The following is a 72,089-nucleotide window of genomic DNA, read 5'->3' on the forward strand; positions in this document are numbered from 1 at the left end:
GATTTCTTTCTCACTTGAATTGAATTTGCTAGAGTGCAATTAGGATCTTGATTGAGGTTCTTAGATTTCAAATGAGAGAGGTAGACCTCCTTTTATACCTAACTATTCAAAAAATATTTGAATTTTCAAAGTAGGCTGACATGGGATCTAAATTCCTAGTCACTTGATGTGACTATTGTGAGGACCAAATTTGGGTCCTGATTGAGAGGACCAAGGCATAATGGTGCCATGTTCCTAAGCTAGGACTAGGGCACCCTAGTACCTTGGTCCTAAGAATCAAGACTCGACTTTGGGGAAAAGACAAGAGAGAATGTGAAACTGTAGGTTTGTGAAGGTTGTGAGCATAATCAAAGCGAGCATTGAGCATCGAAAGATGAAACACCAAGGTGAGGTCTAGGTGAGGATGAAATTGTATGCAGATACAATTTATGACGCTACATTTATCCCCTACTTAAGTGGGAGTGTGAGACTTAACCCATATGATAAAGTACAGTCACATTGAATTTTTTTACCAATATACCAAAGAGATAAGACACAGCAAACACCCATGGACTTTAGGATCTTATTACTCTAATATCAAGATAAAAGGGACAACACATGAAAGAGAAAGAGAGCATGACTACACTAACCTAGTATTTTTTGCTTACTATGAGTCATGAAAAAAATAAAATACTAAATTATGAAGAAAAAGGTTCAATTTGTAAAGTAACTTGTATATTGAAAACATGTCATGTTGTGTGCATAAAGAGTAATATTGAGTAGAGTGTATGCCCCCGTGTTAAAGTAGTTGCTTACACCTTATCAGAGGCAATAACTTTAAGGTAGCATGCATCCAAAACACAAACATGTTACCACAATGAGATGCCCCCAAGAAAGGACAAATCAAAGGATAATGGTCACAAAACATGTAATAAAAAAGGCACATAAGGGATCCATTAACTCTAGGGTCAGTATGCATTTATGATAAATAATGTATATCAAGAATAATTATATTGAATTGACCTCATCCCCCAAAGGTAGTGGAACTATGAACACAATGGAACAAAAGCACAAGAGATAAAAAAACAAATGTCTTTTTGAGTCAACAAGGAAGATACCAAAAAAAGATTCCAATACTTTGCATCGTTCCCAAGTAGACAACAAAAGAGCACATTTATGCACAATAACACATGTACAACATAACTAGATATAACATATATACGAATTGAGATACAAATAGAGGAATGCCATAATGGATTTGAATCCTTTATTACCTTGCACAAATGGTGTAACAACAATCATCCAAAGAGTTCACCTAACATAACACACAAATATATCAAGCAACACATTACACGAGAAGCACATTACTAACAATCAAACACACAAAAGAGAATCCATGACACGAAAGAAGCTAGTCAAGCAAATCATTTGCCTCCTAATATTTCTTAACATCATTTAGGGATGATGGACAAGATGCAATAGGAGCCACATTAAGCATAGTAGATGGAGCTACTACAAGTTCTAAACAAGTACCATGCTCTAATGATGAGTCACAAGGATCTAGGGTTAATGCTTTTGAAAACTATGAAGATAACTCATGATCAATCTCAACAAGCTCATACATACCATCAAATTCATTAGGATCATCAACATTATTTGTTGGTAATATGGATGACTTCGTCATGTGTTGCATTGGTTTTGTCATTGATGTCAACACTTGTCTTCTTGGAGGTTTACATTATGTTCACCGATATGGTTAGTGGCTTATGCACAGTCACTGGTATGTGTTCACCGACAGGTTATATTGTTCACCGACAGTGATGATATCTTGGAGATCATTTGGTTATGTCGAAGACATGGATTGGAAGTTTGGTTTTGGTGTTTTGCTTATTGGTCTAATTGGGTTGATAGATTTGCCTTTACCAGCAAACAGGTCGAGGTTATGGACCAGTACATGTTATCTATTTCAGATCAGCACGACACGTTATGAAGATTGTTTATTGATTGGTTATTGTGGTAAATGTATCAAGCCGACATGTTGTATCACATCAAGACTTATTTGTAATTGATTTAAATGTAATATTTTTAGTGAGCCGACCTATTCATTTGGTCCTAGGTTTTGTATAAATGATTGTAAGATCTTATTGAAGATCGGAAATATGGATATGGTATGAGTGTGTTCGAATATTGAAGAGCGAAAATAAGCAGATCCTTATGCGAATCACGCAGACATTATTCGAAGGTTGAAGGAAGGTTATGAAGGTGTTTTGACACTCATGTTCAGAGCTTAACCAATACTGAATCTAGCATTGGAGATGCTATTTTGAGCAGTACATTATCATTAGATTTAACCATCCAATTGTGTAGTCAGTGTGACTCCTAATTTGTGATTGAGTAGCGAGCTCTAGGCAGTTGGCCTTTCTGCATGTGCATACCCCATTTGTATACACATACTATTTGCAGTACTATCATCTGATTGTGGGTAAGGTTTCCCACTGTGGTTTTTCCCTTACCGGGTTTCCACGTCAAAATCTTTGTGTTATATGTTGTGGATATTGTTTATGTTTATGTTTCATGCATTAAGTTAAATCGGTGTTGCTATAACTGTTAATTTGTTTTACCGACACTTAAGTTTGGTTTACTGGCATTAAGTTTAAATTGGAATAACTTGTATTTGGATTACAATTTATTGATAATTTGTTCACAACTGATTCACCCCCCCCCGCCTCTCAGTTGTCCTTCCCGAGACCTAACATTGGTATCAGAGTCAAATCCTCTTTTTGCAGAAGCTTAACAACTTGAGGAGATCCTATGGCAACAACTATTTTCAGGAAGGATAATCCCAAAGCTTGATGGAACTAACTATGGCATATGGAAGATTAGAATGGAAACACATTTGAACTACATTAGAAGAGATATATGGGATGTTACTAAGAATAGCTATGTTGCTCCTATTCCGAATCAACCTCATCCACCAACATTGGCTAAGGACATGGACAATGATTGCAAAGCAAGAGAAGCACTTCTGAGCGCATTATCAGATCAACAAATCATGGGATTATCATACCGATCTACTACTAAAGCTATCTAGGATAAACTGGAGACACTGAATGAAGGAGATACCACTGTCAAGATTGAAAAACTGGAATGTTACCGGGTCAGGTATGAAAATTTGAAAATGGAAGAAGATGAAAGAATTTTTGCATTTATGGAAAGAGTTAATGAAATTGTTTTAGGAATACAATGTTGTGGAGGATCCTTAAGTGAAGACGAAATTGTGTCTAAAGTTTTAAGAGCATTGCCACCGGCTTACAAAATGAAAGTGACTACTATAAATGAAATGAAAACAATGCCTAATACTTCAGTTTCTAGAGATACTTTGGTTGGAAAACTTTCAGCATTTGAACTTGAGGAATTTGGTCTTATTGCTAATGTAAAGACTGATTTAGCTTTCAAAGCATCAACATCATCATCATCTGACAAAACTGATTGGAAAGCACTTTATGCAAAAGAACTTGAAGATATGAGGAGAGAAAATGAAGAACTTGAAGCACTATTTGCAAGGAAAATGCCTAAAGGTCCAGTAGGAAGTAAGTATGAAGGTAAAGCACCTTTCAAATGTTTAAATTGCAATAAAGTTGGTCATATGGAATCTAGATGTCCTGATAGACATGCAAGATTAAGGGAGGAAGAAAAAAGATCATATAAACCTAACCCTGGATATCAAAGATATATATATAAGAAAAACAAAGATAAGTCATGTTACTATGCAGATGAAGGTGTTACAGATGACTTAGATGAAGATCCAGTAGATAACGGATGGGATTTTGTTGCGATAAAGGAAGATCAACTAACACCTATTGCCAAACCGGTAGAGCAGGCACTAGCAGAAAAAATTGAAGAAAAAGATGAATGGATTATAGATTCCGGATGCTTGCACCATATGACTGGTGATAAAAGAAAATTATTATCTTTTCAAGAAATTCATGGAGGTCTAGTAAGGTTTGGAGATGATAAAGCTTGTTTAATCAAAGGAAAAGGCACTATATCTTTGGATGGTAAGCATAATACTGACATTGTTTATTATGTAGAAGGTTTAAAACATAATCTTTGGAGTGTTGGTCAATTAGTGGAAAAGGATTTTAGTTACAGTTCAAGAATGGGAAATACAAAATCATAAACAGAACTGGATTGGAGATTGCAACCAGTAATCAGACTAAAGGTAATATCTTTCACTTGAATACCAGTGATAAAACATGTTTGATTGCACATATTGATGAAAGTTGGTTATGACATAAAAGACTTTGTCATGTGAATTTTGATTGCATTGTAAAGATCAGTTCAACTAAGGCAGTAAGGGATTTACCTAAGATTGTAAACCTCATAATCCGGTATGTAAGGAATGTCAAATGAGAAAGCAAGTTAGAACAACATTTAAGAGCATTACTGAGAAGTCCAATAATATTATTGATTTAATTCATACTGATTTGTGTGGTCCTGCAAGAACAAGAAGTCTACAAGGAGATAGATACTTTATGCTAATAATTGATGATTATTCTAGAATGTGTTGGGTTACTTTTCTCAAGGAGAAATCATAAGCTTTTAGGAAGATTCAAGATATTCAAGGCAATGGTAGAGAATGAAATCGACAAGAAAATCAAATGTTTGAGATCAAATCAAGGAGGAGAATTTACATGTAGAGAATTTAATGCATTTTGTGAAGTGAATGAATGGAATCAAAAGACAACTATCAACATCCCAGACACCCCAGCAAAATGGAGTTGTGGAAAGGAAGAACATAACTATTCTTGATGCAACAAGAACAATGTTAATGGAAGCAAATCTACCTCATGTGTATTGGAGAGAAGCAGTGAATACAACGATTTATACTTTCAACAAAGTTCACATTAAAAGTGAAACCAGTAAGACCCCTTATGAACTATGGTTTGGTCATATTCCTACTCTTAAGTATTTCAGAATATTTGGAAGCAAATGTTATATTAGAAGAGATGAGTATATTGGCAAGTTTGATCCTAGAAGTGATGAAAAAATATTCTTGGTTATTCATCTAAAAGCAAGGCATATAGATGTTATAATAAAAGGTTATAGAAAATCATTGAGAGTACTAATGTGAAGATAGATGAACACTTTAGAGGAGATAGAGCCGGTAGTTGAAATAATTATAAATGAACTAACATAGATTGCACTGGTACATAATGGAGATCCAGTCACACCGGCATCATCAGAAAACTCAATAGTGACTGAAGAACAACAACTTGTGAATGTAAATCAGAACAAACCCAGGTATGTAAGATTGAATCATTCATATAATCAGATAATTGGAAACAAGAATCAAGGTGTTATGACTAGAGGAAGACAGGCAAATGAAGAGGTATGTTTAATTTCTCAAGTTGAACCAACATTTGTTATTGAAGCATGCAAGGATGAACATTGGATAAAAGCAATGGAAGATGAATTAGAACAAATTGAAAAGAATAATACTTAGACATTGGTTCCCCGACCTAAAAACAAAAATGTAATTGGACCTAAATGGGTATATAGGAATAAACTTAATGAAGATGGAGAAGTAATCAGAAACAAAGCAAGATTAGTTTGTAAAGGTAATTCACAAAAAGAAGGAATTTAGTATAATGAAACCTTTGCACTGGTAGCCAGAATTGAGGCAATTAAACTATTTCTTGCATTTGCAGCTCATAAGAACTATAAAGTTTATCAGATGGATGTAAAATGTGCATTTCTGAATGGAGATCTTGAGGAGGAATTTTACATTCAACAATCTGGTGGATTTTCTTTGACAGATAATAAGGATATGGTTTGCAGGTAAAAGAAAGATTTATATGGATTGAAGCAAGCTCCCAGAGCTTGGTATGCTAGATTGGATAAATATCTTTTGAAGCTTGGTTACACAAAAGGTAATGCTGACAACAATTTGTATTACAAAGTTACCAATGATGATATTTTGGTTATTGAAGTCTTTGTAGATGATATCATTTTTTGAGGTGAAGATGGATTATGTAAGGACTTTGCTAACCAGATGCAAAAAGAGTTTGAAATGTCTATGATTGGAGAGACAAAAAAAATTCTAGGTTTGTAGATTTCACAAACAGATAAATGTATATTCATATGTCAAACAAAGTACTCGAAGGAACCTTTGAAGAAATTTGGTATGGAAAATTCCAAACCGGTAAGTACTCCTATGACTACAACTGATAAATTAGCATTGAAGGATGATTCAGCTCCTATTAATCCGACAAGGTGCAAATCTATGATTGGAGGTTTATTGCATTTGACACAAACAAGACCTGATATAATGAATGCAGGTATGTATTATTTCAAGATTTCAAAGCAATCCTAAAGAAAATCATGAATCAACAATTAAAAGGATTTTTCGGTACCTACAAGGCACAACAAATCTTGGTTTATGGTATCCTAAAGATGAAATTTTTGATTTATGTGCATACACCGATACAAATTGGGTAGGTGATGTAGATGACAAAAAGAGTACCATTGGTGGTGCATTCTTTCTTGGTAGCAGATTGATTTCATGGATTAGCGAGAAGCAAACTTGTACATCATTATCAACAACATAATCAGAATATGTTGCAACAACAACTAATTGTACTCGGGTATTATGGATTAAGCAAATGTTGAAGGATATAAAGGTAAAATGCAAAGAACCAATAATCATTTATTGTGATCATTCAACAACAATTGATATATCAAATAATCCGGTATTTCACTCTAAGACAAAGCATGTTTCTATTAAGTATAATTTTCTGAAAGAGAATGTTGAAAAAAATGAAGTGAAATTGATCCTTACAAAGCCTTTGCCTAAAGAAACATTTGAATATCTCAGAGAGCAGCTTGGGGTAATTTCCCCACCCGTAGAGACTTAGATGTTGAAGATTGGCATCAAACCGACAGGAACTAACAGAAAAAATATTTTTTTGGCTTTGATGGAGGAGAGCTACTTCTCAGGGGGAGTAGTTGGCAGAATGTTAAGTTTTGAATTCTTAACTGTTTTGGCATTTAATGTCAAAGGGGGAGAGATATCTATGGAAAAAACATTATTCCTTGAGGGAGATATTATTCATTGAGGGAGAGATATACTCTTTGGATATATGTATTTTGGTTTTGGTTTCTGTTTCTATTACAAAACTTTGTATTGATCTATCTTTGGGAGATTGATTGGTTTACTATTTTTGGAACTTAGATGTTTTTCCATCTAGTGTTGTCATCAATGCCAAAGGGGGAGATTGTTGGTATTATGGATGACTTCATCATGTGTTACATTGGTTTTGTCATTGATGTCAACACTTGTCTTCTTGGAGGTTTACATTATGTTCACCGGTATGGTTAGTGGCTTATGCATAGTCACCAATATGTGTTCACCAGCAGGTTATATTGTTCACCGGCAGCGATGATATCTTGGAGATCATTTGGTTATGTCAAAGACATGGATTGGAAGTTTGGTTTTGGTGTTTTTCTTAATGGTCTAATCGGGTTGATAGATTTGCCTTTACCGATAAATAGGTCTAGGTTATGGATCGGTACATGTTATCTATTCTAGATCAGCACGACACATTATGGAGATTGTTTATTGATTGGTTATTATGGTAAATGTATTGAGCCAACATGTTGTATCGCATCAAGACTTATTTGTAATTGATTTAAATGTAATATATTTAGTGAGCCGACCTATCCATTTGGTCCTAGGTTTTGTATAAATGATTGTAAGATCTTATTGAAGATCAGGAATATGGATATGGTATGACTGTGTTCGAATATTGAAGAGCGAAAATAAGCAGATCCTTGTGCGAATCACACAGACATTATTCGAAGGTTGAAGGAAGGTTATGAAGGTGTTTTGACACTCGTGTTCAGAGCTTAACCGATACTGAATCCAACATTGGAGATGCTATTTTGAGTAGTACATTATCATTGGATTTAACCATCCAATTGTGTAGTCAGTGTGACTCCTAATTTGTGATTGAGCAGTGAGCTCTAGGCAGTTGGCCTTTCTGCATATGCAGACCCCATTTGTATACACATACTATATGTAGTAGTATCATCTGATTGTGGGTAAGGTTTCCCACCATGGTTTTTCCCTTACCGGGTTTCCACGTCAAAATCTATGTGTTATGTGTTGTGGATATTGTTTATGTTTCTATTTCATGCATTAAGTTAAACCGGTACTTCTATAATTGTTAATCTGTTTTACCGACACTTAAGTTTGGTTTACTGACATTAAGTTTAAATTGGAATAACTTGCATTTGGATTACAATTTATTGACAACTGGTTCACAACTGATTCACCCCCCTCTCAGTTGTCCTTCCCAGGACCTAACATTAGCATGGATAACATTATCATCATCCATATCATCATCTAAATTAATAAAAATAGGATCTTTAACACTGAAAATAAAATGAACCATCATTTTTATTGAGCATTTTTAACTTGGGTGATTTGAGTTGAACTTCCTCCCTAGGGTTAGGAGAAGGCTAGACAAATGAGACCAAGTCAACATTTGGTATCTTTGTGGAGGAAATGGTTTGGGAAAAAATCTCATAAGCCTTAGCACAACATCTTCATTAGTGTTCTCTCGTACAACAATTCCTTTTAGTTTTAGTTGAGACTTGGGAAGCTTAAGGATCAATTGGCATAAGATTATTTTCTTCCCCTATAGGGGGAGGAACAAAAGAAATCACAATAGGTTGAGAGATAGATGATGATGCCAAACGTTTTCCTTTGTAGGATGTAGGAGGTAGGATTGTGATGTATATAGGAGGAATAGGAGTAGGAAGAATACCAGGTCCATTATGAGGAGGAGGAATATCCATGGGAGTAGGGTCTCTAGGTTTACTCAAAGCCATTCTCATCTCATTTTTTCATTTTTGATAAGATAAGAAAAAAAAAATCATTTCAAGGCTTTAAGTGCTCAGGTTATTTAGGCCAAAAGTAATCAAGATTAAAATTTTCATGCTTCTATGTGGCTTAGTAAATGCTATGATTAATTGTTATAGTTGTGTCATTTTAAGGGAATTTCAAACATTTATTAATTGTAGAAGAGATAGCTTTCATGGAAGAGAGCCAAGGATGTCCCAACTTCACACAAAATTGATTCGATGTAAAAATAATAGAAAATTTGGCATCTAAGTACTTAGTACCAACCTTAATGGGAAGAGTATTATAACCAATAGTACGACAAGAAAAACCATCATACACCTTAACCATAACACTAGATTTATAATATGTTAGTTGATGAAATTGTTCAGTAAAAAGATGTTCTTCATTAATCACATTCACCATTCATACTATATCAATGAGCACCCCTTCTGAGAGTTTGTTTTTTATCTTCACAGTTATATATAATGGGCCATCAGGTGCAACAATAATTTCACTAGGATCAAATTTAATGCATTTCTTTTGTAGGTTCAAGTTTTTCAATGAGTTTCACAACATTATTAGACTTTACTCCAAGGTCATTAGGAGAGAAAGCAAGTGACTCGAACTCAAAAACATTGGTAGAATGGGAAGGCAACGAATTGGTGAAATTTCAGAGGTTAACAAGGTGGGCCTATGGATTTATTCCATGTGTCATTCACACAAGCTATGTATATAGTGTTGTTATCAATAAAGTATTTAATCTTGTTTTTCAACTGGTAATATTTCTCAATATCATGACTAGGTTGACGATGATGTTGACAAAAAGCTTTAGGATCATGGGAAGTTGGAAATGGTTTAAAATGGTCAATTGGTTCAATGGGAGGAAGTTGCAACACATTAGAATTTATCAACCTCAACATTATACTATGCAAAGACTCAAGAAGAGGAGTTAATTCTTTTATTGAGTATTTGGATAAAGGGGCCACACCTGATGTCATGGTTGCCACTTGACTGTTGATGTTGTCATTTATCTTGATGAAACATTTGTTTTGTTTTAACTTTATAAATGATTGTTGAGCACTCTCATTTTTATCAATCGGATCCATTGAACATCATGATCAGGCACAAGGTAAGCAATTTGTGAAAGCAACTATATATATCTACCAATAAAATCAGTCACTTTCTCTCTAACTACTTTCTTACAATGACTCTTAACAGTTAAGGTAATCTTAGGACCAATGTTATTTTGAAATTGTTGAATGGAAGCATTAGCCAATTGTTGAAAATAATTTATAGGAGAAGGAGACAAAGAACAATATCATTGCAAGGATTTATCTCTATAAGTTTGAGTAAATAGTTTTGCCACGAGTCTTTGATCATGAGAGAAATCACTACATAAAATTTGAAATGTCTTCACATGAGTTAATTGGTCGCCTTTTCCATTACAAAACTCCAATTGGGGAATTTTCATATTCTTAGGAAGAATCTCATGGATAATATCATCAAATAATGGGCTCACTATATCAAATGTGGGAACATTGAATTTGGATTAAGTTATAGAAGTTGATTGGTGTTGTAAGGATTTAATAGTTTGGGCTAGGTTATTGATAGTTGCTTCGGTGGAATAATGAGAATTTGACATATTGGATTGAAATGGAGGAGTAATATTGTTGTAAGGAGGTTGAGAATAAGGAGGGGGGACATTATGGTATGTTGGTATAGGAGATTGTTGTGAAATAAATGGAAGAATCACAAAAGGAGGTATATAAGAATATTGATTAATAGGATTTCCCCATGACTAACATGTGTAGGATTAACATTTTGTGTGGAATTAGTCATGATAGAAGATGTAAATATAGGCACACTAGGAAAGCATGTAGGCATAGGAGTGAAATTATTAAGTTGGCTTGTAGGTTGACAATTACCAAGGACTTTGACACAACTTTTAATTGGCATAATATTAGTATCAATAATATGAGCAAGGCCACACAACATCTACGCCTATCTTATCACTTTGCACCATTCTTTTCAACCCTTCAATCAAGGGAATTGCTTCAATATCTAGGTATTGTTGACCCGTCCATTATTGAAGATTTTCAAATTCATTGCTAATCTTCTCTAATTAGTTAGTAGTAACCCTAGTTAGTGATTCATCCTCATCATGAGAAATATGAGTTGAATGGGGATATGTGATGTCATTTGTGGGATTAGAGGAAGCACCAACATTCACATGGAATAAGCTAGTTAATTGAGGCCCCATATCCATAGTATTAAAACTTTGGGAAGCTCTAAACCTATAACTTCTTCTCACTAAAATATTGTATGCAGGACTAAGGGTAACAAAACTCATGCACAAAGAGGAAAATTTCAAATAATGATTAAACAATGCAATTCTTTTGTAAAATGATTGATTCAACAATGAATTAAACAATGTGAATTATGATATCCAAATCTGAACATTACATGTCATAATAATCAGATCTAAAACCACAATTGAAAAATTATGCAACCTTCAAGTCAATTTTAGAATAATAAATTAGGGTTTTTATGAATTTAACCTCTAAATTTATGTGATTCAATTACATATATGATATTTGAGTGAAAATATTAATGTTTGTGTATATAAATAAGATATGAGATAATAAATAAAAAATAAGACTGAAAGGGGTTGGGTTCACCAAGATGTAATGGTGGTACAATTAGGGTTTCACCAATTAAGATAATAAAACCACTAATCTTACCTAAGGGACCAATACATTAAAAATGAGGATGAATCCAATTAGATCTATCCATAATTTAATTAGGAAAGGGGTTGAAATACTAATTAGATTCACTTGGAGGTTTATTTTTTCCTTTTTGAGTTGAAATTTGGATGTAAATTGTGAAGATAGGGTAAAACAATAGACAATTAAAGTGAAACAATAACAATAGGTTGTTATAGATATCAGACAGAGCCCACAAATAGGGATCTAAGCAAAAGAATATGATCAAAACCTATTCCTGATAGTTCAGGTTGAATTGTCAAGACTAGGATGCTAGGTTGCCCTAGTCTTGTAACTCAAAGACAAGCAAGTGGTATCTTTTTTGGATCATAGAGACACACTGGATTCATTGTTGGAAGCTTGGAATTTTTTTTGGGACTAGGATGCTAGGTTACCGTGGTTCTTTTCTTTTTGCTTCATTTTGATTCATCATCATTGACTCTACTGGAATCTTCGACCTCAACTCTTGAGTCAACTATCCACACGTAAAAAGAGACGAAAAGGGGCTGTGGATAGGTGTTTGCCTAGGGTCAAACCCCGGTTTAGGAATTAACCTTGAAATTGAAATGGAAGTAGAATTGAATTGTAGTAAAATGATTTCCTTTTGAGGGAAAGGCTAGATTTAAAATTGAAAACTTGTAATTGAAATGTATACCTTGATGAACCACACAAGGGTTTTGTGATGTCTTGTAGAATGTCTTCATAGAAGGTTGATCATGGATGCCATCTTGAATGCTTTAACTTGATTTCACTTCTTCGCCAATTCTTGATTGTTTTTCACTTGAATTGAATTTTCTAGAGTGCAATTAGGATCTTGATTGAGGTTCTTAGATTTCAAATCAGAGAGGTAGACCTCCTTTTATACTTAACTTTCTCAAAACTATTTGAATTTTTAGAGTAGGCCAACATGGGATCTAAATTCTCTCTCACTTGATGTGACCATTGTGAGGACCAAATTTGGATCTTGATTGAGAGGACCAGGGTGCTATGGTGCCATGGTCCTGAGATTTAGGACTCAACTTTGGGGAAAATACTAGAGAGAAGGTGAAAATGTAAGTTTGTGAAGGTGAGAGATGAATCAAAGTGAGAATTGGGCATCAATAAACGAAACACCAAAATGAGGTCTAGGTGAAGACAAAATTTTATGGAGATACAATTTACGATTCTAAAAAATAAAAAACCCTTTTAAAAAAATGATTTTCTTTAAAAAAATAGCAATAAAATTCGCAGAATTGTTGTGATTTAATTAAAAAATAAAACTTAAATTCACAAAAAAAAAAAATTGACCATACCCATTAAATTTCCAATGACTCTATACTAGACTGACGCAGTTGTATAAACAATGAGCAACAAAAATTTTAGGTGATGGTGTCTGATTTTGGTGAATTGACAATTGATTTTGGGGTTCCTGGGCCTTCTAAGCACGATGGCAAGGTTGATTTTAGCCCAAAATATTAAAAAATTGTAGATCGCTTGTAGGACTGGTGTCAGATTAGGACAAAACAAAAGGAAATTTTAACTTTCTCAAACCTTCAAAATCCAATGGTAACCATACATCTAATGTAGCAAGCTCCAATTTAGACCTATAATAGAAAGCCATGAAATGCAAAAACCCCAAATTGCATAAAAAATTTCTGAAATGGCAAACTAATGACACTCTAAAAGCTTTAATACCATGTAAAAATTGGCTATGAAGTTAGCCACCCAAGATATAGAGGCCTAATGGAAAGCACAATAACAAGAGAGAAATAATATGACGAGAATAAACTATACTCCTATCAATGATGCAATGCAATATGGATCGATTGGATTATTATTGTAACTTGGAAAATGGGAAAATATATCAAAACCTAAAATTATGTAACCACAAAACATAATAAGCTAAGAAATTGTTCCTAATTCATTAAATAAAGGGAATGAAAGTGAGATTGAAAACAAATGCAAACCCAAGGCACATGAATCTCCTTCATAGCTCCTCCATTGTTTCTCTTTTTCCTCCAAATGTGTTGTGGCTATCACCTACAAAATGCAAGTTTGATAGAAGCAAGTGTTGGCAATATGTTGGATTTGGTTAAGTGTTGTCATTGATGTCAACATTGTATCCCAGTTGGGTCTATTATGGTTAGTCTTGGTGATCATCTTGGTTTTGGCTAAGATTCTGATCCGGTATGATCAGATCTTTGGAATCGGTTTTGGATGCTTATTTTGATGGTTATATGCTTGCTATATTCAAGTGGTTTCATAATTTGGTTATTGCTTTTGGTATTTTTGGTTATCGGTTGGCTTGTGCCTTTACTGACTCGTTCTTGGCTTTCCCGGCTAGCTTTTGGCTTTACTGGCTTCGGGAGTTCCTAGTTAGCTTTATCGGTATGTATTATTTGGTGACTTCATCAGTGTTTTTTGGGTCCAACTTATGGAATCAATTTCTATCATGTTGTTGGTGCTTCTTGATCATATCCCGAGTGGTGATGACTTTGCATTTAATGGCGTGCTATTATGGTGATTCTATTTGGATACGGTTAAACTTTCATTGAGGGTTTCTACCGGTAAGTGAAGCGTGTTGGATTTTGGTCTTAGCGGAATTCTCGGTGGATATAATTGTTTGGTTACTTGATTTAGGTCCATGCAATGTAATGTAAATCATAATATTGGTCTGGTGGTATCGTGTGGCATAATTTTTGTAATTATGGGTTTATGGATTTAGAATTTAGCCGACCTTGTCAATAAGGTTGATGATTTGTATTTATATGTGACTTATTCATGTAATTGGTGATGGATCGATGGTTATGGTTGGTTAAGTCTACATTATCAGAAAAAAGGATTATGTGCGAATAAAGTCATATCATTCAGGAGAAGGTTGGAAAGGTTTTATATTGCATGGCAGACATCAGTGCTTAACTGGAACTATATCAGGCATTTGTAGATGCTACTTTCATAGTTCATTGTTTTTCGGATTGTAGTCCGATGATTTTGTAAGTCAGTGAGACTTCCCTTTGCGATGAGCAGTGTAGTCTAGGTTGTTGGCCTTTCTGCATGTACAGACCCCATTGTAATTATTCACAATACTACTGCAGAGTATTCATTTGATTGTGGGTAGGGTTTCCCACCATCGTTTTCCCCTTTTTTGGGTTTTCCACGTCAAAATATTGGTGTTATGTGTGTCGTGCTTTCATGTTATATTCTTCATTGAGTGGTGCTCCGATTTAAGCTTTATAATTGAATTGATTGTTGTTATTGTTAGTAAACTTATTAAATAAATTAAAAATGTATTTAATTAGAACAATTGGAGAAAGGGGATTAAATAATTAAGTGAATTATTTAATCAAAGAAGAATAGTTAGGATTAATTGATTAAGATCAAGATTAATTGATTGGAAAGAGACAATGATGAACATTAATTAAATAATGAAGATTATTTAATTAATGGTTTAGAAGAACAATAATTAAATAATTAAGAATTATTTAATTATAAGATATTAGAAGAAGAAAATTAGTACTAATTAAATAATTAAAAATTATTTAATCAGTTTAGATGAAAAATGTTAGTGAAAAGTGTTGTCGAAGACTTAGGACAATTTTTCAGTGTCTGCATTTTGCCCCTTTGAGACAATGCGATTTTGAGCATTGTTTCAAAGAAAATTGAAAAAAAAAATGCCCCAACAAACTAAGGGATGGAGGTAGGATGCCCCCTCGAGAGATTGTTTATGTATGAAAAAAATGAATGATCTCTAGAAAGAAAAGAAGAATGTTAGAAAGAGAAAATATGATGAAAGAGAAAAATGTTTTTGATTAAGGGAAAAACATGTTTTGAAGGAACCCGAAACCCTTTATAACTAGAAAAAGATAGGATTTGGAATCCTCAACCAGAAAGTTGTCTGAATAAAAGGAACAGGAAAGCACCAGACAACCATGGGTAAAAAAGACACCCATAACCAAAAACAATCAATGTTGCAGAAAGAACAACCTGCAACCAACCAAAAACCATCCCCTACCCAAGAACCATCAAGGTTTACATTTAGAATTGCTCTTATGGGATCAAAGAGTCATATCGAAAGAAATCTTAAAGGACTTAGATTTTTTGCCTTTAATAGAAATCCATCCCTCTTCCACTTGCGTTGCCTTACCATGCCAATCCAACACACCAAAATCCTGAGAGTGAGAGCCAGCAGTCGCTCTCTCAGCCTCACCAGAACCAACATATAGCAAAGGAAAAAACCCAACATCACCAGTCTGTTGCAGATCGACATACATAGCCTCACCAAAACCAACATACGACAAAACCCCAGAGATTTGGTAAAAACAAGAGTACTAGCCAAATCATTATTACCAGAAGAAGCCTCCCAAGTCTCCTTCACACGGGAGACATCAGGAGACACATGCATATTTTCAGGAGCCCCACCAAGAGAGACAACTGGAGGGGATACTTCAGGAACCTGTGGTTCCAAAGCAACCGTGTAGATAGTAATTTTCTGATTATATATACATTTTATCAGACTGTTAAATTTGCTAATAACTTCTGAAACACATAGTGTAAATCAAATGATATTTATAATAATAATAAGGAAATTAAACACATCTTAATTCAGTGTATAATTATAATAAATTCACATACTGTATAGCTGGAATAGTAAGCATAAAATTCTAATAACAACAATACAATCCAATACTGTAATAATTCAGTAAGATGTTAATACTACAATGTATACTCAATACAATCTGGTATCGAATAACATAACAAATATCAGAATATATAATCAATGAATAGTAATTAAAATAATGGTATCATTTAATTAATATTTGATCAAATATGATAATTGGAAGTGGTACAAAGTATGGTTAGGGGAATAAGACCCACACCATGTTGGTAAGACCCGATGGGCTTAACCTGATTGTCACTCCATTCTCAAACAGAGTATGATTAGGGGAATAAAACCCACACCATGTTAGTAAGACCCGATGGGCTTAACATGGGTTGGTAGGGCAACCCAATCATAACTCCATTTTCTAAAACATTAATCTGCAACAAAACTATTTATAATGAAAAACTACTATAAAAATTCTAATTCAATATGCTAAATAATTATAATAATCTTAATGTTTTCTGTAGGGTATTTTATAGGGAATTTATCGAGGTATTAAGTAAAAAAGGTAATTCTCTTATCCTAGTTCACCAACCTTTGTATTCTTTCAGGGGTACTGAGTAGAGGGCATTACAAAAAACCATGAGTGAATGCTTGTTGGTGTTGCAACAAAATTCTTAAGACATGCATAAATAATGAGGTATATTCCTAGACCCTTCTCTCTGATCTTCAAACTTGCAAATATGTTGGTATTAATTAGGTTCATATTAAAGGATATTATTTAATTATTTATTTTAGTTATAGAATTCATCTTTGAATTGGAAAAATAAATAACACCTTACAACTTTGTTGGCCTCTTATCAAACATTTAATTGATTGGACTTTTAGTCATATTTTTAAGGAGGTTAATGATGGTGTGGACATTGTGAAACATGACAGTAGAGTTAGAAGAGAAATGTATTATGGACAACTCTCCATATACGTGGAGGTTGAAGGATCCAAATTTATTCTCTCTTTAACTTTCTCCCATGGATTTTTAATAAGATTTCATCATTATTTAGAATTGGGTTTACAGATTACACAAGCTAATTTAGGATGTTTTATGAAGAGTTAGGACAAATGATAAAAACATAAAGAAAAGTGTGTAAGTCATTGTCCTCTTGAATTTTAAAATGTAGAGTAGCTATTATTGTTATGAAGAGGTAGAGATATCTTCTTAAATTTTAAAATGTAGAGTAGCTATTATTGTTATGAAGAGGTAGAGATATCTATTAATGGATTTCATGGTGATATTGATTGCTAAAAAAGGAAATTACATTTTTAGGTTGGATTTCTAATTTTAAACTATAGAATATGTTCAAGGTTAAAGTTGTTATCATGTTTCATTTGATCAAAGTCATACTGAATGAAACTTTCCTCTCATTTTTTCATTGATAAAGAGTAAATACAAACATTTTATCCATTTTTGTAGAGGTTCTCTTTGAAGAGGGGCAACTAAATAAAGTTAGATATCAATATTATTTCTAAACCTATGGTAAAACCATTGTGGAAAAGATGAATTCATGATATTTTGGATGATTCCATAGCTAGATTTGGTTTTCACCTTGGTATCAAGGTATAGTCGATGCTCTCCCCTATTCCTACTAGTCCCTAGGTTCTATTTGTGGTTATGAGTAGTGATATTAAATAAAATAATAAAAAACAATAGGCAAAATGGAGAATTGCAATTCCTCAAATTGACAACTAGTGGTGCACTTACACAATGGTACATTGATCTTTACATAGAATTATGGGTAATATAAATCTAGGAATTAGGCAAGGACATGGGTGATACACTGTGATGATGACAAGACTCCTCAATTCCAAGCAATTGGTGGGAAGAAGAAATTTTTCTTGCACAACACATTCCTTGAGTTGTGAATCTTTACTCTTCATAAATGTGGATAATATTTTTTTTATTTCCAGCTTGGGCATTTCTATAGACTATGTAAAAATGTATGTGGAATCCATTAGGTGGTGATTAAAGTGGGAAAAGGGTTTAAAACTAAAATTATCTTTATAAGTATGCTTCAATGTGTTGTCATGTTGTTACAATGAAGATTTTGTGAGTTGAGCTAGCGTATGTGTCTCCTCTTGAGAAGGAGGCTAATTGTATGAAATGTAAGTGCATTCCTAGATTTAGGGGCCTTTGTAATTTACCCCATCACTCCATTTTAAAATACTTATTAAGTAGATAGTATTTGCTTCACTAAGTAAGGCTAGGGCTTTTATGTACTATTAAGAGACAATGATATACTCATGGTTTCAATATGGTGATACCATTTGTTTGATATAGCTATTTCTGGGATTCTAGGCTATAATGGAACTACCATATAATATAATAATGGTAGTTTTCTTAATTATGGTGTGATGGATTTTTTTATGACTATTTAGTCTAGTATGTATCTATATCAATGGTAAGAATAATAACTAGATATTACGGAAGTATAAAATTTTCTTTGGCTTTTGAGGGCTAACCAAGAAATAAAAAGAGGTAGGCTTTTGAAATGTTGATTTTTTTTTTTATAGGTAATAGGCCGAAGCTAGTAAGGTGTACATACCCTACCCCCTTGTGGGATTTGAACTTGTGACCTCACTTCCAAGAGCACAAGTTCTCCACCACTAGGTCAACTCAAGTTGTACTTTGAAATGTTGATTTTGTGTGACAATAGCATGATTAGTTTAATTTAGGTCATAGCCCTTACCTCTAGTACCAAGAGAACGATGTTTTTAGAAGAATGAAAATAAATATGTAAGAATATGCTCATACATTTCTTGAACCTCATGTAGTTAATAGCAATATAAGTTTTTCATGCTCTTTCTATAACCTTGTGATGCTTAACCTATATATAATAACAAGATAAATGTAAATAATCCTTATTTTTGCCAAAATGTTAAAAAATAAATTTTTAAATAATAAATTCAAAATTTTATTCTAAGTGCGAAGTCACCAAATATACATAATTCATTAGAGTTTCAAAACCAGCTTTAAATGTAGAAATTTTTGGTTCTTTAATATTTTACTTGTTACAAGGGAAAAGTACATTGGTAGTAAAGCAAAAACAGGGGTGTGCAGAAAAAGTGGAAGGGTGCTGGAATGTTTGAAATAACCGGTTTCATTAATTAGTATTAATTATTTTTAATTATTTTTTAAAGTCAATAAAGGCCAAATTTTGGAGCTTTCTATGTATGTTGAGTCTACTTTTCTATTCAGCTGCTTTGCCGTCCATATTTATGGAAAAAAATGGTGATGCATGAGACAAAATTCGTTACAATAAATTGATATTACGGACAAATTCAAAATGGATCAAATCAGTATTATTTTGTATTCAGATTGTTTAACATTTGTTGATAATCTACTTATACAAAGCAATTTTAAAGTCTTTATCAAAAAGGTTACCAAATTTTTGAAGGAAAAAAAACCAAAAATGGTTTTGAAATAGTCCAACACAAAGAAGCTACCGGACCTCAAATTCTCAATTCAATAGGTTTAATAACATCTCATCAGTCTTCCAGTCTACTGAAAATTCATATTCATATTCAGATGTACCTAAGCTTGGTTTCCAAACAATTCATAGGACTCAATAAACACATTTGGTGGGTGAGGAATAAGAGTAGAGAGTTACTCAGCTGACATGGGGAGATCATCAGGTGTTGGGTGTCTTAGAATCATCACATTTGGCCAGGACTCTAGAAAAGTTAGGCCCAGGAGAAATGGTCAGGAAGGGGAAGAATTACAGGTCAGTTCCATTATTTTCTTTTCATCTGGTTCGGAGGCGCTTCAAAATATTTCAGCTGGTTTTATGCGCTTAAAACATGGGGGTTGATTTAATTTGATTCTTTGGCTTATTTTTAAATAACCCATGTTCATTTAGGAAGAATGTATTTGGATTCAGTATATGGTATGTTTTAACAGGTCACTTCCGCCATTCCCACTGTCCAGCTATTTCAAATTGTGTCATATGTATGTGTGTTTATGTATTTAATAGCTCATTTTCAGAGTTTATTTGAATCATAGAAATTGTGCCAGATTTGTGCACAATTTTCTTGGTTTAAATAGCTGGGGAAGCTTAACGGTGAAAAGGTAACGTATACACCTATTGTTCAGGAATGCTGATGGGTTATTGGATATTAAACATATACGTTACTGAAAGAGGCAAGTTCTTGAAAATGGAGAAATTGGTGGTATCAACAACCCGCTCCCAAGCTAGGCAGATAGCATTCTTTAACACAATATATTGTAAGCTATATATGAAGCCGCAGTACATAAAATTAGAGTGGGTTTTAAATTCATTGATTTCTTCATGTTTAAGCATTGCTTATTTTGTGAGCCGGTTTTTGATCCCACTCATCCTCACGTTTGAGCACTGACCTCAATTTCAAATAATATATTTATTTAGATTATACAAATCTGTAGGCAAGGTCAGATGACACCGTAGCCAGTATGCCTCCTAAGCGTGTGAGATCCGTTTGTGGGAAACAGAAGGTTTTACAGAAGTTCTTGTGCCTCCTATGTTTTGACTCTACGATCAAGCTCGAAATTGGGTCTTGCTAATCATTCTTCAGTGTGTGCATATGAGCGTGGGTGTATTTTAAGCCATCTTTTTTGTGAATTATTATTGCTGCTCCAGTGTTTAAGGTGGATTTTTAATTCCATCTATTTCTTCATTTTGAAGCATTAGCTTGATATATATATATATATATATATGTAAAGCATGATCTCTACTCCAGTGCTAATCTTTGTTTTTTGATCTAACCCATTTATTCATAATGAAGCATTGGCCTCTAATATCTAAGAACGTATTTTGACGATGAATTCTGCATAGTTTTTATAATTCATTTGTATCTTGTGAAGCATCATCTTACTCCAACATTTAACTTCAGATTGGGGTTTTTAATCCTACTTATTTGTTCATTTTGAAGTGGCAACCTCATTTCAATAATTTACATGTTCAGAATATGTATGTATATTTATTGCGATCTATTTTTGTTTTCTTGAGCACCAGCTCTACTTTACACTTAACCTATGAGTTGGTTTGTAAACCCATCAATTTTTTTGTTACAAAGCATCGATCTCATTTCTATTTATTTGTTTACATTTCACTAGTTAACCTATATATGTATTTATGTTTCATGTTTTAAGATGTTTGTATTTTGTGAAGCATGATTTCTACTTCCTTGCTTTTTACTTGAAAGTGGATTTTGATATGCCGCAATTTGTTTAAAGCATTATCCAAATTGTAATGATTTGTATGTCTGATTTCTACTTCCTTGCAGTTTACTTGAAAGTGGATTTTGATGCCGCAATTTGTTTAAAGCATTATCCAAATTGTAATGATTTGTATGTCTAGTGTTTCTACCCATTTATATATTCCATGAACACTGTACCTGTTTAAGTAGCTTATGTGGTAGATTGACTAGGTGAATTGTAGCACTCACCTGCATTTATTGGAAATTCGAAGTATCATGGGGAATGCACCCTCAAGTTTAGAACATATTAAGGACTAGAAGCCCCTGCCTGAGGTGTTTGTATTCTTCTAAATATACCTTGGACTTGCTTCTGGTCCATTCTATTGTATCCTGCTTTGGCTGACATGTAGAGCATGCTTATTAAAGTCTGAACCTTGGTCATCAACATGGCAATTGCTCAGCCTTGTCAATCATAGCCTTTGACTTTATACTATAAGTATATATTAAGTATTTGTGGTCATCACCATTTAATATTTTGGCATATGTTTCCAAGTGCTCGACTGTATGAAAATTTGCAGAGGACTGATAATTCATCAATTCAAGTTATTAGAGAGGCTCTATTGCCTTACATATTGCATAGTGTTGTATTTATAGTTTGTGATGTTGCTGCAGTTTGGTGCTTTTTGGCCAGAATGATGAGTACTTTATGCTGTATTTTGTACTTGCATGTTGTTATGCTTGTGATGTGTGTAAAATAGGATTTTTTTTTTTTAATCTAACACTGTGAGTTTCAGTCATTGTGTACAGGATTATTTGTCCTAGGAAGACATTTGACATATATCTCATCATAATGGTTTCTTGTAAGGGACACTCTTTTATGTTCAAATGAAGAGTCATAGACACATGAAACACCTTCAAGTAGATAACAAATAATTATGTTTAAAGAAATCCATATAGCTTAATGAATTGTTTTAAAAATCACGGTGCAACCTTGCTTTATTTAATTCAAGTGTGGATTAGAATGCTAGGTGGCGAACAAACATTTCAATTTTCAAAAGGCTATAGGAAGACCCTTTAAAATGTTTTAAATAACTTAGCAGTTTCTATTTCAAATATGGTTACGAAGTATCATTGTATCTATTTAGGTGCATGTGAGTGGCAAGCCTAATAACACATGATGAATATGTGAATCATTGAAATTACTGAGAGATACAACATTGTGGTGTTTTATAGCTATTTGACAAGTGCCTTAGATATTTGATAAAATATATCAAAATCATGGTGGGTGTTTGTGATAGTTTTGACTTTTATCCATCACTTATTCTGATGTCTGCCTGGTCTGATTAAATACCAAGTGCATCCAGGTTGGCTATCTTATAGACAGATTTGATCCATCTATTTGATCCATTCCTGATGTTTTTTACATGTGATCCATGTCAATTGCAACAACATAAATCAATCTTTTCAATTATTTATTTAACTTACATAAATACCACGGTATGACTTGCAAACACAAGTCCTAGAAACCCTACTTTTGAAACATTTTTACCAGGAAACTTGGCCAAGGGACAGGACCCCATGCTTATACCCATTTCTGCTGATAATCATACTCTCAATCACCTACTCCAGTATCAACAGGGACCCTGTGCTTACGCTGATATCTCCTGCTGATCACACCCTTAATCACATACTCCAGTATCATATGGAAAATGGAATCTGCTTACCATCAAGTCATATGGTAACTTTTTTTTGGAATCAGCAATAGTGTTAAACCCATCCTCAGGAAATAGATTGCAAGTTCACAAGTTTTTCTTTTCCCATTTGTTGGCAATGAACTTAAGACAATTTCACAACGAGGACCACTGTCTGCTAATTTTCATTTGCATGATTTCTCAAGATTTGAATTTTGTATATTGAAATGGCTGGCTTTGGAAATGTCTAATTATGATTTCTCAAATTTTAATTCCAGAATAGCTAGCTTTGGGGAAGTTTAGTTAAATGGGCAAGAGAGGATAAAGATAAACAAGCTTACGGTGCCCAAAAGATTGTCTACAGATAGATGTTGACAAAAAAATTCTAAAATTATTGAAATAAATAAATTTTTAAAATGACATCATAAAGCATGTGACATACACATTATTTTGTTTCTGCTTTGGATATTTATTCTCTTCACCAAAATCCATTGTACTCTGTTTATGGCTATTAGTCTATTTACTCAGTTCATCTTTCATGACAGTCCAGAGATTTCTGAAATTATAATCTTTTAGGAAACACAATGATAATCATCTCTGTTTGCTGTTTATCTGTTACCTTTTTCAGCATTGTCCTAGGTATTGGCTAGAAATTCTTGCAAATCTTGATAGAGCTCTTTTCTATTAGCCATACACAACTTTCTGGGAATTGTGGTTGGTGGCTAATGCCACTCTCTTTTGTTCTTTCTGGTCGGTCCATTGGATGCTTTGTGTCTTTTAATTTGTTGTGACCTGCCATTGAGCATGATCTGGATAAGTTTTTGAACATATTTTTATGCACAATAGTAGTTAGAGTCATTAACTGTGTAGGGTGGGTCTTAATCAGAAAGAATTGCCAGAGGAGCTGTTCTAGCTTAAGTATTAGATCACTGTGAAGAAGGGCAGATAAATATGGTTAGTTAGATTTGACCATTGAGGGACAGAGAAATATCTTATATAATGCCAGTCATCACGTTCGGACACAAAATCATGGATTGGAAAATTATGCAATAATGTTCGCATATTAGTATGGCCATGACATCATAAAGCATGGGACATATTATTTTGTTAAATTTTCTGTCAGCTTTAGATATTTATTCTCTCCACCAAAATCTGTTGTACTCTGTTTATGGCTATTAGTCTGTTTAGTCAGTTCATCTTTCACGACAGTCCAGAGATTTCTGAAATTATGATCTTTTAGGAAACACATTTAACACAACGATAATCATCTCTGTCTGCTGTTTATCTGTTACCTGTTTCAGCATTGTCCTAGGTATTCGTTGGAAAGTTTTGCAAATCTTGATAGAGCTCTTTTCTATTAGCCATACAAATGTTTTTGGGAATTGTGGTTGGTGGCTAATGCCACTTTCTCTTGTTCTTTCTGGTTGGTTCATTGGATGCTTTGGGCCTATTAATTTGTTGTGACCTGCCATTGATCATGATTTGGATAAGTTTTTGAACATATTTTTATGCACAATAGTAGTTAGAGACATTAACTGTGTAGGGTGGGTTTTAATCAGAAAGAATTGCCAGAGGAGCTGTTCTAGCACAAGTATTAGACTGCTATGAATAAGGGCAGATGAATATGGTCAGTTAGATTTGAACATTGAGGTACATAGCAATATCTTATATGGTAAAGACATAATGCCAGTCATCATGTTTGGACACAAAATCATGGATTGGAAAATTATGCAATAATGTTAGCATATTGTAGTATGGCCATGACATGAAAAAAATATACAGTATCTACTATCACATAATAGAAGCAGATGACATGCCTTTATTTTATAAGATCTCTGTCCATGTTTATAGGTGACTTGTACAGGAGATAGCTTCAAAATTGCATTGGAACATCGATGAGGCCCAATACAGGGATTCCATCTGAAATGGGTGCAGAAGTTGCTGTAGAAATTTTTGAATACTATATGGCTGGAATACAATGTGCACACGTGTATATTCTCTGTTTTTATTTTCACGTTTATCAGTCTTTTTCATTTTTTTTTGTTAGTATAGACATTACTTTCTGTACCAGCCATACTGGATATATCTCCCAACTGTAGTTAGGACAGATCTAGAATCTGATAAGTTCCAGGTTATATTCTAGGCATATCAGATCTGTATATATGATAAGTATGGAAATACATGTATTTAGGAGGGAGGTATATCTAGTAGCAGAGTAATACCTTATTAGGGAATTATTCAAGTCATATAACTGTTGCATACATTCATAACTTGAGCCAAGTAGGAACATACAATAATGCATGAAACAATATGTAAGATTACTTTTATAATTGGTGTTCCCAGTTCTCTGAAAGCCAACTTTATAGGTATTTCGGGTGTTCTAATCAATAATGAGAATGAGAAGTAGTTTCCTCATCTGCTCGGCAGCCCTCTTCATTTGAGCACCTGATGATGTGTTGAGCTAACAACTTGAATGACCTCAATCAAGGGCCCTATTGATTCCATATTGGGGGATGGTCCCAAGAAGCAGTTTTTTCATCACCATAGCAGAAGACACACATCCTATGCTTTGGAAGAGAGAACATCCACATTTAAATCAATGCTAAGATTAAATGCTTCAAAGTGCACAACTGCTTGTAAATGAAGTTCGTATTACATACATAACAGAGATAGATTTTGAGAGTAAAATCTCTAATATTTGAAATCTGGAAAACCCAACTACTTTGAACACTCTTTCAAAGAATATGTGGCTTTATTCCTTTGGTTTAGCTAACTCCTCAGTAATTTATCAATGTGCAACTAGGAGAGGAGAAGAGAGAGAAGCGATTGGGGTTGTGGTGGAATAGAGGGTGGAAAATAGGAAATGGAGATGAAAGAAGGGGTTATGAATTTTCTACAGAAAGGAGCAAAGTGCATCAACAAGCCAGGGGGCATATAAGCAAGCCGCAACACCCCAAGAGCAATAACCAAATGCACCAATGAAGTAAACATTAAAAATCTCTATCCTCCCTAGAAACATAATCAAAGTGCACCAGACATATATTAAAAATTTCTACAACTGTGGATTGCCATTCCAACATCTGCCCTTATTTTAACTTTAAGCACTCATCAAGGTCTAAAAATCTTTAATTTTCCAAGGGGATGTGTTCTCTTCAAGTTTGGGTGACATCCTGGATGTTTGAGGCACTTGGGGTGGAGGGGACAGACTCTCCCTGCTCCCCCTTTTGGGATTAAATCCTAAAAGAAGAAAACTTAAAAAATCCATGACCATTGCTGATTTTCATTCACCAAAGGATAAGAGGAAAAGAGAGGAAGAGGGAGGAGCTGTTTTTGAGATATCAATCTGATGATGGCTCCAATTTCTGAGATTGTCTGTCAATGTGGTATATGTTATGCTGATTCAGCATTTCTTTTTTTGATGTCTCTCATTATAAATCATGCTATACATGGATTATGGAATAAATGAATTGTTATGGCATTCACTCTTCAAAATTTCAGCTTCTTTTGGTTTGTTTTTGTCTTTTTATTAAGGTATTTTGGGTTGATTTGTATTTAAGAAAAGTCAAATATTATTTTGATAACTTCCCCCAAATCCAGAATTTTGTTCATCCCCAAAATTCATACCCCCATCCCTGAAACTTGGAGAAACATTGATAGTTTTTAAGATGTTGAATAAGGGCTTATCATTACATTACTAACATTACCATCAAAGTATCCCAATGTGATTGAAGAGTCTTGTAAATCTTGGCAATTTGATTTGTAAACCATTGTATGTCCATGAAGTGAATGAACTATAGATGTAGAAGCAAGCAATTTACAGAAACATCACCTGTGCTCCCAAGTTAATGATCGACTAAGCAGGAGAGGGTATATCTAAACCCACAAATCAACTGCAAATCAAATTCCAGATCAAGGATGAAATCTTAAAGGAACTGAGCATCTACTTATTATAACCATCCCCAAAAGAGCCAAGGATGGAATATAAAAACTAAGACATTGGTGTCATATGGAAACAATCAAGGATGGAAATAAAAAATTGTCCACAAAACAACCAAGGACAATATTTCCAAGCATAAAGTCTACCCACAAAAGAATCAAGGATGACAATATTGAATAATTGATCCTATTATGTAAAGATGAATAAAAGGTTGGACAAAAAAATGAAAGATCAAATGTTAGAGTCAGCAACCCGTTGTGACCTTTTTCACACATCGCCCCATTGAAGATGGGGACCCTCTCCTTTCCTGCTTTTTAGGGTTTTTGTTAGTATCCCATCGCCTTCCGCTTCAGTTCTACCCAGTTTGGTCAAGTTTTGAACGGTTTGAGTCTTAAGGATTGAGAGTCAGTTTTTGCAAACCAAGTGATAACAGAGTCTAGACATTGTCAAAGTGCCCAGAAACACCAAAGGACGAAGAACGCAATTGATTTGAGCTTTAGAAAGTTTGTTTTTTTGCTTTTTCCTATTTTTTAGGAAGTTTCGTTTTTGGCATTTTTAGCTCGATCCCCGGTATGGCTATTTTTAGAAAGTTTTCCCTATTTTTTAGGGATCTCTGCTTTTTGCTTTTTCGGAGTGGGGACCTAGGGTTTGCATTGGTACCATCAACCTGCATCGATCGCGATCAAAGATTTTCAAGTTTTGGCCCAAAAAGCTAAGTTCCTACATTTTAGGGGTCATGACGCTTTGGATGCTTTACCTGAGTTTGGATTTCAAATATCATTCTAATCTAGCGAAAATTGGTGAAGTTATCAAATTTTGAAGTTTTTCAAGTTTTTTATCTAAGTCTGGCTAGTCAATGTGTGATGGTGAATGTTATGACAAGGAAGTTCAAGAAGTCTGCCCTCCTAACATCATGACCAGCTCAAACTCCGCCCAAGCAAGGCCATGAACTCCAAAACTCCGCCCTCCTTGATGCCTAGGAAGAGAAAAGTCCGCCTTTCAAAGTGCACATGTAGGAGAAAGTCCGCCCAAGCAAAGTGGTGCGTGAACTCCAAAAAGTCTGCCCTAGGGATGATGGAGGTGGTCATGAACTTTAAAAAGTCCGCCCATGATGGAGACTCTCAAAAATCCGCCCTACTCTTGATAGCCAAGGTGTCAAGTCTTAAGAAATCCGCCCTCCAAAGTGCCCAGGTAGGATAAAGTCCGCCCTCAAGGTGCACAAGTCATTCAAAGTCTGGCATGAATGGAGAGTTAAGATGTGAAGAAGTGAGAAAGTCCAAGTCTGCTCAAGAAGCAAAACATATGGTGCATGACATCAAGAAAGTCCGCCTAACCTGCAGGTCTATAGTGCTTAACTTCAGCAAAGTCCGCCCTGCTGCAGATGAAAGGTTCCAAAGGTTTGAAAATTTCCGCCCTACTTGATGAAGTGCTAAGACTTGTTCCATGTGCTCAAGAAACTCCGCCCAAGGTGAATAGTTTGGTTCCAAGTGCTGTTCCATGAGTTTCAAAAACTCCGCCCTATGTTTGAAAGAGCTGTTCGATGAACTTCATAAAGTCTGCCCTTGGAAGTATTAATGAAGATGATTGTGTGGTGCCACAAACTCTCTAAACTCCGCCCCAAAAGATGAACAGCTATGGTGTCATGAGTTGGTTGAAGTCCACCCCATTGATGAAAGATCAAACAAACTCCAAAGTATGCCTTGAAAATGATCAGATCATGGTAAGATCAGGTTTGAAGATGAGGTGTTAAGCTGAAATGGAAGACAAGAAGATAATGACAGTAGAATCTATCATGGAAAATATTCTAAGGCATGGAGAAATTCTTCTCCAAATTCAAGGCACTTGAAAGAATTATCAATTCGAGAACATGAATTCATATTTGCAAGGGATTATCCAGAGTTTTTTTTACCCTCCTCCCGCGCAACATAAATTGGCAGCTGAAGGCGGGACCACGAGCAAGGTTATCCGAGCATCTCAAGGCATCAAGAAAGAAAAGTTCTCAGACTTGGTGAAAATATTGAAAAGAATTTCCAACTTCTTGAAGGATTTCATCTCTTGAAGAATTAAGCTCCCAATCAGAATCAGATGATGACAAACAAATTTTCATACTTACGACAATTTCTTGACACAAATTAGAGAATTCAAAGAAGACATCTGACACGCTGAGGTGGCGCCTCGTCATCTTCCGACCAATCAGATTGTTCCAAGTCAGCATGTCCAGGTTTAATGAACCTGATTTATCCAGAAGCTTCTAGAAGGGCACACTTCACAATGCAACAACCTTCTATTTTTATTGTCGGTTCATATTTAGCAAGAAGGACAAGTGTCCCAAATGTAATTTTCTCATTGGTCGAGTGGTAGTTAGTTTTGGGAAACCCTAATTAGGGTTTGTAGTTTTCAATCTGAGCCTTTGATCACTGTTTGATCTCAGTCGTTTTGAAAACTATATAAGGCTACCTCCTCTCATTTGGAGTGTGTGAGGTTTTTGATATATTGTTGCGTGAAGGTCATTTTTTTCAAATAATACATTGCATGTGCGCTTTCTCTTAAGGCTTTGTAATCTCTGTTATTTGAGTGATTAGCATGGTTTCAATTTCCTCAACACATTAATTAGAAGTTAATTTAGATTTGCTTTCAAAGTTGTTAGAATTGAATGAAGGATTTGATAAGTATTAATTAACGGTGTATCTTTGCTCATACTTTTGGTGAATGGATGATTTCCATTTCACTGTGCAAAGTTAGTCTGAGCCTATTTCCTGTGCATGCCCAAAACTTCGATCATACGCACAACCTGTTGAAGATTGCACCCGCTTTGTGTAGTTGTCCTCAGTGTGGCGAAGCAAAGTGTGGTTTCCCGAGAACACCTAGTTGATACCGTCTCCAGAATTCATAGGTTTAGATCAGCTTTCTTAAACCCTATCCCCTTTTCCCCTTTTTGAAAGTCTAAATCCCGGAAAATCTAAAAAAAAGAAAGAGAAAGAGCCTAAAATTGATAAATCTATCCAAGTCCAGAAGCTTGAAAGACATTCATAAATGCAAGTTCCCCTTGAGATTTTCAGCATACACTACCCAAGTAGCTATCCCACTGAAGTCGCTTGTTCGCACGCACATATAGACCTTGGAATCAGCAGTGATTCCTCAGGAGAGGATAGAATACCTTTGGGTATCTTATTCTAATGTTTGGTAGATGATAAAATAGACACCAACACACCCCAAGATGCATTTTAAACTAGCACAAGCCCTACCATCTTAACCATGGCTAAACAACAAAAAACAATAAGAATGACTTCGTGAGGCCAAACTAGAGGTAAATTAATATGATAAAGATCTAGAAAATGACAGTGAGTGAGTTCTCTAGGAAGAGGAACCCCCCCTTGTAATGGAGAGGATTTAGTCTTTTAATAAATCTCCTCATATACAATCTTTACCTTCTCATCTAACTTTCTCCATGTGGTGGTTGTTGATGTGTTTTTTATGCACTCAAACACAAAATAAAATACCAAGTATCTTATCCTCTTTTGAACAAAATCTCCTCAATTGCTAAACTTCGTGATCATACAAGGTTACTCCAAGGTTCCTACAGTTAGGTCTTGACTTTACATTGTGGATAGACTCAATGATATATGATGTGATATTGCTGGAAACACAAGAGGACTTATGTTTTGCTTGAACTCTACTGGAACGTGGAATCTTAAACTTACTTGAAAAAGGCAAAAGGGATAAAGGGTTGAGAAAGACTACATTACTCCTAAGATCATTGATGACAATTGATGGTATTCAGATCGACAAATTCCCTCAAACCAAGCTTTGCTTCGCTATGATGACAACAACTACACAAACTTGATGCAATCTTCTAAGGAAATGGAAGATTTTCACATCATAAATACACCACTCAAATACCCAATGTTGGCGCAACTTGAACAAGTATCCACAATCGAACTTAGCACGATGATGAGGTTCAGGCTAACTTTACACAGTGACTTACAATTAGAAAACCACAAAAGGTATGAACCAAAGAATTCATCACAATATCTTCATAAGCATCCACCGTAATCAATGAAGTTCAACTAAATTCGAGAATTAACAAGAAACCATGCAACATGTAGAAATTACACATAGAAATCCACCATACTTCAATGAAGATCATGTATTAAAATCAACAAGTCTTGGCAACAATTCCTTCTTTCCTCCGCTTACTCTACTTTACTTGCTATCTAACTGCTATCTATTTGCTATTGACTAGCAACTATTGTTGAATTGTTAACCTTTACAAATGAGGAGAGCAAGCCTTTTATAGACTTCCCTTTACAATAGAATGGCTAGGATCAAATCCAAATCAATGGCCGAGATTACATGATGAAACCCTAATTAGGGTTAGTTACAACTAACTTCTTCTCAACCATTGAGAAAATTGTATTATGATGGATACATGTCAAACATAGAATTCTAACCAATAGGAATTGAGGTTAGGTAAGATAAACAATATTTGATGAAGTGACATGTGCGCTCCGCTCCATCTTTGAATGAATCAAGTTCATTGAACATGGACATGTTGATCTTGATTGATGAATGAAGGTGAGTTGTTGCCGCCACAGCTTACACCTTGTAGATCATCACAAGTGTTTGTGGTTAAGCAATATCTCTTGATACTCAACATTTCCAATTCATGACGGATGTGATGATAGTGGCATGATAGTGGGAGATATTCCTGAATTGCATCATCTTATCTGGTTTGATCACTTTCACCTATCCCTCTTCATACTTGGGAATTCACCTTATGATGTGTCTCACCTTTCAACCTTGGAATCCTTCACCTTGACTGCTCTTGACCTTTATCCTTGTATTGATGTAGGGATATCTCCATGGCGTACAAGATAATTGCAATGTTTCCTCATGTTTATTGTTCTTCTCTTGGTGTGATGTCCTTGAATCTCTCTCAAGTCCACCTTCAAAAAGTGTTGAACTTTCATCATCCTCATGTTGCATTTGCTCCATCTCTCATGCTGATGATTTTGATGCTAACCTCCCTTGCATTCTTGTTTTTACTGATGAAGTATTCTTCTTCTTCATTTGTCTTGGAATGAACCCTTGATGTCAAAGCTGCTTCTTCATTCCTTCGGAATTCCTCCTTTGTGATTCTCTTCACGTTGTAGCATCTTGATATCCTTGTAAAATGTTATCCTTTCCATGTGGTGGAAATCCTTCCATCCAGCATTGGGGGCAACCGGGGGTGGGTGGGAGGAGATGGGCAAGCTCCCTCTATAGAAATGAGCGACGATTGATTCTTCCAGACTCCGCGTCGCCAAAGAAACTAAAGGGCCAATTAATCCCTAACTCAAAGAGAATGTTCCGGTAGGAGCTGAGAATGTTCCTTGCATGACCTTGTTGAATCCTTCACCATCCTTGCCTTGAATGTGTGGATCTTGTCTTGCATTGGTAAGTCCTTCCATGTCATAATGTCTTCTCTCCATCATTCCATGCACTCACTCTCTGCATCAGACCTGAAAAAGATGGAGAAAACACTTTGAATCTTGAAAGAAAGATGAAACCTTGTTGAGTCCTTCACCATCCTTGCCTTGAATGTGTGGATCTTGTCTTGCATTGGTAAGCCCTTCCATGTCATAATGTCTTCTCTCCATCATTCCATGCACTCACTCTCTGCATCAGACCTGAAAAAGATAGAGAAAACACTTTGAATTTTAAAAGAAAGATGAAACCTTAAGTTAATTATGACAGAAATTGAAAGTTCAAATCTCTTGCATTCAAATCCACATGATAATCCTTGCAAGACATCATCATTAGTTCATAAAAATCGCTCCATAAAACCCTCTATATAATCTGGAAATGATCATTTTAAGTCTGGGAATGTTTCACAGATCTGGAAATACAGGACTTAAGGTCTGGTTCCTTCCTTTCAACTCTGATTTTTCCTTCCCATCAGCTGGAATTCACCTGATTTTGATTTCAATTTATCTTTCCAAGTTGCTTATATTGATGAAACTTGCTTGTAGGTCTGATTTTCAGATCTGACTTGCAGGTCTGAGCATGGAATTGTTACAGATGTGATTTTTGCTCACGTTAAGTCGGATTTCATCCTCCTCTGGTCTGATTTGTCTGCTACACTTCACTCCTCAAGCACTTCCCTCTATTTCTTCACCACATGGCCTGAAACCTGATTTCCTTTCACCTTACACCTAATTCGCACCTGCTCTGTTGTGATTCGCATCTCTGATGTGATTCAAATTTGATTTTCATTTTGTCTGCTATGAACTCACCTGTACTGGAGTTCAAGAGTCAAAATGTGTGAGTATAAATACTAGGGCAAGACCTAAAGAGCAAACCTGATTCGCCTAAAGGCAGAGCAGGTAGGTATAAGGTCGAATCTGAATTGCATGCTGAACTTTTTCCAAAGATGTGCTTTGCATGTCACCTCATCTGTATCATCTAGAGAACTTTTTTATTGCTATCATTATGCAGGATTAATTTAAAGTATTAAATGCCAACATTGGAACCCTTGAGTGTTCGTCCAATGGGGTCAATGATACTTCGCCAAGATTGCCTTTTGTATGCACCATTCTTTCAATTATTTCTAAACAATCTCTACTTTTATTTTCTTGATTCTTCAAACTCCATTGGTTGCTAGAGCATGAATATCATGATAGGGCTGATCAACTGAAGCTGAACCATGATCATGATCCAAATGATCATATGAAGAGACATTACTAGAGGAACTAGAGGCTCATGAATAAACCTGTGACTATCAATCATCTGAATCATATGAACAACTTTGATGACAGATATTATCACTCTATGTGGAAGTGGCAACATGAGAAGAACTTTCTTTATTCTCTAAAAGCTTTCCCTAGAGTTGGTGCTAGATTCTTATGCTGGTGTACTCCTACCTCAAGCTTCTTGAATTTTGTTCGATCATATTCATTTACTTCTTGAGATTCATTGTTTAATCCCTCATCAACATAGGCAAAGGTTTTGTGATAAGCATCATAGAACTTGATAAATTTATATTGCTTCTCATTGTTGTCAAGAGGGTCAGAAACAATAACTTTCAAGGTGTTTTTGATATCTCTAAATGGGAAAATTTATTTTTCTGCAATACCAAATTCTTTTGTTTTTGAGTTGGTGAACAAAAGGCAAGTTTGCACTCAAACTGAGAATACAATAAATATCATTGTTCACACCATTTTCAACATTCACTTTTTGTAAATAAAATAAAGCAAAATAATTCTGAAGTAAATAAATAGCTCTAAATTGGTATTCCTCAGCATTTTTTAGATAGATGTATTTAGAACATCTATACTAGTACCATGCATCTAGTATGACTTGCCATAAAAAGAAGTCAATAATTTTTGTGATAGTTAGGTTGGACCTATTCAATAAGGACACTCAACTTTTACATGGGACAATATCTATGAAATTGATGAACATTTTAGATGAAGTATTAATTGTTGGTATTTCCCTTGGTATATTGAATAGATTTGTTGGAAACCAAGTCCTTATGAATCAGGCAGAAGAGGTGCTTCCATTATTAATTAGAAATGGAAAATTTCAACAAGAAAGAAAAGGAAACAAAACTTCAATAAAAGGATTGAGTGTGTTAGATACACAAAAGAATTACAATTCAAATAAGGTGGAAGGTACTACAAGGAAGCTCCTCATTACAGTCATCCAGAAACTTTACTATGAAATGTTTATATTTAAAAAAGGATAATTTTTCCTTAGTGCATGAGATATTTATACAAGAGAATGGTTGAACCCATGGAAGAATCTGCAGCATGACCCCATGTTTGTTATGAATTTAGAAATTAAAATTTTAAAAGAAGCACTTAAGTCGTGGCATGTCAGGAGACTCTGGAAAAGGTTTCAATGAAAAATGGATAAAACTGTCAAAACATAAAGAGTTTCAAAAGCAATTTGTGACAAAGACGAAGCATTAAATGATAAAGAAAAGACAAAACAAGAAATTTCAGTTTGAATGCACACTCAAGCTAAGAGATTGATTCGTAACGATTTTGGTTAAAAGGTATGTTACTGGTTTGGGTTCAGCAGGATGCCAAATTTTGTGGATCTAGTTTTGGTATGGATAGGTTCAACCATACAATACATATGTATATAAAAAATAAAAAATAAAAAATAAAAACCCATAATTTGCAAAATGAAAATTGAAAAAAAAAATGATAATTCAATGTCAAATGTCAAAACAATACAAAATTACAAATCATATATCTTCATATTGCTCTTCATCAAAAGTATCGATGTTAATGATTGGTTTGTTAGAACTACAAGCAACTCCATCTCTACTCTCACTAGCTGCCCCATGCAATGTTCATTTTGCAGTCTCTTGCCCCTCATCCTCTATAGGGACTAAGGAAAGTTGAACAACAAAAGCATCCAATTTGACACTCTCAAGGGCTACATCCCAATTATTTGTTGCCCCTTGTACTTGACTTGCTTATATGAGAGGAGGTGCAAGTTGAAATGCACATAGAACAACTCCTTTGCTTTTTTCGTTGCCAATTAGTTGTATTTAATTGAGTGGATAAAGGAATATGTATTCCAATTCTGCTCAATTTAAGAACTGGCAACTTGTTGAGATTGGAGACAAAGTCAATACAATATTCATAATTATCATGTATAAGTTATAACTTTTAAAGAAAAATAAGAACGTAAAAAATTTAAAATGCATACCTATCATAGAACTTTGGTGGCAAGATGCCATAGGTAAATAGAGCTTTGGCCATGGAGGTTTTGCTATGTATGAGCATCCTTTAAGTTTTCTCAAAGAGCACTATGACTTGCAGAGTTATAAAATTGCCAAACTCACACATGACTATGCTCTTTCCATATGGATTTGGGAAGAGTCTAGTTAGTGCTACCACGTACTTGTTAATTTAAACATCTTTGTATGGTGGCGCCCTTTCAAGCAAAGAAAATATTTCTATGCTATAATGTTTGGGGGTTAAAGCAAATGGCATGAGATGCAAAGGTGCAGTCATCTTATTCCATTGTTCAACTATATTTGTTTGCACCTATTTGAATTTTTTTATTTTAGGGTTTTCCCCGTAGGTAGTGTCATGCCCCTTATTTTTTTGTCATGGAGTTAATGTTGTCATATATTTTACCCAAACATGGTTGATTTGTAATGACAAACCTAATCACACTAATGATGGGCTCAGTGCAACTCAACAAATATTCCACATGAGCCCATTGATAATCATTTAGGGCCAATGCTTTAACCTTTTGGGCCTTCTCAATATTAGATTGCCTCCATACACTTCAAAATGTGCTGATTACCTTGACACTATGTCTCTCCCACCTTCACAATACATCTTAAGAGGATTGTGTGTGATGCGATTAAAGTCTCAACAACCTATATGGTGTTAAAAAATTTAAAACAAATAAAAAAGTAAATGATATAAAGTACTAAGGAGTAAAATAAAATTATATATATTTAAAAATGACAAACATAGATTAAAATTTTAATAGAAAACTTAAAAGTAAATAAAAAAATAAAATATTGAAATTTCATAAACTTATATTTAATAACTCCAACTTGGTGAAGGACTTGAAGATTCAACACTCTAGTGAGGTGTTTTGAGGAAGGAGATTGGGTATTCCTTCAATTGAAACTTTCAGGCAAATGTCATTTAAACAACATGAGAACATCAAGCTTGCAAACAAATTTTATGGTCTTTATAAGGTCACCCATTGGATCGGAAGTATAGCTTATAAGTTGGAACTTTTACCTTCTTCCAAAATTTATCCTATATTTCATGTATTTTGCAAGCTTCCAATCTAGTCAAAATAGCCTAAGTTAGATGAAGGGAAGTTTATTTTGAAACTTGAGGCAATCATTGAGAAACAAGTGAAGTAGCTGGAAAACTGAGTCAAATTCCTAATCAAACGAAAGAATTTGCCAATTGAAGATGCGACATGGGACGATGAATAATTCATATAGAAGCATTTTTCAGTTGCAAAATGTTGAGGGCAATGCTTTTGTAAAGGGGATGTGCATATTATACCTTTAATATTCTTCTTCTTAAGTTGATAAGGTTTAAGCACTTGTGGCATGCTTAACCTTAATATTTTTACTTTTTAGTGCTAGTTATTTCCTTGGGCTGACCTAATTAGGGTGAAAGGGTGTGTCCCTACAAGGAATAGAAAGGATCTCTCAAACCATCATAAGTTGTAAGTTTGAATTCATATTATTATATTCCGGTTTTCGGAGGTCACTCCCTTGAAGTGGTTTGATATTATTGCCTTTTGCCTTTATTTCCTAGGAATGTCCTAACATAAGAGGATGTGTGGTCACTATTATTGGAGAAATAGAGGATGGCTTTGTAGTGGCTGGTGCGATTCTTTTTGGCCCAAAGGATGGGGATTTGATTTTGCTCTCTAAATAGCTCTATCTTCTTCTTGCTCTTTGATATAAGAAAGACTTTCTCTTTGTTAACCCATGTTTATTCAACCTACCACAAATTTTGTTAACTTGATCAACAATTTCACACAAATGAGCTTTCACTTGACTATATGAGCTCTTATATTCATTGACACTCATTATAATGCAAAAGATAATCCCCAATTCATTAAGTTGCTCAATCATCATGGCATGTCACCAAAGAGGTGATGATTGGTAAAATTTGAAAGCCCTATCCATCTCTTGGTACATTGAACTGAAACTACCAACCATTATAAGCTATACTTGCACCTACATGTTTTAAAATAATAAAATATTAGGGAAATTAAAAAATAAAAAATATAATGTAACCCTAGGCTATGTTAAAAAACTAACAACTATTTGAGAAACAACAACAAAACTTTCTTTTCTTTTCTTTTAAGGAAGCTTGGGAATAAATTTAAAAAAACTCCTAAGAAAAGCTTCGGTTAGCTATGGTTAGGTTTTTTTTTTTTTCACTTCTTTACTGTTTGTTCCTTTATTATTTGTTGAAATCTTTTTTTTTTCTTCCAAGAAATCCCTTGTATAATGTATCCCCTAGGTTCATCTTGTACGTCACTTGGACTGTGGTTCTATCCCAGGTATGTCTTAAATATTCTGGGGCACACCCACAGTCCTGGGGATGTATGCTGGGTGATCCTGTACTAGGAACCGTGCCAGCTATGGGTATGTCCCTGGAACCAGAAAATCCCAGTAACACAGCAAAAGTTTTACAAACCATGAACATGGATATGTCCCTGGAACCAGGAAATCCAAGTAACACAACAAAATTTTTACAAACCATGAACATGTACTGTGTAAAACTACTGCTCCTAAACTAAGAGATTAATAAAAATGAGGAAAACATAACAAGAACAAACTGTGATAGATAAAGAATTAGCAAAAAGGGAATTTGATACTCAGGAAGCTCAGTGGAACCCTTGTGATTCAGATCAAGCATTTAAAGTAAACAATGAAAGGCCATCAGTTGGAAGCAGAATTAAAAAACATATATAAAGAAGCAAACAAGGAAACCAAATGCAGTGTTAAGAAGTTCAATGGAGTTTTAAGCAAACATTTGAAGATAATAAAAAATGACTTGTAGAGCTATATTGACAACTTGACTGTTGGGAAAATTAGTTATCAAGACAAAGTAATCCATATCTGCACCCCACTATTCTGAAGGTCAACCAACATTATAGTCAAGGAAACAAGTATTAACATCCACACTTTCAAATCAGCAAATGGAAAGGCATCAAACATCTGCATAATTAACTCAGTTGGGGATCAGTTATGCAAGGAGACACTGTGAATTGCAAAAATTGATAACCATTGCAAAGGTACAACTATATATATATTTGAGAAAAGCACTTATGTGACAACTGATTATTCAATTTACGCTTCAAAAATTCATTTTTCATGACAATAATTGAGTATTGTAACATCTACCCTAGAATTTTAAAAAAAAAATTTGTCAATGAAAATTAACAACAAAGACTTGCAAAATAGAGATGGACTACTCTTATAAGGTTTGTTATAAGAAATCAGTATCCATACATTCGCTGATGCAATTCTTTTCGATGGCAATCATTTACAAAATGATGTCAAGACATGAAATAGCCGTACATATAGAACATTCACATGAAATACCTTGAAACAGAGATGCAAATTGAATGTTGCAAGGTTGGACTATCAAATAGAAACTGCTGCAGATCTGCTGTTTACACTTTCAAAATCAATACAGCCATGAAGCCCATCAAATCTACCTCCAATCATGCAAAGGACACCTCCCAATGACACTGATCAGCACTACACTAACCCAGCAGTCTCCAAATATCCTGTAATTGCCAAGGATGGACAGGAAATAGGACTGTCATAGGATTTCAGTCATACAAAAGGTCTGTAATTTAGTGTTGCAGGTCATGATAGTCACAGAAAATCATCAGTAACTTCCTCCAATCTTGGCTAGAGCACCTCCAAAGTTTGCCAAATGACACCAAACCAAAGAAACGGGACTTGGACTCGGCTCGGACTCTGCAAGGCCGATTCGGACTCGGACTCTGGACTCAGCTCCAGACTTGGCTGGACTCAGGAAAGTGAAAAACTCAAGAAATTTAGAGATTTTTAAAGATTTAAAACTTGTTTCAGGCACCCTTTATTGAATACACCTTAAAGACACAATAACATCATCAAACTTGACTCATTTGATTACATACACAAGTATACATAATCACATAAGCATAAACGCAAATTGTAGCTGAAGGAAATAACAAACATAGATATATAAATATTGTCAAATGTATACAATATTACAAAACTCGTGGAATAAAAAATCCATGTCATCATATGACCATCATCAAATGTTTCATACAAATACCAAAGGTAAATACAACTACAAGCCTATGGCTCAGAGGAGCTTGCACCCTCTGGCCTCGACCCCCTGCGAAGGCGTCTAAGGTAGGCCTTGGATGATTTGACAACCATAGCTGCTCCCCGTGACACCATGCCATGCTCACCAACATCAGGAACATCTGTGTCACTATCTGCCTCTGAATCTCCTGTCTCTGCTCGTGCTCTCCGCTCCTCCTCTGCCATGGCTACAGTCTCAGCCTCTATATCTACCTGGTCGATCCAATCAATGTCAGACTTGGAGCTTAAATTTTCCCTACTTCTATCGACGCAGTTTCCCCCCATATTTTTCGACGGGGGTTTGGGGGCAGCGCCCCTTGCGCGCTCCCTGTCGCGATACAGGGTGGGGTCGAGGGGCAATGCCTCGCGAGGCCAAAAAAACTTATTATTTAATAAAGGTGTTGGGTGTTATTTTTCTATTGGCTGACATGTTGTAACCCTAATTTTTCTCATTCTCAGGTGAAGGTTGTAGTGAACAAAGACGATACCATTCATTTAAAAAAAACTTTTTAAAATGTATTTTTTTTGTCATTTTACTAACCTAGCTAGTAGCCGAGTTTGAGGCTTGGGACTCACCGAGTTTGGCGAGTGTGAGCCAAACTCGCCAACTCGGCGAGTTCGAGTCTGAGCCCCAGAGACTCGGCGAGCATGACTCGGACTCGGACTTGCCGAGTTTAGGCGAGTCCGGGCGAGTCCCGTTTCTTTGCACCAAACACACCCAACATTGTTCCAATACCATCAAATAGCAGAAGATTTAAACCCAGAAAACTGATGATTTGAATTTCAGTCATGCACCACTGAGAATGGTGCTGAATGACAGGTTGCTAGCTCTAAATATTTATAACCTTCAAAAACCTTCACTTGCTCAACAAGAAATGACCTGGAAATGTTAGACAAGGTCTGGGTGCCATTTTTGATTAAAGAAAAACCTCAGAACTCAAGGCGTTAGACAAGGTCTGGGTGCCATTTTTGATGAAAGAAAAACCTCAGAACTCAAGGCGTTAAGCCTGATAACCCTTATGCTTAGTTCCAAGTACAATGGGCAAATGGTATGGCCCCGCCTAAAATTTTGTGCAACCTGCAGTAGTCTCAAAAAACCCCTTCAAAGGAGTCACCCATAATCAACAATCATAATGTACTCAACCTTGAATGATTTCTGACCCTGCAAATCAATTTTCCAAGAACATATAAGTAGTGGCCAGCTAGGGCACACATCTAATCCTCAAACTGTATGGCCAGCAAAAACCATCCTCAAAATGCATCACAGAAGCCAAAAAATCTTCTTTGTAAATCAACATGAAAATCATTCCCAAATCTGCAAGTCAAAAGGCCAAGAAAATTTTCATTTCTGAAACCCTAATCTACAAGCACTAAGAAGAATCAAGGTGATTTCTGATGTAGAACCACTCCCAACCATCTAGAGTTTGTCTTTCAAATCCGAAACCAATGATCCAATGAGGGTTTTCGTCCTCACAAGATTCGAGGTAGAACATGTAGGTTCAATCTGGTAACATTTCGTTATGTGTACTCTTCAACATCCAAAATGAGAGCACAAACCTCTTTTTATAGTTTTAGAGGGAAAATAAGCCCATTGAAATTTTAAATAATTCATTTCCCACCAAAAAGCACATTTTGAATTAATAAAATAACTTTATGTGTAAGTCCCCTTCCCTAGGCATCCACTTGAGGGGACATAATATATTAAATGAAATAATATAACATTAAACATTAGAACACAAGTGTATAATTAAATACTCTCGTTAGAGTTTTGGAAAGCATTGCTGAGACATCAAAAACCAAATGTGAGCATGCCAAGATGAAACTGAGGCATTGGGATGAAGACTGGTGCCAACTTGAAGACTTTCTAACAATAGATGTGCTCTCCAAGAAGTTTGGAGAACACCCCGAGTCCAAAAATGCTTCTGAAAGCGTTACTGCAATCCACAATGCCATCTGGGCTCAAAGCCATCAATAGAAACCAAGAAAGACTGAATCGGTGCACTCCAACAAGTTTGGGGTTCTCCCTAGCCCACCTGGAAGCTTATGGGAAAACTTGTAAACTAGCCAAAAGCTCACAGAGAAAAATTGTGTAAAAATGGGGACGTTACAAGTACAGCCTTAATTGTTGCCTACAGTTTGGTCTCATTAAAAATTCAAATGATTTAAGCCGAGCATGGTTAAGTGATGGGTTATTATCTACATAGTGTCTGCTTAGCATAACATTTGAAGAACAGAATATTGATTTATGTCTGGCCCAAGGGTTTTGCATACTCAACAAGAATGCCCATGGAATTGAACCGTATCACAGCTGAATTTATGGTTGGTAGATATCCTCATTGTAATATTGAATACTTCTATTGAATATCCCTGTCCATCCAGTCTGAAATTGGGTCATTGCTACTCTTCTTTTCTTATTGGGATCTGTGAGTCATTATTAATACCATTATTCATTATTGTCATTAATTAGATATTTTTGCACATAATTCTCATCTCTTTACGTTGTGGAGCTCAAGATTCATACCATGTGTTGATTCCTGTCTATTGTCAGCAAAGCTCGAGCATCTAAGATGTGCTTGATGCTTAAATGCCTACCTTGACTTACTTCGTAATGATGTCCAACCACTTTATACAGAAGACATCCATGAAGTTGAACAGCGTAATGGGTGATGTACCTATTGGTGGGTATCCTTATGAGGATGTTGAGTAGTTTTATTGAAGGAACAGCACAGATCTTCTCAAATCAGGTCATTTATTGGGAGCTGTGCTCAGTTATCAATACATTCATTATATTTATTACTTTTGTATGCAATTCTTCTATTCCTTGATAAATCATTAAGTGTTGATTATTTGTTAGTTTTTTAAGCACAAGAGGTTGCTCACCAGGGTCCATGTTATTTTCCAAAGAGAAACGATGAATGTCCTTTTCACGAAAACATCTCTTATAACTGGAGGTTTCTTACAATGTTTGGGAAATAATTCATTCATGGCCAGATTTTAAAAAAATTGTTGATCTAATCTAAAGTGGATTGCCTTTGATTCCCGCTCACAATTAATTGTGATTTTAGCCCAATAAAAATAATTCTATAACTGTTCTGTATGATCTCCCTTGTCCTTATTGGATAATAAGAATGCTATTTGGAAACAACATAACAAAATTTCCAGGAAAAGACCTACAAAATATTATTTGATCTAATGCTCAACTAAAATGATCAGCAATACTATTAATTATAATGCCATCCTTTCCACATCGTCCTTGGAGATGGTAAGTTGTTATATTTTTGTCTTATTGTTAATTTTGCAGATTATGGAGCCCAACAAAAATGGTGCTTGAATAACTGAATTTTTACTACTTTTGCTATCTTGTATCTTCCTTTTTGGAATAACTTGATTTGTATGACATGAAAAAAGTGTAAGTAGGTATTGCAATCTCTTTCTTGATTTCTTCTATGAATATGCCTAAATGAATTTCATAATTTCTTTCAATTTACTTTTCTTCTCAGATTATAGAACTTCACAAAATATTAATTGTGTTTTCTTTATCCATAAGAAATCAGGATGATCATAAGAAAATTTCTTAGCACTCAGAACTGTATGGCCATGTTTGGTTCGGAATGATATCAGTCTGGAATCTGGTTGCTTAGACTGGGGCTCTGAATGAACATACAGTATATTATCTACTGTTGCATATTTCCCAGCAATCTTCTTGTTATGGAAACAAGTGAACTTCCATTGACCATCACTGTTTTTATGTAGCTGTCTATCTTAGATTTAGCAGTATTCACTATTCAGAACTTCTGAAAACTTATTTACCTATTTCTAGAAGATGCCTTTGGCTTCCCTTTGTAGATCCTAAGTTTAAAGTTATGAAATTAATCTCCCTGTATCCATCCAAGGTCTATTTACTGAGGAATAATATAACCATTTTAGTGAATTTATCTACCCAACATTAATACATTACTTTGTCAATAAAAAAATATGTATTATTGAAGTTTTCTGTTTCATTTCTGATCATGCCTTCCGATCCTTAAATAAAATTAACTTTTCTCTATCCAGTTGAGTCTGAATATCAGCTTCTCTGTTAGGACGTGGAAACTTCTTGCTTTTGAAACAATAACTTGTACATTTGTTTCTTATTTTTAGTACCTATTAAACCATGGTATGCATATAATAATTTTGCTCTGGGATATTAGGTATATTTGCAAGCAGAGAAATCGAGCAACAGCATGTAAAAGATTAATTTCTAAATGCTTCCTGCTAAAGTTATTTCCCAGTCTAAATAAAAGCTGTTATATTCATTAAAATTGTTTATTTTTAAAAATCTTGAATTGGCCCATGTTGACCAATATTAATCTGAAGTTTGAATGGAGCTTTTGAAAATAGAATTTTGAAACTCTACAGATGTTTTTTGTTATTAAATTATTTGTCTCTGTTTTGATCTTTTTCTGATGGAGAACTGCTGTTTTTTTATATACAACCAGAAGAATGCTTCTAAGAGTAGATGGAGTTTCCGGAAAAGAGCTTCTCATCATCGGGTGCTTAGAACCACCGTGGTAAATGAAACATCGTCCTCAAGTGCAGAGAGAAATGATAAGGAATTAGTTTATGAGCAGGACAAGCAGGCAATGCCTGTAAGCACAGAAAAGATTACCCTCTCAACATTGATGGAGAATACATCAGTAAATGAAGAAATTACAGTGATACCAAGCACAATGGAAACAAGTGTCAGTTATGCTGTTGAAAGTGGTGATAATGCTAATAAAAGCATGGAAGTAAATTCAGCCATCAAGATCCAGGCAGCTATCAGGGCATATTTGGTATTTATACTATCGTGCTTTCATTTTTTTAGTTTTATTGATGCATGTAGTTCCTATCCGTTTTCATTCTATTTTGTAGCTTTGCCAAATTTAATAGAATACTTGGCACATTATATCAATCCTTCATCACTTTTACTGTTGTAACATTTATGCTAAGTAGAATGCTATTTGATTTGTTTCTGTATTTTAAGGCAACAAATTAGATTTTTATTTGTGTTTTCTCAGGCGAGGAGAACATTTTGCCGTCTTAAAGGCATTGTGAGATTACAAGCCCATGTTCGTGGGCAGTTAGTTAGGAAACAGGCTGCAAGAACTTTGCGTTGTGTGCAAGCAATCATCAAATTGCAAGCTTTGGTTCGTGCTCGTCAAGTCAGATTATCAGAACAAGGATTGGCCATTCAAGAGAGACTTCAACTTATACGACAACAAAATGGTTCAGAACAAAGCAAATTGGTAAGAATTTACTATTTTAAAATTATTGTTAAGGAAGAAAAGGAAATAGTTTATGTGCTAGCTTGTGTGTACTAGTCTATTTTTTTTAACTCTAGTCCTTTATTAAAAGCTTATCTAATTTTTTTTTTTCTGTCGCAGGAGAGGAATAGTTCAAATCCTTCATTGAACAACAGTTGCATTCTAGCAGGGAAGCTATTTGCTAATGGATTTGCTCGTCAGGTAATGTCAAAACTCGAGCATCTATCTGTCAGAATTCAGTTTTAAAGTACTCTTATGTTTGAATTCAAAACACAACAATTTGGGATACTGATATTTTAGCTTTTGCTGCTTTTAAAAGCTTTTAGAGACTGTACCAAAGGCAGATTCTCCGCATATGGAGTATGACCCAGATGATTCCAATTCAGGATGGAAATGGTTGGAACGTTGGATGTCTGTGTCCTCCAGGGAGTCTAATTTGTTGGTTCAACCAAAGAATGGCTTGGATCATCAACAGCAAATTGAGAAAGCAGTCTCTTTAGAGGCCAAAGAGATAATAAAGGAGTTAAATTCAAAGCAAGCTCCAAATTTGGACCAGCCTGAGGTTAAAGACAAGACACAGATTTTTAGCTTGACGAGGGAATTGAATTCAACATTAAATTCAACTTCAGATCAGCTTCAACCTGAAGATGGGAGGAACATTGATAGCTCAAGAAAGGTGTCAAAATCAATAGTAGATTCTATTGCAGATCAGCTGAGCAAGCAGTTGAAAGAAGTGTCAAGTTCAGGTTCTAGTAAGCATGATGTTCAAAATGAGGACTCTGATTTTACTTTAAAAGAGGCTTCAGCATTAGCATTGGATCATGTTTCAAATCAGCATGAAACTGAGTCTGAGAGATGCAACAATAACTCAAGAAATGTGCAATCTCCAAAATGTGACTCTGTTTCTGATAATTCAAACAACCAGTTGAGAAATTTGTTCAATTCAATTTTGGAGCCTGTTTTGGATCAGTCTCGAGTTGAATCTGATCGTTCTCAGGTAACCTTAAAACAGAAAATACATCCAACAGTGGATTCCTGTTCTTATCAGACAAAAGTTGATGGTGACAACTTAACATGCAATTTGACAAAAGGACCAAACTCAACTTCTGATTTGGTCCCACACTTGCCTGAACCAAGAAATGATATTTCTGCCCACAACTCGAAAGAGAATTTGAACGTTATACCAGATTCTGTTTCAGACCAGCAAAACATAGAGGGTAAGGATGACTCAAATGCAATGACAGATTCTTTGTATGAGGTAAATAATGAATCTAAAAATTCCAATTGTAGCTTGAGCAAGGTGTCAGATTCAACAAGCGATTTATATTTGAATCAGCAAAAGCAGGAGGTTGAGAATTCTCTGTTGAACTATAGTGATGTGTCAAATTCAACGTCAAATATTGTACTGGATTTGAATGAGGCAAAAACTGAAAGTCCTAATTGCAGTTTGGAACAGACATCAAATATGAAACCACATATTATTCCAGTTCAGGTTGAGGCTGAAGCTGCGAAATGCACTCATAGCTCAAAGAGGTTGTCAACTTCAAAGTTGGATTCTGTCCTAGATCAGCCTAATGTTATGAAAAAGTTTTTGAATTCAACATTCGAGTCCAATTCTGAGCAGCTTAAGTATGAATCTGAGAAAAATATGTCTAGCTCAGAAAAGATGGAAAATTTGGCAGTGTTTTCTTCAGATGACACTAGTGTGCAGCCAGAAAAGGTATCAAACTCAGAAACAGATTATGTTGCAAATCGGCCCATAAATGAACCAGATCCACCATTTAATTCTATGTCAGATCAAATTAAGTCTCCTATTGAAGCTGACAATTTTAAATGTAATGAGGATAAATTATCAAGTTCAATAGCTGATTCTGTTTCAGATAAGCTTGAGGCTAAATCTGAGAAGTCAATGCCCAACTTAACAGACATGTCCACTTCAGTTTGTGCTTCAAATGCAAAGGAATCAATGTCTGGTGAGTTGCACAGAGTGCAGGAACCTGTTCCGATTATTCAGGGGTCATCCTCCATTCAGTTTTCTGCAAGAAGTTCACCTGAAAGATCAGATGATTCAACAGTACAGAAAAACGTTGTCTCTTGTGGTGACTCCATTTCCAGCAATCCGGTTAAGGTTGAATCACCTATAGAAAATGATTCTGAAAATTCTGTAATCAATAGGAAGGCTACAAGAAAACAGAAATTTCCGATCTCTGGGAAATCTGATCATTCACCAAGCAACTCTCAAGTAATTCCATCTGTTCCTCATTACATGGCTGCCACAGTATCAGCAAAAGCAAAGGCCCGTCCTCATAACTCTCCAAAGTCCAGTCCAGACATCCATGAGGATGCTACTAATGCAAAGAGAAGAAACTCTCTACCAGGTTCACATGGAAAGCAACAATCTGTGTCTCCACGGAGGTCACTAACTCAATTTCAAAGATCTTCCAATGGGAACAGTGTTCTTTCCCCAACAGCCTCCTTGGGTATTAAGTTCAACCTTTGTTTCTACATTTTGTATATTTTGTGATCCCAATCAATTTGGCTATGTTGTGTAATACTTTTCGTCCAAGTTATGTTCTTACCATATGAATTTATAGTTTTCTAGTTTTTTGGTTTTGTTGTTTGTCTAGGATTCATTTCCCTGAAATCTGTACCATAATTTGTTATTATGGAATACTAGCATAATTATGATTTGGAGATGCTGGTATATGGTCAAAAATTGCGAGTTATTCTTTTGGAGTAATTTCATAGTATTCTAACATTTTGTAACATTTGTATTTCAGAAAAACAAAAGCATGAGTGGCGAAGGTGATAAATTTGGTCCATGTTTTACCTACTACTTGAGTCTTTAAGAGATCATTCAAGTGGCTAAGGAAACTGGATGCTGAAAAAGGACCTTGTGTAAAATGTTGAAAACATTAGGTTCACTTCAGGTCCTTCGGTCGAGTGGGTTCCCAACTTCCATGCAGGTTCTTGAGTTCTACAATGCAATGCAGATTGTTGGAATTAAGGCTAAACCTGAAGTATGCCAGTGTGCTTAATATGTTGTAATTTGTAAATAAAAAAATTATACCCAGATTGAGATTGTAAGTTTGCATCCTAAGATCTTTCCTGATCTATGAAAAGTTGTGTTGTTTGGTGTCTGCTTGGATAGCGGTTCAATGGCATTCGAGTTTTATATTTAAAGCTGTCAAGCTATATTTGTATGTCCAGCTCCAGTTTAAGCATCTTTAGTAGTTTCAGAAGCATTGTATTTTGTCAGTCCTAATAATTGATGAAGCTTAGCTGTTGCACTGAGTTATGCTCTGAATAGTTCAAGATTGAATCTGGGCATTATCTCCATTTTAGTGAAATGGGTCTTCTATTTCAGATTGTACTATGACATGATTTCCAATATTGTATTAGTGTCTGATAAAGAGTTTACAGAGATTCACCATACTGTAGTTTCAAGAGGATTTATGGTTTTACCATATCATGGGTTAATTTGAGATATCCTGTGTATGTACTGGTGTGAAACATTTATGCATAGCAGATGCACCTGGAATTTTTGGGTAGCCAATGATCTTTACAGCTCGAACAAGCATGCTGCTATCAAGCTATAAATTTTATTAAAATTCCTCTTTCTCAATTGCACTAGTATTAGTGACACCAAATTTTGACATGGCGACTGCAGCAGTGCAAACTGTCTTTGGGTTGCATTGATTATAGGAATTAGGGGCTGACTAAAGGAATTTGTAGCCATCCTTGTTTAAATTCAATGTGAGCTTGCCTTTCTTGTAGAGTTCCTCCTTGGATTAGCAATTTGTTACACACAGGCCATCCCTTATTTTATTAGTAATTATTTTCTTTGTTTGCTTTACCTCCCGTTTTTTTAATAATGCTTTTTTGTGCTGAATCTATGTACACAGGCCATATCCAGCTAATACAGTTACTTGAACCATGGCCTCTTGTTTCATGGAGCTTACTTTAAAGAAATGTCATGTCTCAAAACCAATTCCAAAATATGTAGTGAGACCATTTGCAGGGCTGGGGTGATTCCTTCAATGTCAGGTGAAATGTGAAAACCCATGAGTCAGTTGGATTTTGTCTTTGATGACAGCACATATAGCCAACTCGATATTTTTTCCCTTTAGCTCAAACTCAGAATCCTAAATTTAGCATGGATTAGCATTTGATTTAACCCTTAAGCCTCTCTAGCAGAAAATTAAAATTAAAAATAAAAGCATAACAGTAGCTGTGGACACCCATTAGAGTGCAACAGAGTTTGGATGGATTTTAAGTGGAGCATATCAAGCTTAGAGACAATAACCAACTTGTTGCATCATGATTGATGATAGCCAATAAATTAATAACACAAATGGTAAGCAATGCTAGCGAGGTGTATACTGAAAGCATTTAGCTCAAAATGCTCTAAATGATGATTGATAGGTTGTATTAAATCATAGAATATTAACAAACCTCTAAATTGTCCTCATGCTGAACGAGGATTTTGTCATAAATGGAATCCTTTGATTGACCATAGTTAAGATCCTTATAATGCTATCGTTGCTCAACCTTTTATAATCAGATAGTTGCTCGAACCTAAGTCAAAACCATCTTTTCAATTTCATCCCATATCATAATGTATTTGTCTTTCTTGTGTCTTTCATGAATGCTTTTTGTCATAATCTTGAGATATCTACTTAACTTTTCCAAGATATCAGTTTATACTCCAGCACGACAAACACAATAATTAAAATTGCTCATTACCCTCAGTATGTACTATAATTAGCTAATAGGCTTTTGTTTGTGGGACAATCATCGATAAAATTCTGAAGTGTTGGTAAATTGGTATGACTTTGAGAAGCCAAATTGAAAATCCACATTTAGTATTTTGAATTGTAAGATGCTAACTGGAAAATGTTTAGTCAACTCCTCAATTGTAAGTCTCATGGGAATATAAAAACATTAAAAATATCGTTTTACAGTTTAACTAGATCCACCTGCCTGGCAAAAGTTCACCTGCGAGAGCAGCTCATGGCAATGCTTGTGGGTGCTCAAGCATCAATCACTGGCCGCCTTCCAGTGTTTACTAGGTGTACTCAAATAACTGGACAATGTAAGGTGTATATTTACCTTGGCTTCTTTCCCTAAACCTTCCAGAGAAATATCGGTTGAAATAGAGGATTATGACATCAGAATAAAAGACTGCCATAATCTTGCGAACTTTCAAAATCAAAGGAACTGCTGATGGTGCTTGGCAAACCTGGATTTTGTTGATTGAATTTGTAAGGGTCTTTGAATAACACTCAAATGAGGTATGAGATGTTTTGCGAGAAAGTTGCTGAATTATTTAACAAATATTGAATGACCAAAATGCTAAAAATCAACTCTATTCTGCTTTTTGATTTGAATTTTTTAAAAATATCTGCTGTATGTAAGAATTCCATTGTGTTTTGTCTAGTACTGCTTTCCCTATCAAGAATTGCAGGCATCAACTCTCATTAATGGGGTTAGGAAGGATGATTTTCACCCGAACCCCTGGAGTGGAATATTATGGAAAGAGCCTGCACAAGGTTGGGTTAAGGTGAATTTTGATGGGACCTCCAAGGGCAACCCTAGGCCCAGCAGTGCCGGGTGCATAACACTTGATCACACTAGCAAAGTCATTGGAAAAAAAATTGAATTCTTGGGCGATACAATGAACAACCTAGCAAAATTTCAGGCTGCCCTCCTAGGCCTAGAACTTGGTCTAGAACCAAATGTGGACTAGCTGCACCTTGAAGGAGATTCTTTAATCATGGTAAATGCAATTCGCCAAAACTTGGCTCCCGATTGGAAATTGGGTCGATGGCTACGACCAATCCAAGCTCTCATCAATAGATTTACTGAATTCAATTTAACACGTTTATTGAGGGGAATTCATTGTCTGGTGAGATTGCCAAAAAGGTTGCTGATTATGCCCCCTAGCTGATGTCATGTCCTAGGACTGACGTCACCACATGATGAATGCAAGTGGGTTGATAGGAATGAGATGACAAAGGTACTTTGTTGGGAAATTAATAGGTTCAATACCAAAGATTGTGAAGATCAATCTCTATCCAATAAATTAATCGAAGGATGAAATTCAAGGGTTGAATAGCAGCAACATGAAAATCTAAAACTCATACAAATTTGAAAATTAAGTTGTCTTGATAGTGAAAAACCCATGATTAGATCCTTCTTTTTTATAATGCTAAAAATCAGCATGTTAATCGTGTTTAATAAGTTTATCTTATGTGAACTTATAATAACAATAAATAATGATTAACATCAACATAAGATAAGAACAGTTATGTAGCAGCAGTCTAATAGTAAATCTGCGGGGTCTTCCCTGCATGATTTTTCTTTGAATGTTCCTAACGACAATGTCGCTTGGACGGTTGTTTGTCGCAGGCGGAAGGAAAAATCGACCCCCCTTTGTCAAGATTTGGGTGTTTCTCCCCACTCTTGAGTTGGGGTGGGTTGTTGGAGGTTTGACAAGTTTGTTTGGCCTGTGTAACTCTGTTTGTTTGGAGTTTGTACCCCTGCTTGGTCTTCTTGCCGCCTTTGGGTTGTTGCTTAAATTTTTGATAGCCTTTTGGCTATGTAAAGGGTCTCCACCCTAGTTAACATTGCTTTTTAAATAAAAAACAACAATAAGACATAAATCAACAATATAACATCTACACATAACACATGATTTAGCGTTTACCTTTAGTATTTCACTTTAACGACTAGTTCTATTTATAAAACATCGTCTTGTAACCTCTATATATACGTGTGTATATCGTTCAATGTAATTATCGGATCATTGAATCATTCGTTCAATTTATTTTTTATGGTATCAAAGCATGAAAATTAAAATTTTCGAAAGTTTTTGTTATTAAAATTTTTCGAAGTTTTTATTGAAGAGATTTTTTTAAAACTGTTTTTTTTAAAAAAAAGAGTAGGTTCTTTTTCTCTTCCTGGACAAATTTTTTTTTGCAGGTTGAAAATTTTCCTAGGGTTTCTGCAATTTTCGATTAGGGTTTTGACCATTCAATTCAAGTTGAAATTTTATTCTGGTTGCAGATTCTTGGTGGGTTTTTTGAGACCTCAACTGGGTCATTGTCATATTTTTTTGGGTGCATCGTTTTCCATGCCTCAATTTTTCTGGGTGCCTCGTTTTTCGTGCCTCAAATTTTGTGCCAGGGAATTTGCCTTGGAATTTAAAAATAGTCCGCGATTTCAACTAATTCTGTGGACGTCAGGAATTTTGGTGTCTTTTGGGCGCCGTTTATGTTGTACATCCGACCTAGGGTTTTTGACCCTATTTTTTGTGTTCTTTTTGGAAAAAAAGTCAGAGGTATTTTTTTATTTTCTACAAATTGTTATTTTTTTTTATTATTTTCAGGCAAAAATTCAGGTTTTAAGTTTGCAGAAAATTTTAATTTTTGGATTTCTTCCAAACCTCGAAATTCGTACCTTGGGAATTTGTATCGGAATTCTCCTCCAGGGTTTCAATTTTTTCAACAACTGCTTCTATTTTGATTTTTTAAAAATCAAATTCTTCTATCTCTTGCTTTCACTTGGTTGACCTCATTCAACCTTGATTTCCGTGATGACATCTTTGACCAACATCATGTTGGAACACATTTAGAAGTTCAGTGGCCTCAACTACAACACCTAGAAACAATGCATGTTATCGATATTTGAATATCGTTGCCTTGATCAGATTGTTCTTGGCAAGGTTCCTCGTCCTATAGCAGTAGGTGAAGATCAACAAGACAAACATGATACGAAAAATAGAGAGGCTGTCGTGCTTATCAAACTCTCAGTCACAGATGATCAACTCCCTCAAGAGCTTTCAGATAAAACAACTAAATAGATCTGGGATCTTTTGAAGGATCTTCTTGAAACGTCTGACAAGAGTCGAGCTTTCTTTCTAAAGAATATGTTGTTTTCTATCATGATGGATGAGAAGTCTTCTATCCAGGCACATCTCACGAAGATCAAGGAGATCCGTGACTAGTTGAAAGCTATAGGTTGGACCATGGTGGAAGAGGATATGGTAGTGAGTAAAAAACACCAAGGAGAGAGGACAAGTTTGTATTAACAAAAATAAAAGCGCTTACAATACAATCTCTTCCATTCTTCTCTTTGCCTCCACCATAGCAACACCTATGTACGTGTGAACAACCTCCTTATGCTTCCCATCTATCCTTCATTCCTATAGAGAAAGCTACATTCAACTATTCCACATTTTGTTACATATAAAATCTACACCTAAAGGCTAAATTTATAGAATAACAAGAGCTCCAAAACCACCAATAAAGGTTCCTAAAGAAGACTTTTAATTATTCGTGACCACAACTCTTGAAATGCCTCCATGGAACTCAAAAAGACATCGATTTAGTTTTCAATACCTTCCCTCCCACATGAACTCCTATACTTGCAAGATAAACATTGCATTAAATGTAACAAATGACCGAAAACCAAGAGACACCTATTGCCTCTTCCATACTGCCACATGGAGAAGCCCATAGGTCACCCTTTTTCCACTTTCTTAAGTGATTAAATATCTTATTCTAGACATCCATAAGTGGAGAAAACAATATTAAATATTTGTGTTTACAACCCACTTTTACCGTTGCTAGTGTAACCCATCACCCCTTATGAATGTATTACAAAAAATGTTGACAATTAAATATTACAAATTATTTTTCGAATACATCTTAAGTGCCTTAGGACACTTTCCAAGAATGTTGGAACTATGTCATAAAATTTACAGGGTAGATGACACCTTAATCCTAATAGTACCCACTTACCCAAGCACTCTGTAGTACCACAAGCTCATCTGGAATGCAAGAACCAAGTGGTTGCATACAAAATGATACAAAACAAGGAAAGTGGCAGATGTGTCAATCATACCTAATGCCAACTCACCAAAACATTATTACTTGGTAGCTAAACGACCCTCAAGCGCATGTGAAGAGAATATATTGCATATATACCCCAACTTCTCTATAGATATGGGAGATTTGACGAGATGAGACCGGACTGCAGAGACATCATGACGGGGCCATCTTGGGATAGAAGCTTATGAAACAATGATGACATATCGAAGATGCCTATTTATCGCCCTCGATGGCTTTAGGTGATTCACTTCTATAGGATTGTGAATATTTGGTGTCAAGTGTTGATAATTACTATCCAACTAATTTCAAGAGTGTTAAATGTCATTCTTAGGGGAGGGTTTTAAGAAATGCCTCGAGATGATTCTCACCTTTGGCCATTGTCTAGTCGTTCATGCTATGGAAACCATTCTTGGTGATGAATTTCTTAGAGCATGTCATTGACACTGGGTTAACACTAATGTGATAGCCATGTTCTTGGCCACCATTCTGGAAGTAGGGAAATCAAAGGAGGGGTTTATCTTGTTGTGCCAAAAACTTTTCAAGAAACCCTACCTCAGAGAAATCAAGGATATTTTGGAGAACATGGATGTTGATAGGCCCATTCCACTCCCTCAAGACTACTATGTGGTTAGGCGTTGAGGGAAAGAGGTGAAAAGGCTACCCCTGGTCACAACCATGGAGCCGGTGCTATTCAAGGGCAGGAGGACTGCTATCTCCAAAAATATCCTTTTCCTAAAGAAGCTCATGGGTGTAGTATAGAACAAGGGTGAAGGATGGGTGCAGAGTTATTTAAAGAGGGAAGGCCTTGCCAATGATGACAAAGAGGAGGAAGAATTTGGACCAGACATAAAGGAAGAAAGAGGGGATGGAGTCATCGAGGAGGAACCACTACGTATTGCAGAACTAGCCGCCCACGAGGACTATGGCCTAGATTGTCCGATGAAATGCCAAAGCAGAGAAGCAGAATAAAGATTAGTCGGCCAAAGGTTTCTTCTTTTTGTTGTTTATGTCAGTAGTATGATAATAGCTTTCTCGATTTGGTGTGTATATTTGATATGAAGGTCTACTTGTGTCACCATTTTGGTTTCCGGTTACAATTTTTGGGAGACGGGTTCATATAGCCATACTAGGCTTTCTTATTGGCCCATCTGCCAGGATAAAACTACGATGAATGTACATCTATTTGTTGAATTCTAATAGAACGGGTGCTGCCCCTAACAGTTATTTACCTACCCAAATTTTTTTTGCAGGCATCAATAATGGCAAACACTGTATCGTTTTAAATCTAACAGTTTGCATTAGTTGCGAAAGTTAAAAGAAGAGACACAGGCCTCAAAAATAAAAGTGCACTAAAAAATAACTGGAACAAAATTTAGTCTAGCAGGTACCTGGATTCTAGCGAACTAAACTACTGGATTTGGAGGTAAAAATTGTTTCAATTAAAGATAAAAAGGTGAAAAAATATTCCAAACCTGCTTAAAAATATTCCAGTCCTGTTTAAAACTTGGACATCTCATATATTTAGTATAAAGACTTGAGTGGAAAGCTGTTTGAAATTGCATCTCTGTTAAAAAATACAAAGAGGAAGGGTATAGTTGAACAGGAACAATCCAAGGAATGTAGAAAATACAGTAGCATCATATGAGATAGAGTTCCTACCATTCTACCAAATATAATGGAAATACCACCAAATATGTGAGACTACTTTTAAGGATGAAAAATTGATTGCATCTTTAATTATCTCTTTTCACGAGTAGCTTCAAACCATAACTAAACTGGAATCAAACAGAAGGAACTTGTAGCCGACAACAAAATACAAACAATCCAAGCAATGTAGAAAATACAGCAGCATTATATGAGATATAGCTCCTACCATACATTTTTGATTGCGATGAAGTCCATCCACGCGCTCGCTTCCATGACACAATCTTTCAATGAACACATGGAATTTATTATTTATCTGTACATATTGCTTGGTTATAAGGTGGGGATGAGCTTACAAACCAAAACGTGCTGTCTATTTATGTTGGGGGTGAACCCCACCGTAAACAGCCAGCACATTGACACAACATTGCAGTGACTCATACAGAACGATAAGGTGGCATGTGAACAGTTCTTACTACTTATTCAATGCAATTAACGTCACAGGTAGCTCTAGCCTTACCTAGTTCTTTCTTACATTCGATGAAAAGTGGCAGCATAATTAGCCTTCCTCACACCAGTAAATTAGTATGTCTGTAGTGTATTGTGAATTAATAATTTTCTAGTGTATTGATTTGTTGAAATTTGGAAAATGGGTATGTGAATAACCTTTGTCTATACCCATCTCTATATAATATTTAGATTCTATGATATAAGGTGAGGAACCGCCAAATACATGCTTTTTATGCATTGAATATTTGTATTCTATTGAAGAGATAAAAAGGACCTAAATGAGTGAATTATTAAACACACTTCAGATATATATGAGTTCATTTTGATGATGCAACTAATGTAAAATAACTGAGATTAAACATTAAACGGCGTGTAGATATAGAACTGTATTAAACCCCATTTCTCTAATTTTGTATACAGGAATATGCTGTGTTAATCACAGTTGATAAATCCTTAGGATTTTGAAAGCAGATTGGAAATGCACATTTTTAGTCAATAAACTAAGCTCTGCAACTGAAATTTGTTAAATTCCAAACCTGCGGATACTGGATAGACACACTGCATGTTGATCTATCGCAAGAAGAAAGCTTGTTACCTGATTGCCATCATCTCCAAACCGTTTGATCGAGCTGAGTTCAATGATAAGAAATTTGGAATGTGCCAAACTGCTAAGGTGGTCTATTCACAATGAATGACTGTCGAATTTTTATAGTGGTGCAAGCCATCGTAGAAAGTGTAGATCCCACCATGTGATTTGAGGGGTTCTTCTTGTATGGTATGAGATAGCAATCCACAGAGCATATTCAACTGTAACATGCAATGTTCAACTAAATTATCGAGAGATGTAACTGAGTTTCTAAATTGGAAAAATCAAATAACATCTAATTGCACAGTATTAAATATAAAATAATAAATAATATTATCGAGAGTTATCTTTAGATGAGTTGCAATATTGCTTTTATAAGCATTCCAAACGGAACTTCTCCAACCACCAATTTAGGGGAAAGTAACTAATTATATAACAACAGTAATAAACTACTAATAAACTACCAAGTCATTAAGGGACTTTATTAATGTAAATCTTAATATTCCAACAGTTTCAATTTATGTAACAATATATATAAGAAGTCAAATACTAGACATAACTAGTGAAAGAAAGATAAGCAACTACACACCTCCTTCAAGAGAACCTCATTTATAGAACATATAAATTAATAAACTTTTCTTTTCTAGTTCTTCTAATTTTCATATACATCTTTCTCTAATTGACGTGCACCTTTTATTTATTATTAATATTTTTTTAATTTATTTTTGTTATCCTCAGGGTATCCCCACGACTCAGCCCATCACTCAAACCTAGAACCTTGGCCCATCACTCAAACCTAGAACCTTAGCTTGGCCATTAACAACCAAGTTTGGGGCTGAGGAGAGAGGTGAGACTAGTCCCTGGGACTGCATGACAATCAACACTCGCCCCCAAGTGTGTGCGGCATAATAATTCACGGGCCAGGGAGTCGAACCCAAGACCTCGGGGAGCAAACCCAAGACTCAAGCCAACTCCGCTAGCCCACGTGGGGCAAAAAGGTTTATGGTAACACTAGTGAGAATCAAACCGAAGTTGTTGCATAGCGCCGAGATCATTAGCCTAACACTACGCCTCACGACTCACCTTCACACCAACTCGGCTACTCATGCACCCTTATTTATTATTAATATTATTAGTGTATAAAACACTTATATTCATACAATATAGAGTTGTCCCTAGAAGCCTCCCCAATATTCAAATCATAGTTGAAATGGTTCTAATAAAAGACACAATTATGGTTATCTCATAAACAAATCCAAGGCCTATATGCACAAACGAGCTTACCTTCTCTCATGGAACATCTATGATGTGTATGAAATTAATAGAACTTTGAGTTGGCTCTTTCAAAGATAGGGCTCCTTCAATTGATGGATAATAAGAGAAACAAATAGCTAGATCCCTAGTAATGAAAATTTCGAAGTAAGTAATGTAACTAGTTCCATATTATCACTCCCTACACACATTTACAACCCACTAAGCAAAATAGTTTGTTGCATTGAAATGATATCCAACTCTTTGAGTGGAGGGCAATGCTAAAATTGGAGATTATATGATCATGTTGGAACGGAATTATTAATTCATGAAACCTTAGAATGAGCTTTGAGACCTTCAAAATTTGTAGGAAATGTTCCTTCATGTGATTATTGGAATAAAGGAGTTCATTTGTCACATCCTTGTTGCAAGAAAAATAGATGTTTATGTTACTTATTATATTGTTTTCAAATAAAACAAAAATAGGATTCAAATTTAAATTACAAAATTATAAGCTAACATGAACCATAGATTTTGAATATTTGCAAGAACATGGAGGCACTGAACACATTAATGAGGTATGGATGGGAAGACACATTTATGGTGACATCATAAAATTTTGGTGGGGGAACAAAGTCAAAGCATATAATAAGTAAATTAGTAATAGGAAGCTCTATTAGATGAGTCGTAGACTCTTGTTAGAGAATTAAGGAAGATTGATTTGGCCACAAACAACCTTTATCTCATGGTTTTGCTAAAGACTTTGATTGACTTGGGCCATGAGATCTTGGCCCATTTGAAGTCCAGGGCTTGCTAGAGGTGAAACAATAGTGCCATTGCTAGGCAAATTAAAGGCTTGCATTTTGTTAGAGGAAATTAGAGAGAACCATCACGTGCTTGTAATTTCTCCATTTGTGTTGCTTTGTCTTTACGAAATGCATTGTCATGCCCAAATTTGCACATGGACATGAAAGTAGAAACATCAAGTTTTATTTTATTTAAAACATCACTTTGTTAGAAGTACAGTTGCCATTGCACCAAAAGATCGACCTGTTAATGCCTAATACAACCACTAGACTTATAGAATCCACATGAGGTGGTTAAGCCATGTCACAAACCCGAGCGTTGCATTGCACAACACAAAGAGACCAAGGGCACACACATTTTTAAGGGGGTAACCTAATTAGGATATGATGCCTCTACATGAGATCTCTTAACGAGGACCTCCATGAGGTATGTACCCCCTTTAGGTTCCTAAGTGATAGCAAAATAGTCATGCCTCCAAGGCGTGACCTAAACAACTACAATTATAGTGAAACCCTAGCCAAACTAATATTATGATTTAAAACTTGAAATCATTTAACTAATTGATCAAATGATAGTTAAAAGAAAATAATGTGGCTAGGATAAAATACAATTTTAACAATACATTTTCTAGTTTTAAAATTGTACGATATGCAATTTAAATTTGATTGATGAAAAAATTTACAATTCTAAGAATAATGCAAAATCTAATTAAAACAATAATTACTTAAAAGCATTTTTCAAAATTGAAATTAAAATTTATTTGCCATTAATTTGTATTTAACTTAAAATTTAAAGTTGATTATTGAATTTAATTTAGTTCATGACAATCAATTTTTGAAACTGGATTATTTAATTAATTCATTTATCAAATTGCTAAAGATGCAACACATTTAATCAATTAAATAAGATGATAAACAATTTTTTTTTTTGATCAGTAATTGTTTCTTAACTATATTAATATATCGAGATTTAAACCTGACCCGAACCAGGTGAGGCTACATCAAGGGAGCCCCCTCCCCAAACCAAACAAGGCACCAAGGTGCAATGCCCTTTAACGGGCCAAACATTACATACTAGTTTTAGTTCCACCCTTACCATGAGAGCAGAGAAGCATATTGAAGGAAACTTCCTCTTTAAATCTCTTGTCTCTCTTCCTCTTCACCTCTATCCAACCTTCCTCCTTACTCCTAGTTTCTTGCATCTCTTTCATTGCTTTATCCACTAGAACCCGCCTTATGTTCAGGCTCCCTGTCCAATCTTGATTTTCATTTTTCGCTAGTCCTTCGCAATATTGTGCCTTTGGACTAAATTATGCCCTCAAGTCATGATTACTATGCTTATATATTCTATAATCTCTCATACCAGTAGAAACATTGGCATAAGCCAAAGCCCCGAAATCTCCTTCAGGCATAGAAGGGGAGATGATAAACAAATATTACCTAATGTATTCATAACCAGTTAACCATCAATTAATATTTAAACTAAAATTCACCTTTTCCAAAAGTAATAAAGATCTAATCCAGCTCATAAAGAATTAACTAACCTAAAACATCATTAAGGACCCCAAACTCTTGAGAGAAACACTAAAGTCCTAATGTTCAACTTTAAAGAGCACTTTCCATCACAACTTCCTCATTTATTTCAAGAGACAAGTAGAGGGAGAAAGGGAAGAGAAGGGGAAAAAAAACCCTCCAAGATAAAATAATTTTATTTTTTCTAATTTGTTTCATTTTTTATATAACTTAATTTTCCCACAAAAATATATATCCTCGTTATATATATATTTGTGTGTGTGTGTGTGTGTTTTGACATTTCCTAAAAGTTGATTGACTTTTTTTAATAAAATGAAGGAAAGGCATGAGCGTAGGCGAGTGGCCTTGTGGGAGGTTGTGACCCCTTCACAAGGTGTTGTAGCTCCCCACATGAGGTCGACTTCACACACACACACACACACACACACACACACACACACACACACACACACACACACACACACACACACACACACACACACACACACACACACATGTTTTGACATTTCATAAAAGTTGATTGACTTTTTTTAATAAAATGAAGGAAGGGCATGAGGGCAGGTGAGTGGCCTTGTGGGAGGTTGTGACCCCTTCAAAAGGTGTTGTAGCTCCCCACACGAGGTCGACTTCCCTTGGGTGGGACAAGCCCTACCCTTAGTTGCAATAGGTTGTGGTTAGGGTTTGGTTCTCGGCCCCTCCTCACATGGTGCCAATGCCCCCTTTTTTTAGACATGAGCACTTTGTGTGAACATCCACATGGCACACTAGCATCCTCCAAATTCTAGTGGCCATTGTCACATTTCTTTCTTGTGAATATTCTAGAAGTAATGCCTCTACATATAGTGAACTTTTCATTTTGATGTAGAAGTGGATTTTGAAGCAATCTCTCTCTCTCTCTCTCTCTCTCTCTCTCTCTCTCTCTCTCTCTCTCTCTCTCTCTCTCTCTCTCTCTCTCTCTCTCTCTCTCTCTCTCTCTCTCACACACACACACACACACACACACACACACACACACACATGCGTGTGTGTGCATTTGGTTGTATAACTTTTTGAAAAAGTTATTATTGTGAATACATCAAGTTTTTCCTCTCCTTGCATGGTAGATTGTTGAAGTTGGATTGTGAAGGACAACATCATTAAAGCTACAACAACTCAATATTATTCAATTTTTTCTCCATGAATAAGGTGATTTTTTTTTTTTCATTTTTTGAAAGTTAAGATGCATGATTTTTAAGTTTTTAAATTATTCAATTTTTTTTTGACAAATCTCGTTGGTTCAAATTCTTTATGATCCACTCTCTAAATGCAATTTTCCATGCTGCAATATTTATGTGGTAAATAATCCTTTTATTAAAAACTTATTGTCACATTACTAGCCTTTCACAAAAAAAAATATTTTTTATGTATTTGAATTTAATAAGTTGTATAAAATTAAGTTATGTAAAAAATATAACAATTGTCCCTTTCGTCAATTATGAAATAACATTTTAAGCTTAAATGGCAATTTTTTTTTGTTTTTTATTTTTTATTTTAAATTATAAACTATAATTATATATGAATATTATATTAAAATTATATGTAAAAAAAATATTTACTTTGTTATTTTATTTTCTAAATAAATATCCTATTTTATATCTATATAAATTAATGAATAGATAAATATGTTAAGGAAATCTATTGTACTAACAAAAGATGAATTTTACGCATATTGTCAATAAAAGTAAATGACCATCCCAAAAGAGTTAAACTGGAAAGTTGAAACCTGTAAAAACTATTCATTAATTTATGCATATGAAATGAGACATTTTGATTTTACATTTTTTGTTTTGTTGACTATAAGCCTTTTTTATCCATTCTTAAAACTTTTATCTCAATTCCTAAATTTACAACTACTCCATTTTCTAGTAAATTTATACTTTTCAAAATGTGTAATTATTATGAACATGTGTGAGAGTGAGAGAGAGAGAGAGAGAGAGAGAGAGAGAGAGAGAGAGAGAGAGAGAGAGAGAGAGAGAGAGAGAGAGAGAGAGAGAGAGAGAGAGAGAGAGAGAGAGAGAGAGAGAGAGAGAGAGAGAGAGAGAGAGAGAGAGAGAGAGAGAGAGAGAGAGAGAGAGAGAGAGAGAGAGAGATGATTTTTATATATACATTATTTTATAATACCCATATTCTTGCTAAATATATGTAACCAATTTTTAATAACTTAACATCAATATATATAAGAAAGTAATGTTATTAATATAATAATAATAGAATATTTCGAATAACAATATTTTTAGTTATTATAATATTAAAATTATTTATTTTAGTTAGGTTATGGTCATGCTCAGGTAATTTAACATTCTATCACTTATAAGTGGAATATAATTATATAATATTACAATATATCTTACTATTTCTAATACTATCTCATTTCTAAATTTTTTTTTACAATAAATATAATTTTAATCTACAATGTATATAACTCTAAGTTACAGTTATAATTCAAATCACATTGACTATTTCAAATTCAACCTTATGATTGCAATTTATGAATAGTTTAATAATCAACTAATTCAAACAAGATAATAATAGTTACAAAAAAATAAATCTTAGATACATATCTTATTACATTTATTACTTCTATTACAATATTAAAATGGCAAGTACTCGCCACTAGGCGACATTTGTTCGATGTTGTTGTCTCCCTCCTCTAATTAATATTTTATGTTAACATTTTGAAATCTTTGATATTAATATATTACAATTTGATACATACGAATCCTAGAATAATCCTAAACAAGCATTTATTTAACTAGAAAAATGAATCCATGAGATATTGCTTTACCAGATTGACCCATTTGCGAATAACAAAGAACCCAAAACCCAAATGAGAGACTTGATTCGAATTTGGGAAAACAATCCCAATCTCATTATAGAGAAACTCTATTCTTTATTAACATATCCAGGTGTATGCGGGGAAAGCGGGTCAATGAAACTCAAAATGTGAAAAATGAAGCTCAAAGAGGCTTGCTCACACACCCACAGGACTTCTTGGTGCAAGTTATGGAGTCATGAAGAATGACTCAACTTCCCAAGGTTGGTTCCATGGTTATCTATCTCACAAGGTCCCTCAAGCCAATGCCTTTGCTCTCAGATCATTGAGCAAAGTGACTTAGGGATGACTAATGCAAGAACGAGGGATGTTTTTGATTATTCTTAACATGAATGCATCCTACTTATGCATGATTCTATAAATGCAATAAACTAGATTATAAGATGACAAGATTAGTATAAATACTATCCTAACATGATATACTAGTTAATGATTTAAGCTAATGATAAAGGAAATAGTCTAAAATGCTTATTAGATTAATTCCTATTGCAAAGAGAGAAGCTAGATGTATTGATAAAATTGAGCATAAATGAGATACTAAAAGCTTGCATGTATCCTCAAAATGGAGGAACGAGAGCTCTATTTATAGTGAAAATAGGGCAATGGATGGTCAGGATTGAAAGAGTTAATCAAGGGTCAAGATTGAAAGTTGTCAATCCATGTTTTCAATTTTCACCAATGAAATGGTGACAATTGTCAACATAAGGTTGGTTGAGAGGAGAGGTAAGAAGCATTAAATGCTTGAGAAGACATCATGGTTACCCTAGGAGGTAAGGGTTAAGGTTAGGTTAGGGTTATCCAATGGATAAAGCTTTTACCCAAGGGATAAACTCTTGTGCAAAGGTTAAAGGAATAACCATGGTTAAACCAATAAATGCTTGATGAGACCCTTGGGTTAGATGGAGGTTAAGTTAAGCAAAAAGTCTCTAACCATGCCACTAAGGGTTAGTTAACCATTAATGGTTTGAAGACTTTGGGGACAAATTTGTAAGAGTCCTTCCAAATTTGGGGGCATTCAACAAGTTAGCTTGTTGAATGGATAAAGGCTTTAATGCTAATTGAAGACTTTACTCTAGATTTGAGAAGTGACCTCCTCAAATTTAGGGAAAGGGGATAATGAATAGGTTTGGGCTAATTGATTAGGATTAGATGGATTCTAGAAGAATTTAGGAATAGGGTTTAGGATGCAAGTGGCAGATGTAGGAAAATGCAAGTGGGTGAGGGAAAATAGAATTAATTAATTAAATTAATTTATTTCAATTGTGGTGCAATTTGGGAATTTGAATAAATTAGATTTATTCATTTTGGGGTGGACTATTAATTAAATGTAAATTTAATTAAAAGTAGAGAGAAGGGGTTTAATTAAATAAAATGATTTATTCAATTAAATGATGCAAAAGGCTCTAGTGAATTTAACTAAATAAATTGAATAATTTACTTAATTAAATAGATAAATGTGGGTGATTTAGTTAAATTAGTTTTAACTAAAATAGAGGAATGAACATAAAATATTCATTTAGGAATATGGTCATTTTTATATGTCTACATTTTGCCCCTCTTTGAAGTGACATGTGTGCACATGTTGATTCAAAGAAAATGATGTGTCATCATGATTTAGTTATGATCAATTTTTATGTTGTTTTGAGATTTTCATGTCTTGCCCCAGATTTGATAAGCGATGTTGATAATGCCCCCTCGGGAGATGAATCAAAATTTTTGAAAATTTGATTTGATTTGGATAAATTTAATGGCATTTTAAATTTTGGTCTATGTTGAATGCGATAAATTGATTCATCTCCCAATAATGATGTTTGGTAGAGTTGTAGGGGACACCACGAGCAATTTTTGCGTTCCGCCACGTAACCCTAATTTTGATTTACCCTATAAAAAGGAAAAAGTGATTCCTTTTTGTCTCGTTTGTGCTTGCTGACTTTGGAGAAAGTGACACGTGGAGAAAAGTCAACATGCCGATTCCGTATTCTTCTCATCGATTCGAGCGCATGCAGAGGTATCAGAGGCCCATCACGTATGGACCACCGGTAAGTCAACCTTTTTGACCCCTTTTTTTATTTTTTATTTTGTCGTTTTTAGTCGGTTTTTGCAATTTGTCATGCGGATTTTATGTTTTAGAGCGTTGGGTCCAAGAAATAGCGCATATGATAAATTTCGTAGCGCATAGGGTTTAGTGAATTTAGGTAGCGTCCAAAAGATTTAGGGTAGCACATAGGTAAACTAGGTTAGCACATTGAATTAGGTTAGTGCACCAGGTGCACAGGGTAGCGCATAGGGTAAAACGGGTAGCGCATAGGGTAAAACGGGTAGCGCATAAGATTAAGCTAGCGCATAGGGTGTCCAGGAGGTCGCATGGGTAGGTCCAGATAGCGCATAGGTGTGACCTAGTGTATAGGGTTAGATAGGTAGCGCAAGAGGGGGATAGGTTAGCGCATGGGGTAGCTTTAGCGCTTAGGGTAAATTGGATGGCGCGTTGGAAGAAAAGGGTAGCACATAGGTGCTAGCTAGTGCATAGGGTGGATTGGGTGGTGCATTGGAAGAAAAGGTTAGCGCATGATAAACAATTTAGCACGTATACAAGTTTTTTTAGCACACAGGGAAATTTTTTTGGTATAGTGTGATTTTTGAATGAAGAAAATGGGTAGGTTGATGTTGGTTCTGTCGGGATAAGTGCAATTTTGTCAGTCTGCGTGTCTGCTGTCATTGGTTTGATAAGTTGTCCAATATGAGTTCCGATATAACTTGATTTGATTTACGATTTTTCAAGTTGATATAGATTTGATGCGATTTTAATATGATGTGTTTGATATGAATTGTGGAGCTTTAAGTTGTTTTACAAGCTGCATGGATTATGGAACTTGAGTTGTTTTACAAGTTGATATGGATGTGAAACTTGAGTTGTGTTACAAGTTGATATGATTGTGAAATTTGAGTTGTGTTACAAGTTGATATGATTGTGAAACTTGAGTTGTGTTAGAAGTTGATATGATTGTGAAACTTGAGTTGTGTTACAAGTTGATATGATTTGATGAATCGATATGATGTGGAACTTGATTTAAATTTTCAAAGTTTTCAAGTTTTTGAGATGAATTTGATTTTGGTATTTATGTGTTGATGAGGAAACTGATATTGGACTTGCTTTGCTTTTTGACAGGAGTGTCTTGGAGTGGTTCAGTCGCATGAGCAATTTTCGAGACCGTGGTCCTTGATACCATGATTGACACAGGCAGATAGAGACATTATTGAGAGGTGTGGCCTAACCTCTTTATTAGATATGCCTCGGTTTATCGTAAATCAGGGTTTATTGACAACATTGGCAGAGAGGTGGCATAGTGATACGAACACCTTTCATTTGGCGACAGGCGAGATGACAGTGACGCTTGAGGATTGTTACCGGATTCTACGGATTCCCGTGGTAGGTGCATTGCTACCATATGAGCAGATTGACGAGGGTGGGATTGAGGCACTTCGCCGGATCTTGCAGGATGATACTGTTTGTGGGTATGGGATCCCCTAGCAGGAGTTCTTGGATTTGGATTACGCTCCTCTACCATCAGTTTTGGCAGGTTTCATAGGTGGGTTCTTATGTCTTGACCGTAGGTCGAAGGGACTAGCAGTGGGGTGGGGATTGGTTCTGGAGGACATGGTGACACAGGGTCGCCGATTTGCATGGGGGTCAGCTATGCTAGCCCACTTATACAAGGATTTACATGATGTGGTATACTTGGGTTATGACAGTTTATCAGCTGGAGTGACACTACTACAGGTATGGGTGTGGGAGCATATTCCCTCAGCCAGGCCATTAGTGGACAAAGATAGGCCTGTTGGGTGTGCGTATGCATACAGATACAGAGGGATAGTTGTCCAGCGTAAGTTGGGCAAACTAGAGCACTGGAGAAGAGTTTTGGATGATATTGATACGGTCATCTGGCGACCATATACAAGTTGCGAGGTATGGGCAGAGGATGGGATGGAGATGACCTATGTTTATATGACTAGATATTTGATAGGGCGGACACCCTTTGTTATTGAGAGATTTCTACATAGCCGGGTGCTGCGGCAGTATGGTCGACAATAGGGGATACCATAGGGAGCATGCTTTTATGCTCGACGGAGACAGGACATTCTGGATTGGGGACCTATGATTGACAATATGGTGATAGTGGAGGGGTTCTTTCATTTAGCCGGCCAGATTTGGGATTATGCCCTTGAGATAGTGGATGCAGGGATGACAGACGAGTTTGCAGCACTCTTCGCAACACGTGCAGTGGCCCAGATATCAGATCCAACAGAGATGATTCCCACTTTTGATGATGATGAGGATGATCAACGAGGAGAGGCTGGTGAGGAGATAGAGGATGGAGGTGGTGGCAGAGGGGGGGATGATGGAGGAGGTGGTGATAGAGGATACGACTGAGGTCGACGAGAGGAGAGGGGGAGATTGGTTCGAGGGAGACTTGATCGGGGGAGGAGAGGAGAGAGAGTTGGATATGGTGGTGCCCGAGTGGTACAGGGTGAGAGGATAGGGCGACGGGTGGCGATGGATAGAGGGAGAGGAGGGTTGGCTATCAGAGCTAGAGGGGAGGAGAGGGTTGGGGAGGTGATAGCGGTAGTGGGAGGGCATGACAACTTCAGACGACCAGCCCAGAGGAGGAGATCTGATGTATTACCTCCACCAGCATTGAGAACAGGTAGAGGGATAGGGGGTACCCCTTCACAGGTACCCCTGCAGATGCGGATTTCGACGCATGCAGAGGATGTGCAGATTAGATCATTGCAATTGTCAGTGCAACATTTATAGACACATCTGTTGGCGCATCAATGTCAGATTACTCAGCTGACCATAGAGCGTGATACAGAGATAGAGCGGTGGGGTTGAGCAGAGGAGCTTGTGACAAACATGCAAAGAGCGGTAGTAGGTGGTCCGATGAGAGACACCTTGAGAGAGATGGCTTGGAGAGATAAGGAGGCAGAGTATTACCGGCGCCATTATGAGGATGCAGTGCCTAGGGAGCGTTGAGTGCAGAGTTTTACATAGTCGAGATTTCATCGATCCCGTGAGACTGGGTCAGGGACGAAGAGCAGAGGCGTGACAGGGCCTCCTAGACATGATCCACCTAGAGATCCAAGTGCTGGGACATCTACAACGAGACCGTCTCCTTCAAGAGATAGTCATACCTGAGAGACGTTGTCTCCATTGTACTTCGATCATTTTGTTGTATTTGGCACATACATGACATATTTTGTACATTGATCAGTTTTTGAGATATATATATATATATATATATATATATATATATATATATATATATATATATATATATATGACACCATTTTCTTTGATCCTCATGTGATGTGCTATGGATGATGCTTTCTATATGCTTTTGATTATTCTATGATGATGCAATGCTTAGATGAATGTGATGTGAAATTTGATGAATATGATGTGAGGATGCATGATGTTGTGAGATGTATCTTGAAAATGAGATGTATGATATGATATGTTGTCAGATATATCTTGAAAATGAGATGTATGATATGATATTCTGTGAGATTTATCTTGAAAATGAGATGTATGATATGATATGCTATGAGATATATCTTGAAAATGAGATGTATGATATGATATGTTGTGAGATATATCTTGAAAATGAGATGTATGATATGATATGTTGTCAGATATATCTTGAAAATGAGATGTATGATATGCAATTAATTGTAAAATGATATGCAACTAATTGTAAAATGATATGCAACTAATTGTTTTTGAGCATCCTCATTCTGTATTTGTCATCCTTGTATAGCCACATGTTGTTTCCTTTCTTTGTATGTATCATCATTGAGCATTGATTTGTTTTGGGATATGTTGAAAATTTATACAAGCATAATGGTATAATTGAACCATAATGACCTGAGAAAAATTTACATGATTTTTGATTTTGCAAGATAGCACAAGCGTTAATGTATAATTGAACCAGGACGACCTGAGTGCGGATTACGTAGAAACAGACAAGATTAAACCATTTGTATGCATAAAGTGGAATCATCTCTCCAGTGATGTGAATCACGTCTTGAGACAAGTATTTGCACAGTACAGATGATCGCCTCACAGATAGAAAACTAAGAAAATATTGGAGTCCCCACAATGTTCTCTAGCTTTGAAGCATTGTTGAGAAAATATAGAGGATCCAACAATTCAAAAAGTTTAAGTGCAAAAATAGTCAAAACTTTATGCAAGATGCAACATTTGATACTTCAGAAAATCATCCATCGTATTTTGTGAATCCCGTTAAGCGATCAATGTTTTGTTTTTGCGATTGTGTTGTTTTGCTGGATACGATGCTCTGAGTTTGCGACTAGTTTTGATGGCATGAATGTGCTACAAGTTTTGATGACCGTCCCTAGCCAAGTGTACTTCTTAATGTGGATATGTACAGTGATTACCAAACCATGGTGAGATGCGGTGAAAGGATATGTGGATAAACCGGGATAGTGACTACGCTAAGTATGTCCTGGATGGATAGTGTGATAAAAATGTCGGGCGATGGCCGATAGTGCTTTATTGTGGATATAATGGTATGGATATAGATAGAGGAGTTGTCCTCTCACAATAGAGCCTGTTGCCAGGTTTTCACTGGTTGTTTTTATTGTACCTTTTTATTTGCTTTTTCTTGATTTTTTGATATTTTTTGATTTTTTTACTTTTCCGTGCATTTAGACTACTCAAGTGTAGTATTTCTTCAGAAGGATTCTGTTAGTTGGTTCATCGAGCACATCTCCCTCTGAAGTTGTTAGCTGATAGGCGCCTGATCCATAAGCTGATATGATGACATAGGGACCTAACCAGTTAGGTTCAAATTTCCCTTTCTTTTCCCGTTCTTGCTGATTTCTAGGATTTTCTTTGAGTACTAGGTCTCTAATTTCAAAAATTCTGGGAATGACCTTGTGGTTGTAGCTCCTGCACATGCGTTGCTGATATGCTTTGAGATGAGTGTAGGCACATTGGCATCGTTCATCTAGATGTTCAAGCTCTTGTAGTCAATTAACTCAATACTCTTCATCTGGGATTAAGCTTTTCAAAGAGACTCTGAGAGATGGGATTTCTACCTCCAAGGGTAAGATTGCTTCTGATCCATATACCAATGAATATGGTGTAGCTCCTGTAGGTGTGCGGATGCTAGTTCTATATGCCTAAAGTGTTGGATTGAGTTGTATATGCCAATCTTTGCCTGCATCATTCACTGTTTTCTTTAGGATTTTTAATATTGTTTTGTTGGATGCTTCTGCCTGACCATTCCCCTGTGGGTAGTAAGGTGTAGAAAAACGATGTTGGATTTTGAAATTTTCACATAGTTCTCGTACGCCTTGGTTTTTGAAAGGTCTTCCATTATCGGTGATGATGGAACTAGGAATGCCATAGCTGCAGATCAGATAATTAAGGATAAAAGAGGCAATTTGTTTCCTAGTTACTGTGGTCATGGGGACTGCTTCAATCCATTTGGTAAAGTATTTTGTTGCAGTTATAATGAACTTGTGTCCATTTGAAGATGAAGGATGAATTTTGCTGACTAAGTCTAGTCCCCACTGACAAAAGAGCCAGGATGTTGTGAATGGTTGCAGTTCCTATGATGGTGCATGTATAAGATTGCCATGGATTTGACATTTAGGACACTTCTTGGCAAAGTGGTAAGAGTATTTTTCCATTGTCGACCAATAATATCCCATTCTTAGAAGCTTTTTAGCAAGAGTAGTACCACTTGAATGTGTGCCACAGATACCTTCATGAAGCTCATGTAAAGTGGAGTCAGATTCATTACGATCAAGGCAATGAAGAAGAGTACCAACTAGACCTCGACGATACAAAGTATTAGCGGTAAGAATATAACGAGCGACTTGTCGGATAAAGTTATGTTTTTGGTTTCGGGATAGGTCAATGGGTAGGATGTTGTTCTTAAGATAGTCGTATATCAGTCCATATAACGGAGAGTCGAAACCGGTCAAGGCATAGATAACATGGGAATCAGAGTGGTCATAGGTTGGGGAGAACAGTTGCTCTACCAGAAACTCGTAACGACTCTATTGCTCTGGGATTTGCAGTAGTGAAGCGATAGTAGCCATTGCATCGGTTGCTTTGTTATCCAACCTTGGTATTTGTTCGAAGGTGATGTGTACAAAATATTGCTTGAAATCATCCACCATTCACTTGTAGGGTAGCAGCTTGTCGTCATTTGTCTGATAGTCATTGTTGATTTGATTGACAACCAGTTGTGAATCTCCATAGACTTTTAACTCTATGATTTTCCATTCTACGACCATTTTGATACCTATAACTAGTGCCTCATATTCAACAACGTTATTGGTGCATGGAAACATAAGCTTATATGATTTTGGTATAGTGTATCCTTCAGGAGTGATGAACAAAATGCCAGCACCTGAGCCATGTTGTGTGTAGGATCCATCAAAATATAAGGTCCATTGTTGTGTGGAAATAGTAAGAACATCCCTATTAGGAAATTCGATCTCCGTTGATTGTTTTCCAGGTAGTGGTGCCTCTACCAGTTGATCTGCAATTGCTTGTCCTTTGATAGCGCGTCGCTCTGTGTAGTGAATATCAAATTCACTGAGGATCATGACCCATTTAGCCAATTTGCCTGTAAGAGCTGCCTTACTGAGTAGATATTTGAGAGGATCAATTTTTGCAACCAACTTTATTGTGTGAGCTAGCATGTAAAGCCGAAATTTTTGAGAGGCA

The 72,089-nt window shown here is 35.6% G+C and overlaps 1 protein-coding gene across 1 annotated transcript; it reads left to right on the top strand.

Moving 5' to 3' along the window:
* Window positions 1-19,633: 19,633 nt before the first annotated feature.
* On the top strand, window positions 19,634-48,568 carry LOC131067361 (protein IQ-DOMAIN 32). The gene is made up of 6 exons (XM_058002328.2): window positions 19,634-20,007; window positions 44,423-44,758; window positions 44,984-45,211; window positions 45,350-45,430; window positions 45,549-47,709; window positions 48,010-48,568. The coding sequence occupies exons 1-6, from the start codon at window positions 19,903-19,905 to the stop codon at window positions 48,036-48,038; spliced, it is 2,940 nt and encodes a 979-aa protein (XP_057858311.1). The 5' UTR covers window positions 19,634-19,902; the 3' UTR covers window positions 48,039-48,568.
* Window positions 48,569-72,089: the final 23,521 nt, after the last annotated feature.

The sequence above is a fragment of the Cryptomeria japonica genome, chromosome 5 (genome assembly GCF_030272615.1).
Source record: "Cryptomeria japonica chromosome 5, Sugi_1.0, whole genome shotgun sequence".
Taxonomy (NCBI): domain Eukaryota; kingdom Viridiplantae; phylum Streptophyta; class Pinopsida; order Cupressales; family Cupressaceae; genus Cryptomeria; species Cryptomeria japonica.

Bases quoted from the DNA above. Each gene is read 5' to 3' on its own strand.
- LOC131067361 (XM_058002328.2), top strand. From the start codon at position 19,903: ATGGGGAGATCATCAGGTGTTGGGTGTCTTAGAATCATCACATTTGGC. The intron at 45,212-45,349 runs GTAAGAATTTAC...TTTCTGTCGCAG, and splicing joins GTTCAGAACAAAGCAAATTG to GAGAGGAATAGTTCAAATCC. The intron at 47,710-48,009 runs GTATTAAGTTCA...TTTGTATTTCAG, and splicing joins TTCCCCAACAGCCTCCTTGG to AAAAACAAAAGCATGAGTGG.